A 68,935-nucleotide genomic window follows, 5' to 3' on the forward strand; every position below is an offset into this window, starting at 1 on the left:
CAGGACTCATTTATATTCCGAGAAAAATATAACGCCTGGTGCCTCTGCCCCCAGCGCGAGAGCAAACAACTCCTCGCTCGGGGAAGAGGGGATATGGATCCGTGCTCACGGGCCCCAGCTGTCCCTTGCGCTCGGGCCAGTTCTCTCCAAATTACTGGCAAATTCTGCAGTTGTGACAACAGCTGTGAACACTCTGTCTCCCCGTGAGCTCTGTGGCCGACGCAAAGGACTCAGTTTGCTGAGCCCTAAATCTGCCCCTAGCCCCGTGTGCCCGGGCGCCCCGGGCAGTGACACGGGTGGAGGGCTGGCTCAGGGGCCTCTGGGTGCTTGGTCTCGTCCTTGCTGCTTACAGCGTGGGCTGCCGTCGGGCAGCTTTGGTTTCCCCCCCGAGACCTGATGGTAAGGTGAGTCCCACTGACCCGGGATCTGCATTCAACCGTTACCGGGGAGGTTAAAGTTCAGGGCACTCTGGCTTGTAGGACTGAATTCCCACCCCAATCGCCCAAGGTTGAGAAAGGTGAGGTTCAGGGAGGTGGAGTGACCGAGCCCTGGGGTGAGCCCACGCACGCGTCAACTGTCTGGCCTCAAACCCGGGGCCGGGCCAGCTGGGGCTCAGAGGACCGCTGGCTCCAGTCTGGACGCAGCCTCTCAGGACACGCAAGGGACGCGCTAACTGCCCGGGCCTCAGTTCCCTCCCCTGGAAAGTGGGGAGAATCGTATCTGAGCGCTCCTGCATTTTGCATACTCTTAGGAGCCCCCGCTCAGTCGTGGGCGGACCCAACCGTGCCCGGGGCTGAGGGCAAGCAAGGGCAGGAGGCGGCAGACGCCGGAGCCCAGCGCCGGTCTGAACCCCAACCCCGCCCCTGCCGGCTGTGTGACCCTGGGCGAGGCACCTGCCCTCTCTGTGCTTTGGGTTTCCTCTTCCGTGAACGAGAGAACACCTGGGGATGACGCACGCGACTCTCTGTTGGCTGCCTACAACGGAGCCTGTTACCGGGTGAGCTCTCTAGCTTTGTGGAGCAGACATTAGAGAAAACAGGGTGCTAGGCCAGGCTCAGCTGGAGGGAGAAGGAGCCAGGGGTGGGGGGCCCAGGGGAGGCTTCCCAGGGGACACCCCAGGCCAAGGCCACCGGGCAAAGGAGCAGGCAGGGGCGAGGGCCCGGTGGGGGGAAAGGAGACCAGGGGACCCTCTTGACGGTGCACAGCGGCCGGCTGGTCCCAGCAGGGCAGGCACGGACTGTGGAGACACTGGACCCCCCCCCCCCCCCCGCCGGACTAGTCACCAGGCCTAGTGATGCTGGTTTCCCACCAGCTTATTTTGTCTTCTAGAAAGAGCCGAGCGAAGGACCTTGGCGAGAAGTGAAGCCAGGCTCGGGGTTTGGCCGCTGAGGGCCGCGTCCTCGGGCTCTGCCCACGGGAGGGGTCCCAGGCCGCTGTGGACACAGCACGTCCCTCCCGGCCTGCCCTCTGTCTACGGGGCACCCCTCCTCAGACCACCCCCCTGCTCACGGGCACCCCCCCCCTCAGGTCCACCTTTGCAGTGACGAGGGCCCCACCTGCATACGTCCCCGTGGAGGGGTCCCCAGGTTCGGGGACGAGGGGCTGGAACTGATGCGCCCGCGAAGCCAGAGGCAGAGAGGATGTGCAGGCGCGAGGTCGGCCCGTGGCATCTGAGCTGGGGTCCCGAATGACTCCCGGGGGCTCCAGGAAGCTGGGGCCCAGGACGGGGTGAAGGACACACGTTCGGGAGGATGGCGGCCACCTGGACCCCTCGGTGGAGGGCTCCTCCGCGCAGGCCAGGCCGCTCTCCCACAGTCGCCCGGCGGGGCCGTGTCTCCCTTGCACAGCTGGGAAGCCGGACTCGGGCGTCTGTCACTCGCTCCAGGTGGCCAGGCTCACGAAGGGCAGAGCCGGGCTCAGGCAAAGCCCCTCCATAGCCTGCCCTGCCCACCTGCCTCCCCACCACCTTCAAAGCCAAACTGACCGCCGGGGTCTCCATCCTGGGGACTATCCGCCCCTCCTTCCACTTGACTGGACCGTGGCCGTCACTCCCTTCTCTTCGCATGGTGTGTGCAACCCAGCAGCAAGTTCTACAGGTGCCACCTGCAGACGATCTAGAACCTTCTCCCCACCTCTGCTGCTCTGAGCCACGAGCGGCAGCTGGGATGGCCCTGCGGGAGCCTCTGACCGTCTCCCTGCTTCTGCCCTTGCTCCCCTGCCCCTGCCCCTGCCCATCTTTACTTTTCCCACGGAACGTGCTGCTGTCTGGCATTTTATGTATTTACTCGTTAACAGTTTCTCCTTATTTCCTGTTTGAATCTACCTCTCCCCCCAGATGTCCGGGCCACAGGAGCAGGGGCTCCCTGCTTTGCTCCCTGTGCCCCGCGTCCCGGAACAGCCGTCAGAGAACGGGCAGATGCAGGGTGGGGGTGGCCAGCCCGAGCGGGGCTCTGATGGAGGGAAGCACGGGGAAGGGCTCAGGAGGGCTCCCTAGAGGAGGTGAGGCTGGGTTGAGTCTGCCTGGCTGTGTAATTCAGAAACGGGGTGTTGCAATGACCAGCATTAGCGTGGGCTCCGCAAGGACATCCTACCTCCCTGCTAATCGCATGAAGCTTTAAAGAGGCGATCGCAGAGGCCCGAGGCCCAGGTGACGCACTGTTGTGCCCCGGGAACCAGCAGGTGCCCAGTCCACGAAGGCCTTCGTGCAACCAGCAGTAACCGGATGCTTGTCGTATGCACGGGGGGCTCAGAGACCCCGAGGAGAACCACGGAGCCGTGGCCCAGCCCACATCCACAGACAGCACGTCCGTGGGACGGAAGCAGATGCGTCGCACGGATGGGTGAGAGGCAGGGAGCGGGGGTTGGGTGGGAACAGCCCCCACAGGAGGAGCTGCAGGGAGGACACCGAGGGAACAGTGTATTGGAGGTAGAGGGAACAGCCTGCGCAAAGGCTCCGAGCGGGAGGCCCCGCTGCCCCTCTGTCCTCAGGGGGGCCTGATGGGACTGTGGGTGGACAGCGCTTGGCCCTTCACACAGCGACTTCAGCAGGGAGGGCCAGAGCTCCTTTAAGCCGAAATTGGCCAGCACAGCTGTTCGCGTTGTTCGCTCTCCGACAGCAGCCTGGCCAGCACCACTGAAGCCCCACTTGGTTGTTTTGGGTTTGATTTGTGTTTTTCTTTTTAAGGAAAAACAGCTGCGCGGCCAAGAGCGAATGGGTATTTTGGAGAAACTTCTGATACCACAAGCCCAGCTTGGAAACTTGGAAACACGCCCCTCCCGCAGGGCCGGCGGCAGCGATCCCACGCACGGGCTGGACGGCGCTGCCCCCTCCAGGGGTCACGACCAAGGCGACCACCCGGTCCCTCGGCCCTCAGACTCAGGCCAGCAGGGCACCGGCCCTCCTCCGTCCTCCCGTGACGGGAGCCCTCCCTGCAGGTGGAGCACTCAGACCGGCTCGCCCAGTGCGCCCCCCCCCCCACTCTGAGGCCCCGCTCGCCGCGCGTCCCCCCCGACTCTGGGGCCCCGCTCGCCACAGCAGCAGTGACGGTCAGCATCTCCTGAACCTTCTAACGCCAGCCCGGCCTAGTATCTCTGCAAATCCTGAAGGAGTCCCGCCACGTAGGGGACGCTGTCCCATTTCGCAGATGGGGGAACTGAGGCGCCACAGGCCTGCCATCATGTGCCTGAGCCCCGGAAGCAACATGCCAGCTCCCTTCCCTCCAGGGTTCCTGCGTCCGGCTTAGAAAAGGGCCAAGAGGCAGAGTGGTGCCCGGTCCAGGGCCCAGAGGGGACAGAGGGAGGTCCCCGGAGGCCGGCACGTGAAGGGCCCTGAACACCAGTCCGAGGCGCCGCCACTGGGCCCCCAGAGCGGTGGGAGCATGGAGGCTGGCTCGGGGGGGTAGCGGTCCCAGGAGGGCCCCAGAGGGAGGGAGCACCCTGAGCCTCGGCAGGCCCAGGTACCAGGGGGCCGAGGGTCCCCTGGGAATCCAGCTGGTAATCCCAAGGATGTGCCTTCCTGGGGAGGAGGGGGCCGGGCCAAGCTACTTTCTTGGGGACCTGGCTCCGGCTGCCTGGTCCAGGGGAGGCGGGAACCCAGGGGCCCTGGCACCTGCCCAGCGCTCTCCCACGGTGGGCAGACCTTCCCTCCAAGGGTCGGTCTCCTCGAGGAGCAGAGAATAAAACCTCTTTTGAGCCTGGCTCCCCCGAGACGCGGCCCCACCCGAGGGCTGCGCCCGCTGCCAGGAGACGCACACACACACACACGCACGCTAAACCCACGGGGGGTCTCTTTCCAGCCATGAAATCAAAACGTTCTGGAATAGCAGAGCCGGCACTGGGGGGTGAGCTGGCTGCCGCGTCCCATGCTTTGCTGTTGACTTTATAAATTGGGATAATGAGTCTGAAATGGAAACTTAGATCAGCCATTAAACAACAAAAACGTTCGTGGACCGCAACCCAGAAATTCTGCTTCTGGGAGTGCATCCTAAAGAAATAGTCCCAAATACGTGGAGGAGAGGGACGTGCACGCAGCCGCCCATCCACCCTTGCTGTGCCGTTCGCCAGGAACCGGGACGCAGGCTTCGGGTCCAGCGGTGGGGGAAGGGCCGAGGGACGGGGCCGGCTTGCCGGATGGAATAGTACGCAGCCGTTTACAAGGTCCGCACGAGCGCTGCACGGTGCCACGGGAAACACCAGAAGTGGAGCGTGAACAGAAGAAACAAGGGAAGGACGGGTCAGCCCGGGAGACTCACTGCAGGAGGGGGTGTGCAGAGCACCATGCAATGAGGCGCTTGTCCTCTGATTTTGGAACCTCATAGAATTTGTTTATATGGTTTGTATGGTTTTAACCAAGAGAGATGCTCTCAGCTGGAAGGCCCGTGCTAGAGCTTTGAGTTCAAACCCGCGCGTTTAGGAGCCGGAGGAACTGAGGCACGGCCGGGAAGGGGGCCCGAGGCTCCGTGGCAGAAGGGAAGGCGGAGGCCTCCTCACGCACAGGGCACCGGGGCACGGCCCCACCCGGGGGGTCTTCCTCGAGCCCCCAGCTGGGCCGGGAGCTGAGGGTTTCCTGGAAGGACACGGGCCTAGCCTGGGAACACCCTGCAGCAGGGAGGGGACGGGCCCCCGCCCCGGGTCTGCAGGGCTGGGCTCCCCGGGCGCCAGAGTCTGCGTCTTGAAATCCTCAGGCTCAGGCGCCCTCCGCAGGGGTGTCGCCGTCAGCTGTGGGAAGAGGCGCCGTGGGGCCCCCCCGAGTCACTCAGCTTCATCAGCCATCGGGGAACCGCAGACCGAAACCGCGGCGAGACGTTTCTGCACCGCCGGAGAGGAGGCAGTGTCGAGCTGGGGGGGGGGGGGGGTGGCGCCGAGGAGCAGGCCACGTGCAGTCCCCCGGCCGTGAGCTCCCGGCGGAGACGCGCCGGGTGCACCCAGAGACCCGGGACGGCCTCAGGGCAGCCGCGCGGACACGGCCCGGACGGCCACCCACGGGCGCACGGGTAAACCGAGGCGCGGCCGCACGGCGGAGACCACGGGGCGTGACGTGGCGGTCTCCAGCCACACACGTCACTTGGGCGCTTCTCCCAGATGCACGGCAGAGTGAGCACAGCCAGACACAGAAGGCCTCGCGTCCGCGCCGAGCGGCCACGCTTGGGTGGTGCAGTGACCCGGGTGGGGGTGCGGGGAGGGGACAAAGCAGGCCGGGTTCTGCTCACGCGGCCTGGTCAGTAGGAGCAGTGTGAATCTGCCCGGGCAACCGGCCGGACGTCCGTCACGCAGAGAGAGAGCTGTGCACCGCGGTCCGGGGAAGAAGGCTGTGGCTTTCCCGTCACCCTCTGGGCTCCCATCTCCTCAGGACATCTGCCGAACGAACGGGACAGGGCCTTCTGGGCCCTGGCCGCTGCCTGCTCGGGTGGGTCCCTGCCCTCCTGGGCCCTTCCAGGAGAGTTTGGGGGGTCGGGTGGGGTGGCCAGGAGCAGCCTGCTCTCCCGTCGTGGTTAGCTTCCCGTGGGCCGAGAGGTCACAACAGAAGTGGGGGGCCGAGGACCGAGACGGAGGACTCCAGCAGCGTGCGAGGCAGGCCCTGGCAGGGGCACGGCGGGGAGCCGGCAGGGTCAGGGGTCAGCCATGGCCTGATCTCCCAAGTCAGGGTGGTGCAGCAGCCAGGCCCTGTAGGGCTCCCCACCCCCCCCCCCCAAGGACCCCCACACTCGCCCTAGACATGCTGTGTTCCGAGTGCTTGCTGCCCAGAGGGCTTTGAGGGTAGCAGTAGAGTTTGCTGCAGAACGGGGTCAGCAGCAAAGAGAGAAGCCCTCCGCGTGCTCCGCAAGCCCACCGCACCCCTGCAGCGGGGCTTGGCGAGGCAGGTGTCAGGGCCGGCTCGAGCCCCCACCTCTCCCTTCCCGGCAGCCGGACCCTGGCCGGCCTGGCGCACAGGTGGGGAGACGCAGCTTGAAACGACCTTGAGATTGAACAGCCTAATTAGGATTGGCTTTCCCCAGCTGCAAGCAAAGGTCGTGAGGCCACCTGGATGGAGCTCAGGTTGGGGTAGGGGGACTCCCAGAGCCCTCCAAACACAGGGACAAACAGCCGCCTGCCCTTCTGCCTCCACTCACTTGCACCCTGGACCTCCCACCGTCTGCATGTGGGGAAACCGAGGCCCAGAAAGGGCCAGGAATTCGTGTCAGACCGCACAGCAAGGAACTGGGCCCTGGGTCCTTCTGCCAACCCAGGACACTGGGGTTCCGATGACAAGCATTCGAGGCCTCGTGCCCCGGGGCCAAGGGGCTGGGCGGGGACCAGGCAGGATGAGTGTCACAGCCCGGACACATCGTCAATACCGTCCTCCCCAAACAGTTGTCACAAAGAAGGTCGGCTTGGCAGAAGCGATTGCTGACGACTGGCGAGAGGTAGGAGGGTCCTCTGGATTTGGTGCCTCTGTGGCCTGGGGCCTGCGGTGCAGGCGCCCCAGATGGGCCGGGGGTCAAGCGTGGGCACGGGGAAGAAGCCGGCCCCTTACAGGGGGGACGGAGAGGCCAGGCCTGTGCTGGTCAGCCAGGAGCGCTGCAAGGGACAGGACACCCGCCCTGCAGGGGCCTAAACAGGGGGTCTGTCCCACCAGCAAGCAGCCTGGGACTCAGATGGCCACTCAGGGGCCCTGCTGCTGTCACTGCTTTGCCCATCGCTGTCCCTGGCGGCCCCCATGGTCTCAAAGCAGGTGCCACCTTTCCAGGCGGGCGGGTGGCGGAGGGCAGAGGGGCTTCCCAGAATCTATCACTTCCCGAAACCTTCCCAGAAACCCCATCCCCACCGCTGACACCCGCTGCCCAACCTAGGAGGCGCGGCGAACTGGCTTCCCGGGGCCACCGTAACAAAGAACCACACGCTGACATCTGTTCTCACGCTTTCCAGAGGCCAGAGGCCCGAGGTCAAGGCGTGAGGCCTCTCTCCTTGGCAGGGAGCCGTCCTCTCCCCACGTCCTCACGTGGTTGTGCCCCTGTGTCTGTGTCCTAATCTCCCTTTTTATAAGGACACGGCCCTAGCGACCTCATTTTACCCTAGTCACCTCTTTAAAGACCCCATGTCCAAATATGTCACGTCTGGGGGGGGCACCACTCAGCCATCACGCGTGGCCACCCCCAGCCAGTCCAGCGCGGGCCGGACAGGTCTGCGCGCTGGCCCAGGGCTGGTCAAAGCACAACCGTTGGAGCCCGCTGTCTTGTCACCCTCTGTCCTCGAGGCTTCCTACTTACTCGTTTAGCCTGAGGGGTCTGCTCCCATGTGGTGACCTCACCAGAAAGAGGTATCCGGGGGCTTCTGCCCTGGCGCAAAGTCTATGCAAAGGTAACAGGTGGTGAAATGTTCTGGGGCTTCCTTCACCAGGGGCCTGAGCCAGCCGCAGCCGTCTGGAACTCCGCCCGTGTTTACTGAGCACCTAGCATGTGCCCAGCACGGCGACAGGCGCTTGGCGGGCACAGCGAGAGGCAGTGGCTTCCCAGGAGGTCCAGGACGCGCGGGGGAAGTTCTCGGGGGCGGCAGGAAGGGCGTTCCAGGCGAGGGAGCAGCCGTGCCAAGGCCCAGCGGTGTGAGGAGGGGCTGCAGGCAGCAGCGGGAGGCAGGCTGGGAGTCCAGGCTCCTGCCCGAGGGCAGTGGGACCCCCGCGAAAACTCCGGGCCGGGGCTGGGCTCGGGTTTGTGTTGGACACACCTGGGGAGACTGGGCCGGAAGGATGGGCTCCGAACAGGGGGGAGGTGTGCAGCTGGGACCGACGCGCTCAGTAAGAACCTAGAGCAGCTGGACGGAGCAGGGAGGCAGGAAGGACACACCCGGACATCTGGCAGGAGCGAAGACATAGTCATCATTGCTGAGTGTGGGGGTGCTGGGTGAGTGTGGGAGGGGCGGGTGGATGTCCAGCGGGAGCGGGAGAGATGGGGGGGGTGGGGCTGGTGGATGTGGGAGGGGCTGGGTGGAGGTGGGGGAGGGGCTGGTAGATGAGGGGGAGGGGCTGGTAGATGTGAGAAGGGCTGGGTGGAGGAGGGGGTGGGGCTGGGTGGAGGTGGGAGGGGCTCGGTGGAGGTTGGGGAAGAGGATGGAAGTAAGGGAGGGGGATGAAGATGGGATGGGCTGGATGGCGGCAGGTAGGATGATGGAAGTGGGGCAGGGGTGTGGAGGTGGGAGGGGCTGGATGGAGGTGGGAGGGGCTTGTGGAGGTAGGAGGGGCTGGGTGGAGGTGGGGTGGGGGATGGAAGTTGGGGGAGGGACTGGATGGAGGTGGGAGGGGCTGGTGGAGGTGGGAGGGGCTGGTGGAGATGGGAGGGGCTGGGTGGAGGGGGGAGGGGCTGGTGGAGATGGGAGGGGCTGGGTGGAGGAGATAGGAGGAGCTGTGTGGGGTGGGAGGGCCTGGAGGAGATGGGAGGGGTTGGGTGGAGGTGGGAGGGGCTTGTGGAGATGGGAGGGACCGGATGGAGGTGGGAGGGGTTGGGTGGAGGTGGGAGGGGCTGGGTGGAGGTGGGAGGGGCTGGGTGGAGGTGGGAGGGGCTGGTGGAGGTGGGAGGGGCTGGTGGAGGCGGGAGGGGCTGGGTGGAGGTGGGAGGGATCGGATGGAGGTGGGAGGGGTTGGGTGGAGGTGGGAGGGGCTTGTGGAGATGAGAGGGACTGGATGGAGGTGGGCGGGGCTGGTGGAGGTGGTGCACAGGATGGAAGTTGGGGGAGGGACTGGATGGAGGTGGGAGGGGCTGGTGGAGGTGGGAGGGGCTTGTGGAGATGGGAGGGGCTGGAGGAGATGGGAGGGGCTGGGTGGAGGAGATAGGAGGGGCTGGGTGGAGGTGGGAGGGGCTTGTGGAGTTGGGAGGGACCGGATGGAGGAGGGAGGGGCTGGAGGAGACGAGAGGGGCTGGGTGGAGGTGGGGCAGCAGAATGGAAGTTGGGGGAGGGACCGGATGGAGGTGGGAGGGGCTGGTGGAGGTGGGAGGGGCTGGAAGGCCCAGGCACCCACGGTGCTGGTGGCCACGGCACCCCCCTGCCCCCGGAGTTTTCAGGGGGGCTTGGGGAAGTGCGGTACCTGGTCGGAGGCCCGGGTCTGTTGAAACCACTGTGGTCCTGGTCCTGGAGCACACCAGGGAAAGGACATGGTCGCTCCCCGGCAGCCGGTGGAAGGGGCACTTCTCCAGCCTGGCTGCGGGAAGACAGGGAGCAAACACAGACCAGACGCCCGTCTGATGCCAGCAGCTGGGCAGGATGCCCATGCCTGCTTCCCTCCTGTCCCCACAAAGGACCGTGTGTCCCCCTGGCTGGGCTGCTGTCACAGCTTTCTGCGCGAAGCGAGGTCTCGGCCGCCTGGGCCTGCCGAAGGCCAGCCAGGCAGGGGTGGGGTACCCTGGGGTGGGGGCGGGCACCGTCCGCAGAGCTGTCATCATCGCCGTCACCGTCACCATCACCGTGGCCGCAGACAGGAAGTAGGAGGGGTGCAGAGGTGAGGGTTCTGCGGCCTCCTGTCCCTGAGTGCCCTGTACCGCCTGCCCTCTCTGGGAGGTTGGGTCTGCCTGGCTGTAAACCCAGCTCCTCACACCCCCAGGGGCTCACCTGACTGCAGGTGAGTGAGCGCACCGGGGGGGGGGGGGGGGCCGACTGGACACCCACCTTCTTCACGGTCCAGTGAGGACGGACCATCCCAAACTCCTCGGGCTTTCTATTCCGTAACAGAGTCTTTCCTAAATCTTTAACACTCCCTGCCCACCCCCAAACGCTCCAGAAAGAACCACCAACTTGTATCCTGTGACCCCCTGGTATGCCAGTGTGGCTGGAAGGGCCTGAGGAGAGGGTGGAGGGAAGGAACCTTCTAGAAGGAAGAGCTTACCACAGACAGAACACCCAGACAGACCACAAGGCAGAAAGTCTCCCTTTGCTCTTTTTCGCACACAGCGGTCCCGGAGCCTCCTCTGGACTAGCCCCTCGCCCGAGGGAGCCCTCCCCGAGGTGACCGCAGGCTGGTCACTGAGGCCGTCCCGGTATCAGCCTCCTCATCTGGAGAATGGGGATGACCCCCACTTCTCGAATCAAGTGACACGTGGACGGTAAACTGCTGGGGGCCTGCGCTGTGGCGGAGGGGGGGTTGGGTTTGCCCCCAGCTCCCGCCTGTGGGCCGCTGCCCACCCTCAGGGCCCACGTCCTCGCTCTGACGCTGGCTATGTGGCGGGCCCCATGTGGACACCGATTCCCCAGCCAGCGTCACGCACACGTCTCCCGCCGCCTCCCTGTGAACATCCGTGTGGCCCAGTGTCCACCCGCCCTGTGAATTCCCCGGACACACGTGTCCCCTTATTTCTCTCCGGGCAGCAGAACCAGAAATTGAAATCCACACACCCCGCGTGCATGCGCCCCACTGTCAGAGGGACCCTGCGCCAGCCGCCATGCCACTCGCTGCCTCAGTTTCCTTCTCGGAAATGGGTGGAGATCCAAACTTCTCTCCTCACGCTTCTGGAGGCTGGGAGTCTGAGATCCAGGCTGGTTCCCCAGAGGCCTCTCTGCCTGGCGTGTTGACGGCCATCACTCCCCGTGTCCTCACATGGCCGGCCCTCTGCATGTCTGTGTCCTACTCTCCTTACGAGGACATTTGTTGCACTGGATCGGGACTCACCCACGTGACCTCATTATCACCTCCGTAAAGTCCCCATCTCCAAACACGGTCACGTTCTGAGATGCTGGGGGTGAGGGCTTCGCATATGGGTTTGCGGGGACACGGTTCGGCCATGACACCTCGGGTGGCTGTTACTTCGGGGAAGGAGGGCGTAAAAGCCGAGATCGGAAGCACCGTGGCCACAAGACCCGGGACTTCAGAGTCCTTCTTGCGGAGCTCCCCTCCTCCACTCGCCCTGCCCGGCAGCCGGCCCCCTCCTGCACGGGTCCCCACGGAGGGCCTGCACCCTGCGCGGAGTGACGGGCTGAGCATGTGCGACCGCAGCCTCCTTGGGCAGTTCTGGAGTTCGTGCTCACAAACCGTCATCCCGCGTCCTGTCATCCACGTGATATTCTCCACGGGAATAGACCCGCCTGCCTCAAAGGCTTCAGTTACTGCAACTGGCAAGCGAGCATCTCTGGAAACAACATTTGTTCGCTCCGTAGGACTGGAGGAGAGCTGCAGCTTGCGCTTTTCTCCTTGGGATGATTTTTAAAGAATTTCAACTGCAATGACGTTGCAAGATGGAAAACGTGTTTTTCACCGGCTCTTGAGCTCTGTCTGGTCCTAGGGCTCCAGCATCAGTTTTGAGGCTGTCCACAGGGTATGCCTGCTGGAGATGGGACTGCATCCGTCCTTGGGGTGAAGGACGCGTCCACCCCTCTGCTCACCCCTCCCTCCACCCAGCACCTCATGGGCGGGGCCCTGTGAGGGGCTCAACAAGAACCCCCTCCCTGGTCCAGAGGGAGGCAGCCCCACCCAGGGGCGGCTAACCAGAGGTTGCAGCCAGCATTGGGGCTGGAAAGGTGGCAGGGGTGGGGAGGGGTCAGCGTGGGGGCCGAAGCAACAGCACAAACCCAGGCTAGTGACAGGAAAGCCCATGTCTCCTATGGGGAGGGGTGAGTCGCCCCACTTGGTAGAGTGATGAGACCACAGCTGTATATGCCCATCGCTAAGGAACTTGGGGCCAAAATGGTCCTCCTTCCCTGTGCAATATCTAGACCCACCCAATTCATTCATTCATTCATTGATTCATTCATTCATTGATTCATTTCATTCATTTATTTACTCATTCATCTTTTTCATTTAACTCATTGATTCATCTGTCCACCCACCCACCCCCCATCCACACGCCCATCCACCCACCCACCCAACATTCACCCATCCATCCACCCTTCTATCGATCCTTCTACTCACCCACTCACCCACCCATCCATCCACCCACCCACCCATCCACTCACCCATTCACCCACCCACTCACCCATCTATCCACCCATCCATCCATCCATGCCTCCCTTCAGTGCTTGCCAAACACTTCCCATGAGTGGTCTTGTGCTGGGCGCTGAAGGCAATGGAGGATTCAGATCCAATCCAATCCCTGACTTTAATGAGCTTCCAGGCTGGTGGGAAGACTGACCACAAACCAGTCAGTGTTTTCCAGGGAATTCTGGGCTATGACACGGAGGAGGAGGAATGTCACGTAATCCCTTTTGGGAAAAGGGGGACAGCTGGGCAGGGAAAGTAATGGGCCGCAGTAGCTGTCACGTGAAGTGGGAAGCAAGATCCTTCCCGGTACTACACCCGCATCCACACAGAAGCCCCGAGGAAGGACACCGAGGGCGCCAGGCTCAGGCGCGGTGCCCAGCGGCTATCCTGGGGCTGGAACGTCACGTGGGCAGCCAAGCAGCACCCAGGGATGGAGCGAACTGCCCACCAGACCCCTGGCCCTTGATGACCGGGTGTTGGGGGTGCCCATACGGAGACAAAGACCACGTAACCAGGGCGCGCCCAAGGGGTGGCCCTCTGTGCAGGTCCAGGATCCACGGGAAGTTCCTGCTGTGGCCACCCTGGTTCCTGGAAAACACCCTCTTTTGAGGTGGGAGGGCTGGAGGCCAAGAGCAGAGCTGGCCCCTGGGCGCGTGTGGGCAGCTGGTGGGACCACACAGGGTCATTCCCCATCTTGGCATCTTTGTAAAGGCCATGGGACGGCTCTTCCCGTCCCCAGGGTCACTGGCTACCCCGTTCTCCCCAGAATCCAGGCCCATAACAGAGGTGGGGGTCCTCAGACTCCGCACATCACCACTGGCCACAGTGCCCGGTCAGAAGGGTCCTGGTCAGTGAGCTGTAGGCCTTCCACATGCTCAGGGCTATGACTTATAAAGGAGCAAACACCCTCAGGAACGGGAAGCAGTGTGCCCAAGCCTCCACACCCAGTGACCACACAGGCCTTGAACCTGGACCCACGTCCAAAGCTGGTCCTCTCCAGAAGCTGCCACCACCCTCTCCGGGCTGCCAGAAGGAACATCGGGCGTTTAAGGACGATGACCTGAGAAAACAGTCCCGAAAACTGACTTTGTTTCTGCAAGCCTTGCTCACGGGGAAGATCTCGAGAGATGTCAGAACTGTTTGCAAACTGAATTCGGGCACTTGGGACACGCACGCAGGGACTGTTCTCGCGTCCTGTTTTCATGCCCCAAGCCTCCGGCCTTTGTAGGCGCACACTCAGGTTTCCTCTTGCAAAGCAAACAGTTCAGCACAACGTGGGCCCCTCCCCGAGAGACTGGCGAACCTAGCTCTATGAGCGAGCACGTAAAGGGAGTGACTGTGCTCACATACCATTTCACGGGGCCAGGACTGCCTGCCTCTGGGGCTCTCAGAGCTGGGCCACCTCCCCGGGCCGCTGGGCAGCCTGGCGCGACAGGAACCAGCTGAGGTCTGTCCTTGCGCTTGAAGGGAAACGGGGCAGGAGAGTTTTCCCGGCAGCCGGCAGGACCCCTGGGTTCTCACAGGGCCTCCCTGACCTCCTGGACTCAGGATCAGTGCCCACAGACGAGAAGAGTCCCGCACAGAAGTTTCGATGACAGCAGGTGGCCGTAGGGAGAATGTGAAGGCAAAGCAGGGGCTGCGTGGGCTCACTGGGCTGCACCACGTGGCCAGGAGTCCCCAATCCAGAGACTGAGGATGTCTTCCTGCCCCCCATGGAGAGTGGACCTCACACACATAGTCAGGAGCCACCCGGCAGGGCTGTTCTGCAGGTGACTGGGGGGCCGGTCTGACGCCGGGGCTCCCTGCGTGGGGTCTGTCGGCCCGGGTGGCCTGCCTTGAGCTGCTCCTGTGCCTGGAGGCCGTTGCCTGAAGCCGTGTGGCCTCCTGTGTCTTCTGACAGGGCCCACCGTCTGGCGGGACCACAGTCCGCATGGAGCGTGGGCAATGTCCAAACGGCTGCGTGCACCAAGTCTCGCGGAAGGGAGGCTTGGGGACGGGACGCACGCCCGTTGCCCTTGGCGTGGTGCCAGGTGCGGCTGGGTGCTGGGTGCTGGGTGCATGCTGACTTTGTGGGAGGGGTGGTCCCGGCGGGATAAAAAAGACCGGGGTAAAGGTGACTAGACTTAGGCCGGGCTATCAGAAGCACATCAAAAGTGACAGTCACCAAACATCAATGACACGTCCCACGGTAACAGAGGGCCCAACAGCCACCGTGGTGGCCACAAGGAAGACCTCAATCCCAGGATGTTAATGGGCTCTCACAAACGATGATGGGGTTTGGCGGGTTCTTCTTCATGCTGGTGTGGTTTCCATTTGTATCCACCCACCGGCCCCACGTAGCCGCAGGGGGCCGGCTCCTCGTCTGAGAGAGGACCCCACTCTGCAGCCGTTGTCCTCGGGGAGTCCGACATCCGGCCACGAGCACACACCTGTGTGCAAAGAGAGAAGGTCCTTCGCGTGGTCTTCTGCCTTTGTCTGTCTTTGTCATACATCCCCCTCGCCCCCCCCCCCCCAGCATCGCACCAACGCAAACCGCTGAAGGCATTTCCTGAACGTCTGAGACCAGACAAAGGGTGCCACCATCACCTGTAAGTAAACTGTTCCGGCAGGGCCGGCAGATGCTAGCCAGGAAGGTTAAATGCCCGGTGAAAGTTTTGAAAAGGTAATGGCCAAACCATCGGTATTTGCCAATGACATACAGAGAAAACTGAAGAGAATCAGTGAAAGACTATTATAATTAAGGTTTTTTGAAAGGGACCCGTTACAAAGTAAACATACCAAAACAAGACAGCCTTTTATTAAAAACCTGAAAAAATGGCCTTAGGTGGGAAGACTACTCGCCATATAGATATAAATTCTCCTGATAGTGATCTATAAATTAAACAAAACCCCCGAATTCCAAAGAATGGTTCATTAATCTGGGGAAGGGAGAGCTCGCAAGGACAAAACGATACCAAAATTAAAATGTGCATACTTAAGAAATGTTTTTCAAAAGATGAGCAACACGGCTTTACCTGCTCCAAAGGATACTGAAAAGTACGAAAGCCACAATAACGGAAACGGGAGGAGCTGACGTGAGAAAAGGCAATAAACTAGAAAAAGGCAGAAATAGGCCCTGGAACATCCATGATTCTGGCATTTGATGCAGGTGGCCGTTCTGGTTGGTCCATGCAAGGGGCCAGCTATCCTGGATCCCTACCTCACACCGTACCTCCAAGTGACTTCCTGGTCAGTTAAATACTGTGATGCACACTGAGAAAAATAAATGAAAATAGCAACAATCTTGGTGTGGGAGAGAACTTTCCAAGCATGACCTCAAAGGCCGGGGCAGAAAAGATTCTTAGTTTTATGTATGTAAGATTTCAAATTTTATTTTAAACATCATGTTAAAGCAAAAAGAAAAAATTAATTAAAAGGCAGATGATAAATAAGGAAGAGTCATATAGACCATACGTGTATGTTCAGGTTTATTGTCCTCAATATGTAAAAAGTATGTTTAAAATCAACAAAATATCGTAAAATCGAAAGGCTCCGTTAGGCAAAAAAACCAAGAAGGGACAGTCATCACAGAACACATAGAAACAGTCTCTAAATGGATGAAAAGACCCGTGCAGCCTCAGTGGGGGGCAGAGAAGGGTGCACCTGCCCAGGAGGTGTCAGGGCTCCTTACCTCTCAGACTGGAACCAGGAGGACACTGCAGGGAGGGGCGAGGGAGCAGTGTGGTAACACAGAGACACCCCACACCCCAGGTGCCGCGTGCGGGCCAGGCCTGTGTCTGCTTCTGCATCAGCCCATTTCAATGCCGACAAACCGCAGAACTGGCAGACTCTGGTGCGTGTGGTTTCACCAGGGACACACGGGGATCCGCCCAGGCGATCTGGCCCCGCCTGGCTCTCACCCTATGCTTGTCCACCCTGGCGCCACCATCTGTGACCCACAAACCCCACCCTCAAGGCGCTGGTCCCGGCGAGCCGGCCTCCGGGGGCAGACCCGTGCACGGAGCTGCTCGGAGCAGAAACCCTAACGTCCGCGCCCCTCAGGAGGCTTGTGGACTTGAACCTTCGTGCTGCTGGATAGGGGAATGCCCGAGGTGTGGCTTTAAGCGGGAAAGGGAGTGCGGCAAGAGGATGACCCCGTTTCTGTTAGGGGAATCACACGCACACAGGCGAGTGCACAGACACAGAGGGGGGCCTCGGGAATGGGGCGCCCCAGGGATGAACCACCCACCAGGCCCCAAGCGGTGGGCACAAGTCCGTCAACGTTCGTGCCTCGGAGTGGCGGGGGCCGATCCGGCCAATCAGGACCACGAGGGACCGAATCCTTTGCCCTCTGGCCCCAGAGTAAATGAACACATGGCCAGGGGTTATCTCTGAGAGTGGAGTTGTTTTCTTTGACGGTTCCCAGTGCCCAAGGGCCACGTGTCGGCCGCACGGCCGGATTTCCAGTCTGTATGACGTGCCAGCTGCCGTGCTTCAGGGACAAAGACATTCCTGATGGACGGACGTGACAGCAAATCCTCAGAGAAGCTGCACGTGTGACACCAAGAGCCAATGTGTGGTGCCCTTAGACGCAGCACCCTCGACCCGGACGACCCCTTTGGGGCTGCTGGCAAAAACCACCCACCGCCCGCCGGGAGGCATATTAAATTCGGGTGCCATTGGATTGCTTCCTGCTTAAAACCAGGACACCGATTCTAGTGAGCGCCTGCTCCGTGCCAGCCCCGTGCTGGGCCAACGATGTTGGGACGGCCACGCAGGGGACCTCGTGCCCGGGCCACCCCGCACTTCCTGGCTGTTTGGCCCATGGCGGTGATTTAGGCGTTTGGGGGTCAGCGGGCACGGTAACACGACTCCCCTCACACGGTCGTCTGAGGGTCCAAGGAGGTGGGGACAGCAAAGTCCCTGCGCGCAGTAAGTGCTCATCGGAAGCCGCCCCTGTTACCCACTGATGTGCTCCTGGCTGCCCTGGGGGCTCGGGGAGTGGGGGTGGGGGTCCCGCTTTTCTAGGCATGGCGGCCGAGGCTCGAGAAGTCAGGGTCACCACCCAGGGGGTTTCCGAAGCTGGAAACAGAGCTCAGGGCCACTCTGGGCTGTTTGGGAAGATAAGACTCCGTCCTCGTCCGCTTGGTACCACCTGTGCTCTGCGGGCGCCTGCTGCGCTCGGGCCAAGGGGCAGACCCCCGAAACGGAGAAGGGCCCCCGAGCCCGTCACCTGGAGCCGGGACACAAAGTGACCGGGTGGGTGTCTGGCAACCTCTGACCTGGCCCCCGCCAGAAGGAGCTCGCACTCACGCGCGGCGTGGGGAGCTCCGAGCCGCTGGCTGACTGTGCAACGGACCCACCCGAGCAGCAGACCGCTGGACGGCAACGTGCACGCGGCCGGCGGGTCAGGACTTGAAACTGACCAGACCGGTGTCACGCGTCTTTTTTCTTTGGAAACACTTCCTTGATGGAAACTTCTATGTTCCCATAAGGGAGTCATGAAATAGATTTTCTTCTCCTTAAACACCTAACACTACGTCATCCGGGTATGATTAAAATACAATTTAATTACCTGATAAAGTCACATTAGTTAACGAAAAGCATCACACTGGCATCATTAAGCGTTCAGTGAAGCAGAGCTTTGTAGAAAAATCAGAATGCAAAAGGTCATCCGACCAGAGAACCTCTTAATCACGAGCGGCTGGCGGCCTCGTCCGGCCCACGCTCCGGGGCTGAGCCCTCCCGGTGAGGTCGGGAGACGGGACGGGCACAGGACCATCAGACGAGCGTTCAGAAGGCGGCAGCCATTTCCAGTATCTTCCGGAACCAGCATTTGGGGTCAATGTCCTCATCAGCTGGATGAGCTCACCCAGACTCAGCTGAGCGTGCCGGTGCGCCTACAGCCTCGACTTCAGACTTTCCACGTGGGTCTTACTGGCAGAAAACTCCGCCCACCACGATGCCCGCTCCAGCACTTGGCTCTCCTGAAGGACGGCGGTCCAGAGGTTTTTATAGAGCTGCGAACAAGGAGCACACGCGTGAACGATACGCGAGGTTCCTGAGGACGGCCGAGGGGGCAGACGCAAACCCCCTCGTTAGCTTTTGCTGAAAACACAGGACGTTCTGTCACCTTTTAGAAACCTTTAAGGGGATCTAATTCACGCAAATCTTTGTCTCTAACCGAAAGCAAAGGGTAGAACGCGTTTACGAGGACGGCTCCTCACGCCTCCTGCCCGGACTCTGCAAGCGTGCGCTAGCCTTCGGCCCTGACGTGCCCTGTCCCCACGCGGCTGCCGGCGGGGCGGGCGCCCGGCACGCGCTGTCCCCTTCTGTCCGGCTTGCCGCCTCCTCCGGGACCTCCACACTCAACTGCCTCCTGCTGGGCAGCCCTGCGGGACAAGGAGAGCGGCCGCCGTCCCGGACGAAAGGCCGTGAGCGTCGCGGGAGCTGGTGGCTGGTCCTTCGCCCACCCCAAACCCGGCCCCCGGGCTGACCTCCAGCCCGCGGAGACAAGGAAGGGGCCTACGCTGTGCCTGGCTGGGATCGACAGATTTTACTTTGGAGAAGCGCCTGCAATTTGCCTCCGACACTGTGCTCTGCTCCCTCCCAGACACAGACACTCGGGCTCGCCTGGTGCACGGGCTCCGTGGCCGCTTGGAGCTTTGGGCTTCGCTTTAACGATCGTCTCTAATAACCTCTGGCGGCTGTGTTCGTTCACTCAAGACGAACGTCTCACGTGGCAGCACCTGGCTACAGTGTGCGTCACAGAAACCACCCCGACAGGTGAGCCTCGGGCCGGCTCTGGTTCCCGCCGTGGAGTCCCCACACCGCGGGACGTGCCCCCGGGCACCGGTCGCTCTCTTGCCCGTCAGCCTGGCTGCCTCTGCAGGGCAGCGGCACGGGCTCGAGTGGGGCAGCGGCACTGGCGCCTTCTGCAAGTGCCAACGCCCCCCTGTGCTCGGGGGCCCCGGGGGCGGCCACGTCCCCGCGCTCCGTGACGCCACCGCCCCTGCCGTGTCTCCTCCTCACGCGCCCCCCACGGGCCCGGGCCAGCCCTCTCCCACGGCCTTGTCGGCACGTCCTCCTCCGTGCGCCTGAGGGGGCCCTGGCCACACCGGGGACCCATTTCGGCCTCCTGCCTCCTCTCCAAACGGTAGATCTGTCCCCAAACCCTGGCTCCGTTGCCCCTGGCGGGGCAGCTGTGGGCAGGCCACCTGGCTTCTCCGGAGGGTGGGTTTCTCCCCGGCACGATGGGCGTGCGACATGCACCGTGTGGGAGGGGGCCAGACGCCCAACCCTGCAGCGCGAGGACGGCAGGCCTCCGCGGGGGCCACTGTCCCCCTGCCAGCCGGAGTCAACGGGGGACTTCTGTCCTGCCCACCCCGGGGCCCGGTGCACCATCCCAACCCCACGTGTGGCCTGGGCCGTGCCCCCTTCCCGGATGTGATCTTGCAAAGTACCGACTCCAGCGTTCCCCTGAGCACACGTGCAGGGGTGCTGTCCCCTTTTGTCCGATTTCCATCGAAACAGAGCCTGGGTCAGCGGCACGTGTCCCCACGGAAAACACATGGTCTTGGGGGTCGGGGGTCAGGCGGGAGTCAGTCCTGTTCCACTGCTCACAGTCGCGAGACCTCAGGCAAGTGACTTCAACATACTGAAACGTCCCCGCGGTAACACAGGGGCAAACACGGGGCCGCCTGTTGACAGCGCAGTGCTGGGAGGTGCTGCACAGACCCGTGGGCAGCAGGCAGCACACAGGGTTATGAGCTGGCTCAGTAAGGAGCACAAGGATCACAGGGCAGGACAAGGTGGGGGCACACGCCTGGGGGGGGCACACGCCTGGGGGGGGCACGGCAGGACAAGGTGGGGGCACACGCCTGGGGGGGGCACTCTGGTTGGAGCCAGAGAAGACCTGAGAGGGGGCATTCTGCCTGGACCCAATGAAGGGAAGTGCTCCAGGAACAGCAGGTACAAAGGCCCTGGGGTGGGAAAGCTCACACACCACCACAGAGAGGGATGGTGACGCTGGAGTCCAGAGGGCCGGAGGAGCACGGCATAAAACGACCTCGGAGAACCAGGCAGAGGTCAGGCCGCCAGGCTGGGGGTGTGGGAAGGGCGGTGCCTGCAGTTTCCGGTATGAGGGCTCAACAGAAGAGCAGCCCGACGAGATCACTTTAAGAAATCATCCTGCAGCATGGCGCGACAGGACAGATCGGGGAGCCGAGGGGGGGCTGCCGGGAAGCGAAGGAACGAGGGGTGAGCGCCCGGTGGCCAGAAGGGGTCAGGAGCCAGCACGGGAACAGGCCCCCGGGGGTGTGACCGCACGAGGGCCTGTGCTGACCTGGCGCCCCGGGCCGACGAAGGTGGTGCCGCCGCCCCCATCTCAGAGGAAGGCGGGCTGGGGGGGCAGGATGGCTAAGTCACCCCAGACATCTCCCGGCCGCTCCCTCCACCGCCGCCCGAGCGTGACAAGTCCCCAGAAGGCGCCAGGGCGCTCCGGGCCCACGTCAGCATCTCGGGCTCTGCCACAGCCACCACCGGCCCCCGGAGCAGCCCCCGCTCGCGCTCGGACACACGGCGGTTCCCGCCGGGCCGCAGGGGGACAGCTGCGCTCACCTCGCCGTCGGCTCTGCCAATCGGTGAGTCCAGGATAAAGTCGGGAGGGGCGATCACGTCCACCAGGGCAACGGCGTCGTCTTTCAGCTGTTGGGAAACAAAGTCCGTATGCCTGGCAACCCCTGCAAATCTCCATGGCGACCCCTAAGAAACAGAGCCCGGGCCGCCTGTTGCCACGACCCGCTAGCAACGCTGACCACAGCAGGCGCGCGCGCGGCTCGGCCAGTAACGCATTATCTTTTCGTTGGCCTGGACTACAGATCCCCCGGGGGCGCGTCTGAATATTTTCACCACGTTGCTAATCACTCAAGACTTCCAGCGTGTTAACTGCTTTTCAGTAAGGTAGGGGCCCCTCGTAAAAGCGTCCTGCAGGCTCGCTAACTGGCAGCCGTCCTCCGAGATTTGTGTCTGAATCCTGACCCATCTGGGCAGCTGCCGCCGCAGCAGAGGAAAGTATGTCCGGAAAAAATGTGACGGGGAAGGTGTTTATGGGGGCCCGGGAAGGCTGTCCCACGAAGGCTGCTGGTGCACAGCACTTTTATGACTCTCCCCTCCTGCGAGTCACCTTTCACTGGGACACGTGGAACTTATGTGAGGAGCCTCCCAAGAACTCTCTTGAAATGCAGAAGCGTTTTTTTCCCAAAATAACCGTGAAGTGTCCCGGCCGCACTGACCGGAGCCCTGGAGTGGGGCAGCCTCTGCGATGGAGGCAAGCAGGCGGCCAGCGCGGAACAACGGAGTCCGCGAAGCAGAGGAAAGGAGAACACCCGCGGGGCTCAGAGGCTGCTCTTTAGCGCCCCCGCCCGTCTGCCCCGCGGGCCTCGGATGAACAAGCCTGGAGCCGTCCGCGGAGCGACCCCCTCGTCCAGACAAGGAAACGGTCCGGCTCGGGGGCCGTGCGTGGGGTCTCCGTCTCACCGCGCACCTTGGCCGAGGCCGCACACCCGCCCACGATGCCCACGTGAACCACCGGACGGGGCTGGCGCCCCTCCGCCTGCCTGACCCGGGCCTCCCCGAGCGAGAATGGGGACCTGGCCCTGCCAGGCGGTGGAAGGAGACGAGGCGTCGGCTGCACACCGTGCACGTGACCACCTGCCTGCGGGGGTCACGGTCACCGGGCGGGGGGCTCGGGGGGCTCAGCTGTTTGAGAGCAGAGGAACACCCGCCGCACTCTTTGTGAACGGCAGCTGGCCCCCGCGGAGCCCACACAGGAAATCCCTGTGGTCGCTGGTTTTGCTCGAGGAACAGTAAACGTGGCCACACGCCGGGGCGGTGCAGCCACAGACGCTGATCCAGAAACCAGGGGGCAGAGGGACCACACTCACGAGGGGTCCGGGGAGAGGGGTCACCTGGAACTACATCAGCTCCGAGCACGGAGAGGGGCCAAATGAGGTGGCCCGTCACCGGCCATTGAGACGTCTGATAAAATGCTGGCAGGGCCTTGACTTAACTGCCCAACGTCAGGAAGACAGAGGACGCAGCTACCTGCGGGGGCCCGACAGGGCAGCACCAGCACGTGTGGCCCTTTAACTGCAAATCGGTTCAAAGTAAGGACAGACACCCTCAGCCACACCGGGCACACTTTCACCTGCCAGCCGCCCACGGGGCTGTGGTGATCCCAGGGGACAGCACGGCCCCAGGACACGTCCACCCCCGTAGACGTTCCCACTGGACACGGTGCCACACGAACACAAAGCGGGGGCTGGACCCACCTGACCTTTCTGGATGACAGAGGTCAAAGAGGACAATACACAGAAAAATAACGCGGCACCTGGGCGGCTCGGTCAGGCGTCCGACTCCTGACTACGGTTCAGGTCATGAGCTCATGGTTCGCGGGATCGAGCCCCAGGTCGGGCTCCGCGATGCGCTGACAGCACGGAACCTGCTTGGGATCCTCTCTCTCCCTCTCCCTGCCCCTTCCCCACTCGCTCCTGTGCACTAAGTACCTAAACAAATAAGTAAATAAGCCACGAAATGAATTTAAGCTGGACACCGAGTACCTTGGAAGGCTCGAAAGAAGAATTACCAAGGTAGCTGTAAAACAGCGTATTACAGAGTCCGGATTCTAAGACGCTCCCCAAAAATCACTCTTTGCCTAACATTTCTGACACGAGCATATTTTCCCGTTCTGGCCCAAAGTCGCACGCACGCTCGTGTGTGTGTGTCACCAGGCAGCGGTTACCTGGAATGCGGGTGAATCACAGGAGGGTGATCGCGACTCACCTGTGTGCACAGGTCCAGGATGGCGTTCTCGATCATTTTACCCGCCCGCTCACCAGAAAAGTAGCCACCTGTAAGCAGAGGGCGGGTCACACTGGGCACGGGTGCCCTGCGGCCACGCGGGCCCCTCCGGGCGCCCCGCCCCGCCCCCGCCGCGGGAGGGCTCCCTGCCACCCAGGCCCGGCTGCAGCCCTTTTCCAGGAACATGCTGGCCGGGGCCAGGGCTCCCACGTCCCTGTCCCATCACCGTGCATGAGCCTGGAGGCCGCGGCCACCACCGTGGCCGGCTTGCGGTGGCGTCTAGTGGGCCCAAGCATGCGGCCTGTGCATTTGGGAGCACATTTGCTGCAGAATCTCTTCTTTGCCTTTTGTGATGGAAACTGCCCATCGCTGGGAGTTGTGTCGTAAAGCACGTGGTCTCCTGCCCTGCACCTGCCACACCCTCTGTTTGAACCGCCCTCCCCTCTGCTAGCCTCGCCTGAGCTCTCGTGGCCTCCGGGGGCAACACCAGCCCTGAGGGGGAACCTGGTTCTTGGCAAGGGGAGTAGGGCACACAGGCTGACTCCTCGCCAGGCCGGATGCACGCACAGGACACTTACAGACACACAGGCAGGCTGTGTGCGGCATTAATGTGTCCGGAGGGAGACTGGGGAAAAAGGTCTAGTCTCTCCTTGGAAGGACAATAATGAAAACAGGTTGAGAAGCTCAGGCTTGCCCCATGTTCACCAGTCTCCCGGGAATCAGCCCACACACCACCTCCTCCAGGCTGCCCTCCTGGGTCCACAGGCTGGGCGTTCCTGAGGGTGCCTCCCAGCAGCCTGGGCTGGTGTCTATGTAGGACCTATGGGACTCGAGGGGGTGGGTAACCAACTCCCTGTCTGGCTAACGTGGGCCTTCTGGAATATTCTCTGAACTGGAAGTGGACTTCAAAGGGACCCTGAGTGAAAGCGAAACGACGTCGGCAACATCGTCCCGATGCCACTTTTCCTGCCACGGGGCCGGAGCTCCTCATCTGCCCACAGGCTTACGCAGCCTGTGAGGACCGCTCAGGACGAGGAGCCAAAGCCTCCCGGACAGAACAGGCTGCACTCCGGGGCGGGACGGGGCGGGACAGGGCGGGGAGGCGGGCTCAGGGGCGGCCGCAGGGCCTCACCTCGGTAGAGCAGGGCCGTGTGCTGGTTCAGGGACCACAGGGCGTAGAGAGCACTGAGCCGCTGGAGCACGGCCCGCAGCGGGGGCGGCACGCTGGGCTGGTGCACGTACTCGTGGAACCTCCGCACCACCGTGAGCTCCAGGAACGCCAGGGCCAGGGAACGGCAGCGGTACACCTTAAAACAGAGCACGGCCCGGGGCCGCCGACCCCCGTGAGCGGGCGGCCGGGGCTCCCGTCACAGCGGTTTCTGGTGGAAGAAGCCCTCGGGAACACAGACGAAGGTCTGAGCTCCGGCGCACGTCCGGACGCGGGGACGACGACAGCAGGTGAGGCGGTGCACGGAGGGGTTACGGCGTGAGAAACGCCCCCGCGGGAGCGCTGCGGACAGGCCCGCACGCCAGAATGCCCAGCTCGAAGCTGGCGTTTACGCTCTCCGAGACCTCGGGAAAGCCGGCGTCAGCGGCCCCGTCTGGAGCACACAGCCACACCTGCGCCCCCAGGGGGCACGAGGGCACGCCGTGGGTCCCCTTCCGCGCCCGGAGCCACGGAGGAGTCGCCGGGTGACCCGGGCCAGCCCCTCGGGGGGACGCTGTGCCCCCTCTCCTGGGCTGCTGAGGAAACCGTTTCTCCATCCCACTCACACATCTGTCCACAAGTTTGGGGACGGCTGACGGGCGGCCAAGGCGTGGGGCCGCCCCGGCCGGGTCTCATCTGCGGGCGCGGTGCTGACACTGGCTGGGTCTGTGAAAGCAGGAGGTCACTGCAGACCTCTGGGCCCGGTGTCTCCTTTTTTACCCGGCATCCGAAGTACCTGCCGGTCATTGTTAGCTCTGCTCGTCAGCTTTTCTTTCTCCATCTCCACTCGATCATCTGACCGGATTTTTTTAAATCAGAAAAACTGCACTGGCATCACCTGACCTGTTATAACCAGCAGGTGGCGCCTTCGCACGGCAGCCTGGGGGGGGGGGGCCGCGTCTACGCGGGGACGGCTCCGCTGGCTGGGCGTCGGCCACCCCGCGCGTCACCTGAGAATCTGCGCAATGACGGCTGTGGAGCCACGATGTGAGGGCCGCACGTGCTAGGTCCAGATGGCCGGGGAGGCAGGACGCCTGTGTGAGGGAGGCGCGGCCCGGCGGGAGAGGCCTGTGGCCTCTGAGACTCGGTGGGCCAGAGGGCAGGTCTGCTTCCGTTGGCTGCAGCCCCAGACCCCCCGAGGACCGCTGCACTCAACGTCAGGGGCCCTCTGCTCGCTTAAGTCTGCCCCCAGGGACGTCTGCCACCTCAGACACATCTCCGGTTCTCAAAACTCAGGGGTGGTGTTGACGTCTTCGTGGGTAGAGGTGGGGGCGCTGTTGAGCACCACACAGAGCACAGGACAGGCCCCCGTCCCACCGAGAACTGTCTGCCCACGTGTGCACACTGTGGGGGGCCCCTTGCCTCTGGACGGGTCCGGATGGAGCCCCTGCTCCCCCAACCTCCACTAGCCAGGGACATGCGGTGGGGCCACAGCTCTGCTGTTCAGCTCCCAAGCGGTCTTCTGACCCTCCAGCGCCGTGCTGTTTAACCGTCCCCTTTGGGAGTCTGATGAGGCACACCTCGGACCCGATGTGGCCGAGGGTCACCTGTCACTACGCAGCAATGGACCTGGGACCCCGTTTGCAGAGAGCGAGCACTCAGAGGCAGGGCCGGTCACACGTGCAGAGTCAGGAGGGGTGGCCCCTGCCCCCAGCCCTGTCCCCTCTCCTCAGCGTCCCCCGTGCCAGGCTCCCCCTCTCCCACGAGCCCCACCCCCACGACGTATAAACCAATCGGGGTCCAGGTATTCATTTCTGCTGTGCTCTGATCACTGAGGACATCTGCACATTAACAAGCGACGGATACTTCCAGCAAAAAACTAACTCCTAACTGTCCCGGTGTGGACGTCGGCACAGCTGAGCCAGGGCATTTCTCTTGGCCTCGATTTCCTTACGCATCAGAGAGGCCGGCACGAGACGAGAATATGCGAGGGGCCCGTGTGTGGCCGGGGGAGGAAAGCTCATCTGCGTTTGCGAGGCAGACGGCTCTGGACGGGGCGGGGGGCTCCGGGAGGGGGTCTCTGCAGCCCACCTGTTCACATTTTCTCACTTTGAGCCCGGGAGGGGATTACTCGGCCCAAAGAGGCAATAAACGCAAGTATTCGAGAGCCTACTGTGTGCGGGCAGGTGGCGGGTTAGCTGAACGGCAGCGGTCTCTGGCGGCCTCCCCCCGCCGAGTCCCGGCAAGCTCGTGCTGGGACGACACGAGAGCAGCCAGCGTCTGCCCCCAAGGACACGGCAGGTTCGCTCCCTCCATGACCCGCCGGTCACTGTCCTCCGACCCGTGTGGCCCTGGTTCAGGTTAAGCAACTGTCGTGCCTGCCGCCTCGGGCCAGCGGCTGGTTCCCCGCCCGGGAGCCCTTTCCCTCACGGGGACGCTGTCTGTGGGTCATGCTGTACGTGCTTCCCCAGTCTGTGGTCTGTCTCCTGATTTCTGTTTATAGAAATAGTGATCTGACAGTTTTTTTCGACAGCTTCTGGGTTTCCTGTCTTAAGGCTGGTCCCACGCCGAGGCTGCATCAGCGTTCTCGGACACGTTCTTCTCACGCCGTCCTGCTGCTCCAGTCATGATACGGGAAGAGACGGCGTCTTCTCTGGGACACATGAGCGTCCAGCCCCGGCCGTGAGAGCTCTCGGCTGTCAGAAACGACCCAGCGCTCGGTCTTAAAACGCTCCGTGATCGGGGCGCCTGGGTGGCGCAGTCGGTTAAGCGTCCGACTTCAGCCAGGTCACGATCTCGAGGTCCATGAGTTCGCGGTCCGTGAGTTCGAGTCCCGCGTCGGGCTCTGGGCTGATGGCTCGGAGCCTGGAGCCTGTTTCCGATTCTGTGTCTCCCTCTCTCTCTGCCCCTCCCCCGTTCATGCTCTGTCTCTCTCTGTCCCAAAAATAAATAAACGTTGGAAAAAAAAATTTAAAAATTTAAAAAAAAAAAAAAAAAAAAAAAAAAAAAAACGCTCCGTGACCCGGACCAGGTGCGGAAAATGCAGGCTGTTCTTGGGGTCATTACCTCCCGTCCAGGCCTCACGGCTGCTCCCCGTGCTACACCCCAGCTTCTGAGGGCCGCTCAGCTCAGCAGCTCTCCCCAGGCACCCCGCCTCTGCTGGACCCAGAACCCAGGCTGGGCCAGCTGGCCTCTCCGTCCTTTTCAGCCGTGCCGCTCACCGAAATGCCGCTACGAGGTCCTTCAATGAAGGTCTAAGGGAGAATTATTTCTAAAACGGCTGCGCCCCTGCTCGGGGCCCGCCGTCAGGGTGTCGGGCACAGGGGCGGAGGGACAGCACGGAGACCCACAGCCACCCCCGGGCAGCTCTCTGGCATCCGGATGGGGGTGCCTTTTGTACCCTCCTCCCCTCCAGAAATGGAGGACCTGTTCCATGTCAACGGTGACGGCCTGACATGCAGAGAACGGAGGGACGCGGGACAAGCTAATGTGCTGCCGTCGCTGTCCAAAAGACTAAGCCTGCCGTGGCCCCAGCCATTCCAGAAGGATCATTTCCCTGCCCCCCAGTTTTGGTCACTGTGACACGAGCTACAGTTTGCTAACTGCAGCCACCTGCTGAATTCGCTTCCTTGAGGCCCTGGGGCCGACCTGGGTCTACTCTTCCAGGCCTTTCCAATCAAGACGCCATCCTGTTCCCTGAACTCCACACCTGGGCAGGTGTGTGCGGCAGGTCCCGGGAGACACCACCCGCTTTGCTTCTGGGCCGCCGTCCCAGTGTAACGGGAGGGGGCGGGGGCATCTGCAGATGCGCGGATGAGGACGCTGAGTTCTCGACGCAGAGCCTCACGAAGTGAGACCAAGGAGAGGGGACGCCATCAGTTCTAGAGACTTCTTGTTCCCTTCATCCATGGCCTCCCCAACAATACCCTGGGTCACGACGGGCCAGCTCCTGACGCCAGGAGGCGTTTTAGAGCAGGCTGCCTCCATACCATGGATTCCGGAACCCAGGAGCTGGCCCTGACCGAACACGAGAACCAAAGCCACCCTGGGACCCAAGGCTCCTTGAGAAGGGCAGTGATGACCTGAGAGCAACCAAGTGCAGGGCCGGTGGGACCTCACGTGAGTCACCAAGCTGTCGCTGGTCGGCTGGGAGGGACCAGGGCTGGTGCCTGGCCCCAGAGCCCAGTGTCCCAGCTCCAACAGTGACAGCTCTGGACACTGAGCACTTTGTTTGTTTTGTTAATTTTTTTTGAATGTTTATTTTTGAGAGAGAGAGACAGAGCATGAGTGGGGAAGGAGCAGAGAGAGAGGGGGACACAGAATCCGAAGCAGGCTTCAGGTTCCGAGCTGCAGCACAGAGCCCGACGCGGGGCTCGAACCCACAAACCACAACATCATGACCTGAGCTGAAGTGGGACGCTCAACCGACTGAGCCACCCAGGCGCCCTGAGGACACTGAGCACTTTAAACACGACACCCACAATCCAGCAAGGTCCCTGCAGCAAACTAGGGTGCAGACAGGTCGTGCACCTGAGGGCACAGGGGCAGGAGGGCCTGGCCGGCCACCAGCAGGACATTCAGCTTACGGGGAGAGGGCAGCACAGAAATCCAAAGCAAATTCAAAAAGCAGTTTTAAGAACAAGCATACCTGACTGTTGTTTCTTGCTTCAAAGTCACTGCTTCCTGATCTCTTCTCTTCGTTTACCTTCTGCACACTCTCTCGGAGCAGGTAACAGACCAGCCACTCGTATGCCGCCAGCGGGACTTCAAGACAAGACACAGAAGAGAAAGTAGCGATAGAGCACCCACGTGTGCAGAGCACTTACGCGGGCGGGAGGGACAGAGGGTGCGCAGTGCACAGTGATCTTCGTGGCGAGAGTGCAAGGCGGGCCCGGTTCACGGACACGGAGGCACCGGGAGGGCACGGCCCCAGGCTGGGACAGGCACCGGGAGGGCACGTTCTGGCTCCGACTGAGGCCATGGGGCCACAAAGCCACTTTGGGATGGCGGCAGGTTCTGGGTGACGAGACAGGGCACGTCGCCTCAGTGTCACTAGGGATCTGCACGGACGAGAGCACGGCTTCGCGGCAGATGGCGGGCGAGTGGCGGGAGGAAGGGGTGTCTGTTCACTGGCCAGCACGGCCCTTGGTCTCCCTGGGACTAGCGGGCAGCTGAGCGGGGGCTTCTCGCTGGCCCTCCCGGAGCCTCAGCCTACGCGCCTTCCTCCCAAGGAGCTCTAGGCAAGAAAGGAGATGCCACCACAGAGTGTAGACAGACAGGCACGTGCTGGGAGGGGCCGGAAGAGGGAAGGCCGCAGGGCGCCCCCGGGCCCGGGAGCCCTTCTGCTCAGCGGTTGCCGTCGGCGCGGGGCCCCCAGAAGGGACCACGGGGATCTGGCCACGCTGGGTCCGGCCCCAAAGCCTGGGCGAAGGGTCCTGGGGATTCCTCCTGCGTCACACAGCCCACTCCCGGGGAAGACAGGCGGCACTCGCCGGGGCCCTGCCGCGGACACTCGACTGTCTCGGCACGACTGAGAGGTCCGTGAAAGCACAAATAAACTCACTCACAGGGCCGAGACAAAGCTCACACGCCGAGCGCACATGGCGGCCCCGGTTCCTCTGGGGCCTCCTCGAGCCCGTACCAGAGTCCGGCCAGGTGTGGGGCTCCGCGGGGACCCCCAAAAGACACGCTCACGTCCTGACGCGAATCCTACAAGTGTCTTTCTTGGGAAAAGGCAGACGTAAGCAGCTAAGGATTCTAGAGATTCCCCTGGAGAGTGTGGGCCCTAAGTCCAACAAGCGTCCTATGGGGTCAGAGGGGAGATACACATATGGGGGGGACATAGGGCATGGAGGAGACACGGAGTGATGCGACCATGAGCCCAGGAGTGCCGGGGGCCCTGGAGGCTGGGAGAGGCAGGAAGGACCTCCCACCCCCAGCCTCTGCAGCGAGCGCAGCCCTGCCCCACCTCCTGGTCCCGGGGCATCTGGACATACCCGCCGGGCACTTGGCTCCACGAGTGACACCAGAACCCCCCGTGTCATCACCCCTCCCTTCCCCTCCCCCCGCGGGCTTTGTTCTCACCCAGCCCTCCGTCCAGCAAGCCCCTGTAGGCCGGCCAGCCACCTTCCAACCACCTCTCTGCCTCCCCCGACACTGCCTCTGCTGGACCCCTGTTTCCTGGCCGATCCCCCCTTCCAGGGTGGGGCCCCAACCTCGGTGCGCCCAGAAAGCAAGGCTCGGCTGACTGGCACCAGCCCCCGGGCTGGCGTGGCAGGGTCTGGGTGTGGCCTGCTCTCCGTCCATGCCCCCACACCCGGTGCTCCCACACGACCTCCTCTAAACCCGCAAGACCCCCCGCGGAGCCGGCCGCTGGGGAGACAGCTGAGTTCTCCCTGCTCCGTCCCTCCCGAGGGAGGGCTTGGAGCGGTGGCCCCCAGTGAGAGCGCACCGTGGGCCAGGCCCCACCCAGAGCAGCGTGGGGACGACTGTGTACTGCAGGGGAAACTGAGGCTCGGAGAGGCCAAGCGCCCAGCCGTAGGTCTCGTGGACTCCAGAGCCTGAGCTCCGTGACTGCGGCCCGGAACCCGCTGAACGGGTGGTAGGAGGTGAACCTCTGCCTGGTGTGCACACGGCTGTCAGAAGCTGCCTGGTGTGCAGATCAGCCAAGGAAAGGAAAGAACCGGGCCTCGTGTCAGGTGGCAGCACAGGTCCTCAAAGGCGCCGGGACATTTGCGAAACCCGTCCTCGGCACACACGCTGGCCTGCAGATCAGAGGGAGCGGGGAGATGCGGAAGGCAGAGCCGTGACCCCACGCCCGCCCCTGAAGGAAACCCTCTGCACCTTCCCGGCAGGCTGTTCTCTGCACTGAAGGGTCTCGTGTCCCGGTCCTACAGAGCTCGAGGGTCAGGAAGATTTCACGTACTCTTTACCAAGGACGCAGCCGACACAAGCCAGGGCCCACGTGTGGGATGTGATGGCCACACGCCCCAGGGACAAGGGGCCGGCCACGCGCCGCACGCTGCCTCCTCCGTGCGCGGAGAGGAGCGTCGGCATTCGGGCTCGGGCACTGTCGCCAAAGGAACTTCAGCTGCATTGTTTCCTCCCGAAAACGCAGGCCAGGGCAGTCACAGGGAAAACACGACTCTGTCCGGGCACGTGTCCTGCCGCGGGTTCGCAGGTGCTGCCTCAGCTTTCGGTGTCCGCGAGGGGCAGCTGGGGGGACACGTGCAGAGTCCTGGGGACGTCACGCAGCTGGCAGACCGCTTGTGTTCCATCTGGTTTCACGACGGGTGACGGTTTCTGGGGAAAAATTCTGGTGGCGTTGATGTCGCGAGAGGCATTAGGTTATTTTCCGGCGCGTTCTGTAGCAACGCTGGGCTGGGGCGCTCTGCCACCATCTGAAATCGATCTTCAAGAGTGTCCCACCGTGTGTACAAGGGCAGACGGAGACCTGTAGGTCAGCTACTGTCCGGAAAGCCGTGACAGAACGTGGCGACCGATGAGAAATCAAGCGGTTAGGGCAGAAGCTTCCTGGATGACGATGGAGGAGAGCCAGCTGGGAAGCCAGCCGGCCTGGGTCCTACTCTTGCCCCGGCTGCTGACGTGGGCTAGACCGGCCGGGACCACCCGGCCCAGCCTCCTCTAGGGAGACGTGAGCAGTGCGTGCCCCGCAGGGCCAAGCGGACAGCGTGCGGCCGGTTCCAGCACCCGCAACTGCTGCGATGTCTCGGGCTCTCGGTCCCTGGCGGGTGGGCGGGCGGGCGGCAGGTCCTGTACCCAGAGGACCCAGCGGCCCCCGGACCCCAGGGGACGCTCACTCTGGGGTCTCCTGGTGCAGCTGCCCTCCTCCCACGCCGCAGGCGCTCGGCTGACAGCGGTCGGGGGAACAAACGGCATCTCGCGGTGAGTCTGGGGAGGCCAGAGCCACGCGTGGCTGCGCTTACCGCAGTGGCCGACGGGTCCCGAACACAAGCATGGCAGAAGCACGGTGCCCAGCGTCCCCACGAGAGCCTGTCCCTGCCCACCCGGGGACGCCTGTGCTTCTGGAAGAAGTTGCCTTTCCCCCTGCGGCTGCTGGGTTAAGAGTTGGCTGCGTGTCCGGCTCTTGATTCTGGCTCAGGTCATGACCTTACGGTCCCTGGGTTTGAGCCCCGAGCCAGGCTCTGTGCGCTGACAGTGCAGAGCCCGCTCCGGATTCTCTCTCTCCCTCTCTCTCTCTGTCCCTCCCCGCTTGCTCTCCATCTCAAAAATAAATAAACGTTTAAAAAAAGGGAAGAGCCTGGGGCGCCTGGGTGGCGCAGTCGGTTGAGCGTCCGACTTCAGCCAGGTCACGGTCTCGCGGTCCGGGAGTTCGAGCCCCGCGTCGGGCTCTGTGCTGACAGCTCAGAGCCTGGAGCCTGCTTCCGATTCTGTGTCTCCCCCTCTCTCTCTCTGCCCCTCCCGCACTCACGTTCTTCTCTCTCTCTCTCAAAAATAAACATTAGGGGCGCCTGGGTGGCGCAGTCGGTTAAGCATCCGACTTCAGCCAGGTCACGGTCTCGCGGTCCGGGAGTTCGAGCCCCGCGTCGGGCTCTGGGCTGATGGCTCAGAGCCTGGAGCCTGTTTCCGATTCTGTGTCTCCCTCTCTCTCTGCCCCTCCCCCATTCATGCTCTGTCTCTCTCTGTCCCAAAAAAAATAAATAAATAAACGTTGAAAAAAAAAAATTAAAAAAAAAAAAAAAAAAGAGAAGAGCCTGGAGAGGCGGGTGCTGCTATTGCCCCGGGCGAGGCCAGCGGGCCGAGGCGGGCAGGGCCGGAGCAGACCCAGGCGGCCGGGCGCCCCCTCGCTCTCCTGGCGGGTGGGCTGCACTTCCAGGTCCCGGGAGGCTCAGCGGAAGAGCGGCTCCTGCCCGGCCCCCAGGACGCGTGCTCCGAGGTCCGCCTCGCCGCCAGCCCACAGAGGCAGTCCGCGAGGGCGCGGAAACCGGCGTTTCCGGGAGGAATGAAGCAGGTGCGTTCGGTGCTCACGGGTCGGACGACGGTGAGACCAGTGGCGTTTCTGCTGTGGCTTCGAGTGCCGCGTGTCTGACACGGGACTTGACAAAAAGCTGAGCGGGGCCCCGTGGGAGGCGCAGGCCCGGGCACGAGTTCCAGCCCTGTTCCTGTGGGAGTCTCCTCTGGGGGCTTCTGGGGGCTGGTGCTGGGCCTCGGAGCACAACAGGCCGGGCCTGACCCGGGCTCGGCGCGGATACCACGGACGCGCCGCTGGACCTTCCTGGGCCTGGGCGCCGGGGGAGCGTGGGGACGTGGAGGGGAGCGGACGGAGCAGGGGATGCGACCAGAGCCGCTCCGCCTCACACTGCCCCCCACCAGCACCGCCACCGCCCCGTCTGGGACACCCATCTTCTCTCGTGTTGCTCTGTTCCCACGGCGGACAGCGGCCTTCGCTCCAGAGGGACGTTTCAGAGCGAATCGTCACAGTGCACACACAGACCCGTCAGTCAGCTGTTCTCTTCTCCAGAGTCCCGTGTTTCCCCCAGCCCGGAACAACGCGCACGCTCCACTGGGCACATCCCCCGCCCCCGCCCCGTGGCCACCCCGTCCGTGTCACTGAGATCTCAGACGGGCTGTCCTGGGCAGTCAAGCCCAGTGTGTGGGCCCCTGCCATGCAGAGCCCCTGCTCCTTTGCACAGGCCCGTCCCTATTGGACCATAATGCCGCGTGAGAGCAGGAACCCGGTCGCGGCCGGCTCTGCCCCCCAGCCAGGCCGTCACAGCCACACAAGATGAGCATGGGCACCCATGGTCATGGCCGCTGAGCCTGTGCAGAGGCCGAGGGGGGTGAGCACACTCAGAGCGGGGGCCGCGGAGGTGATGCCAGTGTGGCCGGCACGTGCAAAGGCCCTGAGCAAAAGGGCCCCAGCTTCCTGTGAAGACAGCTCAGTCACAGGGGCGGCCGGTGGGCAGGAGCCCAGCTGCCCAGCGAGGCAGGAACCCAGAGCCTCTCCGTCTTCGCCCTCAGAGGGGGAGGCAGCACCCGACTCAGGAGTCGGGCCGGGGAGGTGCTGGGTGAACGCGGGAACTGACCAGCCGCCTGCAGGCCCTACCAAAGCCCCCCACTGCGGTACGGTGTGCCCCCCAGGATCACGAGGGGAGGGAGATGGGGAGAGAGCGTGCTCACCTGACGACTCCAAGCAGCCGGTGACACTGGGGCACGAGAACCTCTGGTCGAGGATGTCGGGATAGGCTTCCAGAAAGTCCACGGTCCCCAGAGGGCTCTCAAGGCGAGCGCCACCTACAAGCACACCCAGGACCCGGAGTGACGGACGCCGCCCCGCCTCGCTGACCCCTCACCCCCACCGGAAGCTGGTGAGTCACTGCCTGAGGACACACGTCCTTCCTGCAGACAGGGTGGACGAGCTGGCCCGGCGGGGCCCGGACGGCCCAGCTGCACCAGCGGGGGCGGGGCCTTACCCTGGAGGCGGAGCTCCAGCAGGCCGAGCAAGTAGCAGCTGGTCTGCTGCAGCAGGACGTTGTTGTCCCCTTCGTACGTGCAGTTGGGGTCGTTCTCGTTCCTGAGGTCGCCCAGGCGGTTCACTGCAACAGAGCCACACGCTTCATCACTTCCTGTGCTCGCGGGACGGTACTGCCACCATCCCCCGGCCCGACCGAGACACTGAGCTCCGAGGCCGCCGAGGCCCCGCTCCTCCCCAGCCGGGTCTCCACCTCCCAGCCTGGCCGCTCTGCCTTTAAGGGGACACACGGAGCCACGTGGCCAGGCCCCTGACGTCCACGGCGCGGCGCTCGAGAAATGCCCGGCGTCGCCCGCGTCTCCCTCTCCCCTGCTGACCGCGGGCCTCGCGAGGGTCGCTGACAGACACGGGCCCCTCAGGGGAGCTGCCCACCCCGTGGCATTTTTTTACACAAGAAACGTCAGGTATCAGAAGACAACGCTCAGCTTTTTTTTGTTGTCTCTCCCACCGATTACCGGACTTTGTTCCTCTGCCTGTTTTACAAGGTACGCTTTCCAGACCCTCCCGTCGGGGTCTCCATCCTCTGACGGAGAATGTTCTCCACAGGCCAGGCTGGGCCGGGAGGAGCCAGAGGGAAAAGCGGGGGCCTCCCAGGCTCACACGCTGCTGGGAACAGGGCCAGAGAGGGCGCACGAGGTTCTGTAGCCGCCGCCGGGCTCGTGGTCACCTGTGCCACCCTGATCGTTTTCCCCCGACTCGGTGCCCCAGGCCGTAGAGAGACCTCCCTACAGAAACAGTCGGGCGAAGCCACGGAGAAATAACTTGCAATTGCTATTAAACCTAGACAGGGCCCGTGACGTCTGCCCCGCTGAGTCGGGTCTCGCCCATTGCGGCCTGGCGTTTACACACAGGACACGGACACAGGAGTTTCTTGTCGTCTGCACTGCTGCACGTTCAAGTTCATTATCCCACTTACGGCCCAAAACGGCCAACTGTTTACAGGGACTCCAGGAGTCGTAACGACAGAAACTACAGAACGCTGCACAGAGGACAACATGGGTGAGTGACACGGCACAGCCACGGTCGCCTGTTCGTCAGCAGGGAAGGGGGAGGCGGAGGCAGCCGAGGGACGGCCGAGGGCCGCCCGCGTGACAAGGAACGGGACAGATCCTCGCCGGGAGCACGTGATTATCCACAGCCCGTCACTGACATGCTCCAGCTCGGCAAGAGCCTGCAACGCTTCTGAAGGTATCCTCTGATACAAGGCTGCCGCGTTCTGCTGTTTGGGAGGCGCATGGCCTTCTGGGAGTAACTGGATGTTACCCGTCAATTATTGCAGAACGGGGGACGCCTGAGCGGCTCAGTCGGTGAAGCGTCCGACTTCAGCTCAGGTCATGATCTCAGGGCTCGTGAGTTCGAGCCCCGCGTCGGGCTCTGTGCTGACAGCTCGGAGCCTGGAGCCTGCTTCGGATTTGTGTCTCCCTCTCTCTCTGCCCCTCCCCTGCACACGCTCTGTCTCTCTCTCTCAAAAAAATGAATAATCGTTAATTTTTTTTTTTTAATTATTTCAGAGTGGCACACGGGAAGCTCACGAATGATCACGGCATCTGCGAGAGTACTGCAAGTTCCAACGGTGACGTGGCCCCCGGCCACGTGCCACAGGCCCGACGCGGTGCCAACCACTTTACGTGTATTAACTCACATAAGCACCGCACGTGCCCGTGTCGCGGTACGCTTCTGTCGACCCTGGTTCGTGGGTGAGGAAACTGAGGCACAGCGAGGCTAGCTGGCGGGCCCGTGGCCGTGCGGCCCGTGACTGGCAGGGCAGGAGCTGGTCAGAGGCTGTCGGCTGCCTGCTCTCCTTACCACACAGCAGCTGCCCAAACGACAGCGATGCCAAGAAAAACTCTCTTTTCCTCTGTTTGAGAATTTTTCACCAGAACAAAACGTGCTGTCAGCTTACTGACAGGTCAGTCGCCGGAAAGTTACGACGCAACGAACGGATCACGTGCTTTCTGCTCTGGTTGTCGGCGGGCCCTTCACAGCGTCTCTCCTCAGACGTGGCAACATGAGGCCTCGGAGAGCGCAGGGATGTGTCTAGGCCAGGGGGTCAGCAAACGTGCTCTGGAAAAGGCCAGACGCTGAGCCCGAGCTCAGGCTCGACGCAGACGACTCGACTCCGTTCGTCGTGCGAATGCGGCAACAGAAAACCCATGGACGGATGGGTGTGGCCACGTGCCGATAAAACTTCATTCGCAAAAACCGGCGGTGGCTGACTTTGGGCGCCTGGCTGCAGTCTGCGGACCCCTTGAGTCAAAAGGAGGGCTACGGACGGGAAACGGTCACGCGCCTCTCGAGACCTACCCGCCAGGTAGCCGTGTCCTCCGCACGCCTCCCGGCATTCCTGAATTCCCCGCTGTGCGGTCCACGAAGCCAGGGGCTTGCTGCCCGACACCAAGGCGTGGATCTCACGTCCGAGCTCTGCCTTGGGAGAGGAAATCGACAAGAAGAGATGAAAAGAGGCTGACCTCTTTTCATCAAGAGACGACCAGAGGTCAGAGGTCAGTTCGCCCCTAGCGTCGAAGGCTCACGTCCCCTCTAGTCTAATCTAAGACACGCGACAGCTGCGGGAGAAAGGAAAAAAACAAAAAACCACCTTAACCTGAAAAGGGGGGTTCGCCTCTGAGTGGCTACACTGTGGTACAGACAGTTCCATGGCAACGAGCAAATAGACGCCAGGGGCATAAGGGTGATCACAGATGCAAAGCGCAGAAGCAAGGAGTCCATCACGGCTCACTTCCCGTGAAGCTCGTGAACCTGAAACGGAGCACTTGCGGAGGAGAGAAGAACCGAAGGCGGGGTGGGGAGGGCGCGCCCCTCTGAGGAGAGGGGCGGGCGGGCCCGGGGCGCAGGAGACAGCGTGGGTGACAGGGAGCCACAGGCGTCTCCGTAAGGGTGTCCCGGCCAGCGTCTCGGGGCGGGTCTCACCCTTTGCTTCTACCTGACGTTTCACAGAAACAAGAGAGATGAACACGCACCCCCGCTAAATGAGATGGTCCGTTTTGCCAATGTTTTCAACTTGAAAACGTCAGGGCCACTCCCAGGCCCTGCCGTGTGCCGGTTAAACCGCTGGGTTTCAGAAAGAATAAAGCGTGATTACTCTTTAGAACGTTACGAACGGGACGAGTCCAATGTCAGCTGCAGAAGCTTCAGTGACTCATCCCTGTGCTCCCAGGGCCTGTGCTTTGCCGAGCAGCGCACCCTGCTGGCCGCCTCCCGACTCCCGGATGTTTACGCTGAATGTTCCAAAACGTGCTAATTTGATACAGGCTTTTTAGGGTGTTGGACTTCACACCGATCGGCAGGATTTCTGACCTGTTTTCAAGCCTGTTTTCTCGTGATTCACATTTCACTCGTGCCCGGGAGGCAACGTGAGGGGCTATGGAAAGTCCGTCGTAAACTGTTTACACAGGAATCAGCCAAGGATGACTCGACACAGTGCCTGAGCTCAGCGGACGCTCAAACCTGGCATAAATCCTTGACTGTCCATTCAAATCCAGTCAGCTGGATTCAGCCTTTGCAGGATTGTTTACGAAAGGATCGGAGCCGTGAAATCTACCCTGGGGCCGGTATCGTGGATTGTGCAAACTCATCACATTTTCAAAAGCAGAAAGCCAGCTGAGCTCACGGACTGGAATTAGGAGTCACGTCAGCCCGTCCTTGAGGAGCAGGAATACGGACGCACACCTGAACGGTCCACACCACAGCGAGGATTCTGGGGGTCCTGAGCAGGGGGGCGGGGCACGGCTAAGGACACGCCTCCCGTTCGCCCCACGAGGCCGCCACGGACGGACAGATGTCGTTCGGGAAGACGGGTTGACGTGTGCCGTTCAACCTCGGCGACAGCAAAAAGGTTCGACACCGCGGAGAAAAGAGAATCGCCTCTCACCTGCCTGGTGCTGCGGTCCGTTCCCATGAGGCCTTGCTGAAACTCTGCCAAGTTCAGGAAGAGCCATTTGGAAAAGTGGTCTAAGGCATACACAGCCGCCAGGTATGGAAGTAAGCGCCACCGCTAAAATCGACAAGACGCTCACGTTAACACAGCACGGTCCTCCCACAGAGCCCGCCCCCGCTCGCAGACAACACCCTCCTCCTCCTGAACCCACCCCCTTGGCGGAGAGCCCCCCCACCCCGGGCAGAGACAGCACCCCTCCCTTCGTAGGGAACGAACTCCTCCTCAGAAAACGCACCCCCGCCTCGTAGGGAACCCAGCGCCCCCCTCAGGGACCCCCACCCCCCGCCCACTTGCAGGGAACCCAATTCAGCCTCACTCAAAGGTGCTCTTTCTGTAGCAGGCTCAGGGGTCTCACCAACGGGACCACTGGGAGGGTGACTATCGCCCCCCCCCCCCACCACACCGGGCTGCACAGGTGATCGCTTGTGCTTTGAATGCCCACCAGGGGCCAAGTGATGACCCCTCAGCCACCTGGGAAAGTGAGGCCCACAGGGGGCCAGGAGTCCGCCCGGGCAGGGAGGGGGTCTCTGCACGCCCAGCGCCGCACAGCTGGAAGGGCGTGGAGGAAAAAGCGGGAAAAGACCCGGCAAACGGGCACCACCCCCGCCTACCGCTTACGGAACAGAGGGCCACACATCCTGTCAACCGCTCTCCGTGGACTCGGGCATTTAATCCTCATTGCCACCCCAAGGGGAGGTGTCATCGGTTCTGGTCCGTGAGGAACCCAGACCCCGGGGAGGCAGCACAAGGCGGCCCTGCCCAAGGGCACGCGGCCGGCAGGGTGGAGCCCGAGCATAGTGGCCCGAGCGGGCTCCCGGACCGTGATTCGCCCTTGATGACCAGCAGTCGGGCGCGCTGACCTCGCAAAGGCCACGGGGCTCGCGGGGAAGGGAACGGCGTGTGCCACACAGAAGTGAGCCTGACATTCTGCTTCTCCTCGTTTGCTTATTACGAAAACAGGCACGCGGCCACGGTGAGAAGTGGGAGAAGAAACAGAGATTCTCTTACGGTTCCCTCAGGCTCTCCCTCAAACACCCCTGCGTTTCCACAGCGCTCGGCCCGAGACGGGGCTGGGCTTCGCTGCCGGACTCGGACAGGAGCCCCCTGTCTGACCCTCAATGCCCCCACCTGTGAACTGGGAATTGCGCCCCACCCGGTGAAGGCCAAGTGCGCCAGAAAGGCATGTGAGAAGCGTGGAGGCCGGGCGTGAGAAGGGCGGATACCGCACAAGCACTGCGTGCTCCTGGGATAAAACCGCGCCCCCTTTGGCATCCAGGCCGCCTCGTCCCCAAGGACGGGCCGGACGAGCGTCCCTCCCGCTACTCTAAATGCTGTCACCACAAACGGCCCGAGCGCCCGGCTGCCGCGGCAGACTGTTCCCGCGGGGTCGCTTCTTCGGGACGTGGTGTGGGAGCCAGAGAGTGGGGCCCGGGACGAGCCGCCACCGCCGGACCCCGCGGAGGCTTTGCGCGCAACTGCGTGGGAGCCTCACCAGCACACGCTTCTTCCAAGGGCCTCATTCGGGCTACCGCACACACGCCTTTTCCCGAAAACGCAGGTTCGAGAAGCCTCCTGCCCAGCGGCCAGGCTCCTTCCCGTCAGTTGCCCTGACCGTTGCCTGACGGGGTCTGACAGCCCCCCAGCAGCCAGAGCGCAGCGGCTCAGAGACCCGCAGGTGCCCCCGATGCCAGGAGGGACAGGCCGGGACGCCCGCCACAGCCGTACCTGCGTCTGATACTCGAGCACCGGTACCTCCTCCTCGTCTGTCGGCCCGAACTGACGCCGCGTGGCTGAGAAACGAAGGGCTATGGAAACGGCCAGCTTTAAGTTCACGACGGACATGGCCACGATGATGGCCCGACCTATGGAGAGGTTGTTCAGGGACGCCCCGAAGCGCTGCTTGGCGTCCTACAGGGAAAGCACACGTGGTGAGCGCGAGAGGGACTCCCGGCGGCCTCGGGGACAGCAGCACGCAGATGGCTGCGCCCGATGGTTCCCTGGGCGCCCCCCGCCGTGCACCCCCAGGCCAGGACCGCCGGGCGGGCCGGGCTGCGGAGGTGCAGGTGTCATAAGGCCCCCAGCAGGGACCCTCCCGCTGCAGGAGGAGGGATGAGTGCCCCACAGGGCGCCACCCCCAGCCGCCCGGAGCCCCCCAAGGCTTAGCCACGCCCGGCACGAAGCAGGGACACAGCGCCGAGGCGTCTCCACTTGGTGCCAGCGTCCCGTTCCCGTGACCCCCGGTGCCCCAGAATCCTCCCTCCCTGCGGAAGACGACCTTCCTGATGGCGTCCTTTCACGTGTTCTTTCACGACAGCTAACGGCCTCACGGGCACCGTGTCAATCCACCGCAGACCTCAGGGCCCCGGGCACCGTGTGCCACAGTGGCGGTGCCGCGGGCACATCCCGCTGCCAGTCTTAACTCCTCCGGGCACCCCGACCTCCCTCACCTCTTGCCGCCTCCCCTTGCTTCGCTTCTTTCATTCTTCAGACTTCCCTTCCGCGGTTACACCCACGGTGGAACTGGCGTGGCCACCTCGCGAGCCCGCGCCCGCCGGAGGGCATTCCCCACACCCCACACGCGCACGACACTTTGGGGGTCACCACGCCGCCTCCTCGCACGCAGAAACCCGGAGGCTCAGGGAGCTTCGCTCCGTGGGAGCCAGAGCTGCGCCCTCTCCCGAGATCCCGGGTGCGTCTCTGGGAAACGTTCTCATGTCTCTGCGGCGTGTCCGACGCGTGGGCTCCCGTGACCCGTCCCTGGTGCCGCACGGGCCCTCGGTCGGGTCTTCTCCCCGTCCTCGGACGCTCCTCGCCCCTGCTGCTCCCACACTTGCCTCCTCTCGCGCTGCTTCGGCCTCTCCTGCGCCTTCCGCGGACCCCTCCCTCGGGCCTCCCAGCCTCTGACCCGCACCTGCTCCGTTCGTCCCCTCGTCATGTGCCTTCCGTTCCTTCGCCGTCTGGTTAGCGTCTAGCGAACGGTTGATGTTACTCTTTCCGTTTCAAAGAGACTCTGGTGTCGTGCTGATTTCTCGTCCCTAGCGCCCCTGCCACGCTTCCTTCCAATCCCGCCGTCCCGACTCCAGTCAGGCGGTGCGTGTCCTTGGACAGAGTCCTCCTCCGACGGGCCCACCTGACCTCAGACACCGGGAGGCGACCAACTGCTCCAGTGTGTCTGTGACCATCGTGTGTCTATCACTCAAAGGACTCCGGGATGTGGTGAGCCCCGGACACCAGAGAACACTGTCACCCCCATTTGGGATGGCCACCACACGCCCTTAAACCCTTTGGGGGAACAGCACCAGCAGGGGGCAGCCTCCCTGACCAGCCCTGGAGGGCTGGGGGGTGAGCAGCGTCTGGCATCATGCCCTGGGGGTGCAGGGGACCCAAGTGCCGCCTTCCTTGTTGGTGACACTGGAACCTGAACCGAGAGGGGTTTGCCACTGGCCAACCCAGCTGGGGCGGGTCTCCGGGCAAGCCCCGGGAGCGTCCTGTGCAGCAGAGGGCCTTCCACCCGCGAGCTTCCCCACCTGGAGACACCTGTACCTTAAAGGGGGTGACGTAGGTACCCTCGGGGGTGACGTCTCCAGTCTGGTTCAGGAGGGCTTGGCGAGGAATTCTCACCTTGTGGAACATGGCAAATCTGTGGGGAGATATGGCAGGACTTCTGGTGACACGGGGCTCTGGCCCTGACATCAGTCTCCTCTCCTTCCAGAAACCCAGTCAAGTAAGAGCAAAGGAAAGCCAAAAGGGTGCCAATCCCCCAAAGAAAAAGAAAATGGGAGAAGATAACAGAGACAGGAAATTTCAACGAGTTTTTCTAGCTAAAAAGCTTCAATAGAGGCTGCCTGGGTGGCTCAGTCGCTTAAGTGTCTGACTTCGGCTCGGGTCACAATCTCACGGTTCGAGCCCCGAGTCGGGCTCTGTGCTGACGGCTCAGAGCCTGGAGCCTGCTTTGGATTCTGTCTCCCTCTCTCTCTGCCCCTCCCCTGCTCTCACTGTCTCTGTCTCAAAAGCAAATAAACATTAAAAGAAAATGTTTTTTAAAAAAGGTTAAATGAAAAAATGTGATGTGCGTGAGGCGGGGCTCTGGGCCAAAACAATGGCCACATATTGGGAATCACGAGCCAGGTTCCTGAGGCCGCTGGGACAAAGCTGGTCGGTCAAGAAAAAAGGAGACAACTGATTTTTTTCCGGTTCTCACCCTTCAATTTCATACCAGAATCCACGATACGATGTGAAAAATCAACAAACTAAGGTTTTGAACTCTTGCGCGACACAAAAGAACACCGTTACCGTATCAGCGATCCAAAAGGAAACAAATCCGTTTCTTCTGAAACTCTGAGAAGAGCCAGCTCACTCCCACGCCACTTAGGGAAGCTATTTTTTACGGCTGTCAGGTTGGGAAAGCCTATTCCTTTGTCTAAGGGACAAGGTCAGGCAGAGGACTGGATGTTCCACAACCTGAACAAAAACCCCAAACCACCTTGTGAATATCGAGAGCTCCCACGGCGACCAATCTCATGACCAGGAGCACTTTGAGTGCCCTCCAGAACGCTCTCTGGCTCACCCACGGGAGACGGCGGTTTAAAGCACGGCGTCATCGAGCCGGAGGGGAGCAGGGCGCCAGTTCCGCCCAAGCAGGGTCCTGGCCACCTCCTCCCTCCGTCCGTCTTCGTCTAGCGCCCACCCCCTCCGGCCCGGCTCACTGACACAACCACCGCTGGGCTCTCTGCCGGGCCACGTCCTCAGTCTGTCCTGCACGCGGGAGCACGGCCCTTTCCAAACTGCTGACCGGAACGGGGACGCCCCGCACAAGTCCCTTCAAGCCCCCAGCCCCTCAGAGAGATGTGGGGAGCCCTCAGACAGGGGCCCTGCCTCCAGCCGGGGGGCGCCTGCCGTGACCCTCAAACAGGCCAGGCTCTCTCTCCCGTGGTCCCCGCGCAGGCGGCCCTCAGAGCCCGCCACCCCCTCCAGAGGCCCGTCAGGACTCTCCTCTCACCCCCCTGCAGGGGGTACCGGCCCTCTCCCCGCACCACTGCAGGGCGGCCCCACTCTGCAGTGACTGCCTGCTGTCCACGTCCTTGCTCAGCCACCTACTTCTCGGTGCCAGTTTCTGTGGGTCCGATTCACCCTCTTATGACGGGGCCATCGGGCCTGGCACCTGGCGGATGCTGAGAGAGCCACGAGGCGGGCCGACAGCAGGTGACACGCTGTCCCCTGGGTGCCGCTGATCTCTACGCCACTCCCCGCGTCCAGGCCGGCCTTCCAGGACCCCGGGGAAGAGCAGAGACGGGGCTGTGCGCAGGGCGGGCAGGAGGGGCGCCCTCCCAAATTCCTTACGAGGCGCCCAGGGGATCTGCAGGTGAGGGATGCTCGGCCCCTGGGGACCTCCAACCTCCGCGGGCCGCCCTCCCGAGCACGGGACGAAGGGGAGCGGCAGACGGGCCCCGCTGGGAGACTCTGAGGCCCTGCCGGGATCGGCCGCCTTGTCCGGGCCTCGTGGGGTGGCTCCGACCGGGCGCGGTGGAGGCCGCGGGGGGCCCAGACGGGGCCCAGACGGGGCCCCCCCCCCCCGGGCAGTGAGGGCAGCCATCCGCCTCTTAAGAGCGGACTCGGCGCCAGCACCCCCGGAGAGCTCCAGCTTCTTGCTTGAAAGCTGAGGAATGCTTCTCGAGCACGACTGAAAACTCCAAGCGCCCTTTTTAAGGAGTGGAAAATCTTCCCCTGTCGTGCCACAGAAGCTGGAACAAGGCTGAGCCACATTTCTACTTGTGCAAGTATTTGCTGGCGTTCGACCGAAAGCACGATCTCACACACTCTCGTCTGGGCACGTGCGGACCACAGAATCTGTTCCAGAAACAGATGGTGGCCAGCCCGCGGGTGTGGGCGTGACGGGGGCTGCGACGTGGGGTGTGTGACCCCAGAGTGTGTGCAGCACGATGTGTATATGACACGGGGTACGTGGGACACGGTGCGTCGGACACGATCTGTGTGCATGTGAGAGAGGGTGTGACACAGGGTGCGTGTAGGGCACGAGGTACGTGACACGGAGTATGCGTGTGACACGGGGCGTGTGTGGCCTGGGTGTGTATGTGACACAGCTCTCAAGCCACAGGTGACGTGTGCGTCCCAGCACGCTTTCCTGGCCCCACAGGCGGCCGGGAGGGTGAGGACAGCACTGAGGGTCCTGGTGGCTCCCAAGCTGGAATCAGCAGGCACCCGAGAGCCGAGCAAGCACCCTCGGGTTAATGACCCTGCAGGGGAGACCGCGGCCATCGGGGCCGGGCACACACTCACCCGTTGTCGATGCCGTTCAGCCCAAGCTTCTTCCCTATGTCGCCAACCATCACCCCCGGCATGGGAAGAAGGGTCTTGGGGTTCCGGATCTGTACGAGACACAGAAAGCCGCAAACGGCAACTGTTAGGACCACACAAAAATCTCAAGAATACGTTACAAAACCCCGTGACTAAGCCGTGGGCTCCCTTCGTGTATCTGCAGGGGGTAAGTGGTGCCCTTCAGAAACGTGACCTCGTCTGGGATCTTTGCGACTGTAATTAAGTGAAGGATCTGGAGACGAGGGGGTCCCGGATGCCCCAGCTGGGCCCCAAATCCAATGACAAGTGTCCTGTAAGAGACAGAGGAGAGGACGACGTGGGGAGGAGAGGGTGCGGCCACCAGGGGCTGGGACGAGGCAGGAACAAGATGTCCCCTAGAACCTGGCGGGGGGCGGGGGGTTCGACACGGATCTCAGACTCCCAGCCTCCAGGACCGTGACCTCCTGTTGTTTTAAGGCCCCGGTTCGTGCCGTTTGGCTACAACGGTGCCGGGCCAGCAGCTGAGGAGTCCCCGCAGCCTGGAGGCCATCCGGAACATCCATGTCACGTTCAAGTCGGCCACAGGGCTGGCGCCGGGCTGTAGCGAATGACGAGATGGCCGGGTGCGGGGGAAGAACCATCCTGAGATTGGCTTTGGGCGACGGGTAAACATGCTTCCCTAAGTACAGGTGCGACGAGCCGACAGTTCTCACTGTGCGAGCTCCGTGCAGGGACACGGAGCGTCCCCCCCGAACACCTTCATGGGGGCGATTCCGCACCCGCTGTGAGCCGGCACCCTCCCCCCGACCGCCGGGGACGAGGGCGCCTGAGGCCGGCTGGCTGTCCCTCCCAGAGGGCGCCCCAGGCATCCAGCGCACGGGTCGGCCCCACCACAGGAGGATCACCCAGCCCAAAGGTCAACAGCGTCTGGGAGCTGGAATACTGAGTCTGCACTGTTGGGAACTTTTATTTTAGGGGAACACTCTTCTGCCTACACTGATCATCACGATAACGGTATTTTGGGTACAACAAAGGCTGAACCCCCGATGCAAACACTCTTCCCCCCTCCGACTCTTCGGTAAGACCCAGTGACACTTCAGGCACTACCTTTTTATAACATTTTAAAATAGAAAATCGCTGGAAAGAAGGTGCACGTGGAGAGAAGAGGCACTAAAAGAAAACAAGCTGGTGTGTTCCGGGTCATCGCACAGAAAAATACAGCCAGGGTGGGTTCCGGTTCACGGGGAAATCTACGATGGCGCAGTGGCCACAAATACCGCACCGACCTCCCAGTGAAGGAAAGGAGGCGGACTTGAGTCCACGGCAGAACGCGTTAACGTCAAACTCCTCAAATAAACCTGATCGCGTGGATTTCCGTATCACGGTGCCACAGTCTGCAAAGGCTCCCCGCCTGGTATAGAACCAACCTGTGACAAATCGCGCCGTACCGGCCGCGACCTGTGAGGTGCGTCACAACCCTAGAAGAGTCTTGTGATCACTCCTTTCAAGCTCTCTCCCTCCACGGGGACAGGGAGGCGCCCCCCCACCCCACCCCACCCCCCGCGAGCCCCGGCCTGACGCACACTCGGCCTCGGAAATGCTCCCCCCGGATAGAGGCACAACACAGTCCTGCTGAGTCCCTAGAGCACGGTGCGTAAAGAGTCTAAAACACCACGGCGCTCCCGACCATGGCACAGAAAGACTGAACAGGGCCGAAGGCTAGCCAATTTCCCCCTAGAAGTTCACGGCGGGTACAAACGCATACACCCAGAAACAGCAGGGGGCGGCCTGAGGCGAACCTGGTCTGCAGTGGCTCCGATGTGAATTGGAAAATAAGGACACGAGCAACAAGGGAAAAAGGGGCTGGAATTAAAACCCTTTGCGCCTCCAAGGACACGAACAAGAAAATGGGAAGACGACCTACGGAATGGGAGACAACCACCTACCGGATAAGGGGTCGGCCTCCGGGACGTGCGGAGAGCTCTCAGACCCCAACAACAGAGACAAACCGCCCACTTCAGAAATGGACCGAGGGCACCTGGGGGGCTCAGTCAGTGGAACGTCTGACTCCTGACTGCAGCTCAGGTCATGACCCCAGGGTCGTGGGATCGAGCCTCCCCCCACCCCCCCTGCTCCCGTCGGGCTCCGTGCTGAGTGTGGAGCCCGCTTGGGATTCTCTCTCTCCCTCTGCCCCTCTCCCCTGTGCACACTCTCCAAAAAGAAAAAAAGGAAAAGGAAATGCACATCAAAAGCACAACTGGGGTGCCTGGGTGGCGCAGTCGGTTGAGCGTCCGACTTCAGCTCGGGTCATGATCTCACCGCTTGTGAGTTCAAGCCCTGCGTCGGGCTCTGTGCTGACAGCTCAGAGCCTGGAGCCTGCTTCGGATTCTGTGTCTCCCTCTCTCTCTGCCCCTAACCCACTCGCATCCTGTCTCTGTCTGTCTCCAAAATAAATAAATGTTAAAAAAAAAAAAAAATACTACCATGCCCACTCATGTGCATAGTTAAGAAAAAAAGGAAGATATGTATTGGTGAGGATATGAGAACATCCGAACCCTCACGCGCTACCGATGGGAGTATAAATTGGCAGAACCGTGGAAAGCAGTAGAGCAGTTCCTCCGACAGTTAAACACGGAATCACCCCAGGACCCGGCACTTGCACTCCTGGGTGCGGACCCCCGAGAACGGAGAACACGTGGTCAGACAGACCGGTGCTCATGAACGTTCACGGCAGCGTTATTCACAACAGAAACAAGGTGGAAACAGCCAGAATGCCCATCAGCAACCAGGTGCACGCACTGCGGTCCATGCACACGAAGGCTTATCCCCCCCCCCCCTAAAAAGCACGGAAATTCTAACACATACTGAGCACGTTCTGACAACGTGGATGGCCTTCAGAAAACAGGCTGAGGCACAGAGGTTCACGTTGGAGGGTTCCTTGCGTGTGGAACGTCCTGTGCAGGCGAATCCGTGGAGGCAGAGAGCAGGCGAGCGGTTGCCGGGGGCGGGGGGGGCGAGGAAGGGTGCGGGGCGCCCTCCCGGAGACGGAAACGCTTTAGGACTAGACACGGGTGCGGATGCCCGACACTGGGAAGGCACCAAAGGCCCCTGAATTTCGGTTCACTTCGTATTACTTGAATTTCACCTCAATGAGGACAAAGGGACACGGCTTACTTTCGTCTCTTCCGAGAAGCCCCTCACCCGGAAGGTCTTAACAAGAATGCCAGAGTGGGGTTGGGGTGCAGGGCAGCGGGGCTTCGGTCAGGATCCAGGTGGCCAGGACAGGAAAGTCCGGACAAGCTTCCGGAAGCTCCGGGTTCAGGGACACCGCAGCAGCCCCGGGCGGTAGGGAGACAGGCCCCACCAGGGAGGCAGGAAGCCCAGGCCTGGCCATCGGTCCCAGGCGCCCCCGTGGCAGTAGCTGCTGCGTGTGGCCCGGGAACAGGAGACGTCAAGGCCCCGAGTCAGACTTTAGGTCGGCACGGGAGGCCACATCGGACGTGCTGGGTCAGAACCGCAGGAAGGCGGGGCCGGGAAGCCCAGGTTTGCGAAGAGTGTCTGGAAAGATGGCGACGTGGCCGCCGGAGGAACAGGACGACTCTGCCTCAGATGACCTCAGGTCTAGACCAGGGTTGACCAAGCCCGGGCCACCGCCATCGGGGGCTGGATAATTGCCTCTTGGGGGTGGGCAGGCCGTCCTGTGCGTTACAGGGCGTCCGCCGTGTCCTTGCCGCGTGCTCACTGGACGCCAGGGGCACCCCCGCCCCAGCTGCGATGAAGGCGTCTGCCGGTGAAGCCAAGCGCCCGTGGGTGAGACCACCCCGCCGAGAGCCCCCTCACCTGCACCAAGAAGGAATGTAGGCCGTGGCAGCGGCCCCCGGGCGTGTACAGCTGGGCAAACACCACGGCGTGGGTGGCCGTCTTGCCCATGTTGCCGACCCAGAATTTGGCGGCCTCGAAGTCCGGGGAATGTAGGATGAACTCCTGCGCAAGGGGAAAAAGAAGGTTAGAGCCGTAGTCCAAGTTGCAATGAACAAGTCAAACACGTGCAGAATCCCACGTTCTCTGCTCAAAGTCCCCGAAGAAGAGCAGAACCGAGCGCACGCTTTAGCGCCCGTGTGGCGCGAGGGGAGGCCCGTACACGGAGCGTATCCCTGGGTGTTGTGACTTAACGAAGACACCGGTACGGAAAACCACTCCGGGGTCAGACGATGAAATATACGCCAACTTCTCCGGAAGCCGGCCGGTGCCCAGGGAGCGGTCACCGCGATGCTCGTCTTCCGCGGCCCCTCCTCTGTGCGCTCCTCCCTGACCCCTCTCTGGGCTCTGACCAGCGACAGACCTTCTTTTCCCACGGTCTCCCCCCGTCTACGAGCTCCATGAGGGCCACGTGCCCAGGAGCACAAGGCACCTCAAGACATCAGGGTGAGTGAACCCGGGGGTCACGGGAGGGGCCGGGAGGCTCGCCGGGTATTCAGCAAGGCAGGAGATGAGCAGGGGAGACACGGGGCGGGGGCCCTGGCTGGGGGCCGGGAGGGTCCCTGAGTCGGGTGGGGTAGGGGAGCCTGTGAGCCATTCCAGGGTTGGGCGGGGGGCTTGACAGCTGGACAAAGCCAGAGTGTGACGGCGAGCTGCCTCCCGTGTAACCTGCAGGCCACTGCGGGCAGACCCCGGTGGGTGTCCTTCTCCCCGCAGGTGGGAAGCTGTGAAGGGCACACGGGGAACCCCCTCGTGCCGCCCAGCGGTGTGCACGGGGTCATGGCCTCCAAGCGCACCGTGTGACTACCTCGCAGATGTTGACGCCCCACTGAAGAAAAGCGGGGGGGATGGGGGACTGGAGTCCCCCCTCTGCTCCCCCCTCTGCAGGCGTCCTCCCTGCATGTGGCATACCGCCACCGTCCCCTCCAGGTCTCCATGGCCCCCTGGCACACCTAACTTCTTGCGGCTGTCCGTCCGTGTCTCCGCTCTGGCACGAGGGATCCCCCAGAGCAAAGATTCACGTGTCACGTTCGCCGCTAGCTGCCCGGTCCCTGAAAGCCGTGCCCAGCACATAGCAGGTGCCCGACCAGCGGCCCACAGAGGACCTCGGGCTCCCGATCTCCCCTGCTCCGACGTCACGCTCACTTAAGTACAGGTGCCGAGAGGAAGCAGGTCAGAAGCAGGCTGCCCCATGGACGGCCAGGCTTCGCCCAGGCCCCCAGGCCACATGGGATCTGCCCTCTCCGCCTCCCCACTTAGCACCGAGAGCCCTCGGCACCAGAGGGCAGAGAAAAGAGACGGGGCCGGGCCAGCAAAACCTGGGTTCGGATAAAGGTACCTGGTGGCTGAAAGGCCAATAGAAAACCCAAGAGGGCTGTCGCTGACGGCTCTCTGCCCGCCGTTCTCCGGTGCACGGGACCACGGGCACTGCACCACGACCACCTTCCCCTTGGCCCTGCCCTGCCCCGCCTCAGCCCCCCTCGGCTTCATGCCTCTGCTCTGCTGGCACACAGCCCCTCAGCACACAGTGTGCACGGAGCCCACATCACTGAACGCACGAAGGAAGGAATGAGAAGCAAATACACAAGCACAGGGCTTTACTTTCCGTTACACGGACTCTTGCAAACCACACTACCGACAAGGGGCAGGCAAAGGGCTCCTGGAACACTAGGGCAGGTGCAGAACAAGCAGCGGGGACCACAGTCCTCGGAGGAGCGGACGAGACTGACCCGGCGGTGGGAGAGGGGCCAGGGGGTGGGAGCGGCACAGCACAGAGGCCACGGGCGGAAGCTTCCCGACCCATGCGCCCCATCCTCTCCCTGCCCTCCCTTCCCTCCGCGCCACCAACCACCCGATAAATCATGATCCCATTTGCGGACACGTGTCTCCCCGAGAGCGAGGACAAAGCCCGCGACTGCACCGTGCTGCGACCGACACCTGCACAGGGACGTGCTAGACGGAGATGCGGACATGGGAGGCAGCGGCCAACGGCGCCAACACCATACACGTCTGCACGCGGGCCACGGGATGCAGGAGGGCGGTGGGGCCGGAGGGGCCAGACACGGGGGCAGGAGTGGACGAGGCAGGCCCCGGCCGGCAGAGCCTGGTGCACACAGGGGGCAGGGGCAGCCAGCAAAGACCAGCGCCCGGGAGACTCTTCTTCACGCTGTTGGTTTTGTAAACGAACCGGGCCGCGTCCAAACCCCAGCAGGCAGGTGAACAAAGAAAGGAACCTCTCCCCCCAGGAGCTGCCACCCTCCCGGGTGAGGAGTCTCCGTGTGCACGGTAGAAGCACACGTGTCTAAAGACGGGTTTCTGGGCATAAGGACACCGCATCACACGCGACGCGCACGTAACACCTACCTCCGTGGCGGGGTCGTAGTGAGCGGTCGTTCTGATGGCCTTGGCGTTACTCCCGTGACTTACTTCAGTCACAGCAAAACATCCAAAAATCTAACGCGGGAGCACAAAACAACGTAAGGCAAGAAAGGTTCCAGGAGGGACCCGCTGCTGTCCTTCCTCGAAGGACAAAACCCCAGGTCAAAGCACTAAATCCCCACTCCCCCGCCCAACCCACCAGGGTGTTAGGGACACCACGTCCCCCAGCCTGTGAGGACGGCGGGTTAGGTGAGGTGACAGCCGCCTTGCCAGGGCCGTGAAAGGAAAGGGAAGGCCTCGCTTCGACAGCAACAAGCTAAATGCACCGGGTGCTGGGGTTTCGGCGCACACGGCCCCCCGGAACCTCCTCTGGCACGCGGCCCTTTGCAGAGACATCTGGGGACCACGGGCTCACGGTCCGCCGGGACTCTGAGCTCACCTCCACGTTGAGGATCTTGGGAAGGTATTCTAAATGTCTTTCGGAGCCAGACTTGTAAATCGCGAATCCAAAAACCTGAAAATATAGAATCATCAGAGAAAGCGGTGGCAGTCAAGGAGTCCTGAGGTCCCGGGGCCTCAGGAGCCACACACGCTTTGACACCCGTGGCAGGGAAGGGGGGGGGGGGATGGAATCCGCGTCTGGTATGCTCAGCAGAAGCACTTCAGGTGCCTTCGGGAGGTCCCCAGGGGCTGCGGACAGGGGGAGACGGCAGGGGACAGGGGAGAGGAGGGAAAAGGGTGCACACGGGCCACATGTCCCACCCAGCCACACATACCTCCCCACCTCCGCCCGTGTGCCGGCAGGGGGCACTGGCATCTCCCCAGACCTGCTTTCCCTTCCCTTCTTGTTTTTGGCTTTTGGGGGGGGGGGGGTTCTTTTAAGTTTTTTTGGCATAAAAGCAAAAGAGTCCCCCAAAGTTCCTTCTCTTCCGGAGTTTTCACTGCTTGGCACTCCCGTCGAGGACTCACGCGTGCAAATTTGCACACACAGCCGGAAGAAGCTGGACTTCTTCCTCAAACATCACGAGATCTGCCCACACATTCTAATCTCTGGTTTTGCTTCCTATATTATTTTTTATTTTTTTATTTTTTTTAAATGTTTATTTTTGAGAGAGAGAGAGACAGAGACAGTGTCAGCAGGGGGAGGGGCAGAGAGGGAGACACAGAATCCGAAGCAGGCTCCAGGCTCCAAGCTGTCAGCACAGAGCCTGACGCGGGGCTCGAACTCACAGACTGTGAGATCATGACCTGAGCCCAAGTCAGACACTCAACTGACTGAGCCCCCCAGGCGCCCCTCCTATATTAGTTTCTAGAAATCTCTTAAGAGAGCAACGGCTGGCTGCCTCCGTGGGTACAAACAGCACGTGACTCTTGGTCTCAGCGTCGCGAGTTCAAGCCCCAAGAAAGTAATCTCTTAAAGAAACCTCCCCCAGACACACACACCCCACGAAACCCTACGAGCGAGCAAACACCAGCCGCCGCCACACCCCGCGGGCAGCGTCTGCCTCTCGTGTGCTGAGGACCCTCTCTTGCACCTCCTCCTCCCGCCCGGCCCCGGACGGCGCCCTCCCCCGCCTCACGTGGGGCGTGAAGGGCTCGATCCCCTTGGCCTCCTCACCGCCCACTCACCAGCAGGTGCAGCAGGAACTTCTGAGCCAGGGACCAGTCGTACGTGCCCAGGCAGGTGATCAGCGTCAGCACGGACAGCGGGTTCCGCACCATGTCCTCCACGCGGACGAGGGTGCGCCCCAAGACCCGCTTGCAGCGGAGGAAGGTCAGCTCTCGGTGCTTCTCCAGCGAGAGCTCGTGGCCGCGGGAGCGGGCGAACAGGGGATCGTCCTCCAGGGCCGAGAAGATGCTCTTCTGGAAATGCGGGAGACGGGAACGGCCGGCTCGAAGGCGAAGGACGGCAACGCGCCGCGCTCTCGCTCAGGCTCTTCCCGAGGCCGCTGGTGCCGTGGGACACGGGCGACCCCTGCAACCCCGGGGCGGACGAAGGCCCCTCCGGCCGCAGGCACGGGGACCTGAGGCCTCAGAAGCTTAACCAACCTGTGTTCGCCCGGGGGGGGGGGGGGGGGCCTCCGAGGACACGGGCCAGGCCGGGGGCCAGCTAGGGTGTTTAGGGTCCTTAGGGGCCGCACGGCCCCCTGTGCCCGCAAGTCAGACGCCTGGCGCGCCACCCGGAGCCTCACCTTCAGGCGCAGCATGTCCTCGCCTTCCAGGAACAGCGCCAGCTCCTTCCAGCAGAAAGAGGCGTGGGCGCGGTAGGCCTGCAGGGGTCCCCCGGGCAGGTCCGGCAGCAGGGAGGCAGCGTCGCCTTCAGACGGGGCCGCCATCGCACCGCGTCAGCCTGCGGGACGCGGACACCGGAGTCGGCCGCCGTGCCCGTTCGGCCGCCCGCAGCCGCGCGACAGGCGGGACAAACACAACAGACGGACTCGGAAGGGCCGGCAAGAGTCGGTCACCGCCTGAGACCTCGTGCCCCCTTCCCCAGAGAGAAGGTCAGGAGGCAGCCCCGGGCAGCTGAGGCCAGAGGACGCCTCGCCCTCTCGGGGCCACCGGACCCACCCCCGAAGGCCATCGACCCCGCGGTCCGGGAAGCCGCCCTCTGGAGTCCGGCCAACACTGGCCAGTCCACTCTGGCCGCACAGGACGGCCCGCCAGGGCACGGGACACCTGCCAGAGAGCCTTTGAACACAGCCTTTTGCCCCGAACTCTCCCGACGGACACACATCTGGCTTCCCACCCCCGAAGCGGGCACCTTGCAGCCCAGCCCTCCTGACCAAACAATCCTCCCGGGTCTTCTCAGAGGACTGCTCCCTTCCCGCCATGGATTCCCACTGGATTCGAGGAGCGGCGGGCGGGAGAGCGGAGTCCGGGGTGTGGACACCCCCGCCCCCTCCCCCACCCCGGTGGATGCCATCTAGGACGCTGGGTTCTGAGTTGCTCAATTTTGCCCAGAAGCAAATGGGAACTTGATGAAACAAGTTCATCTCTTGATGAAACAACCTCCTGTGTTTGTTTCCACGTGAGGGGGCAAGGTGGGACGGGGCCTTCCGAGCACCCGAGTGGCTGTTGGGGACGCGCCCTGTGGACTGTCTCTTCTGGAACCCTCCCCCAAAGCGCAAGCCCATGCTCACGTCCCTGCTGAGGGATGGAGAATCTGAAGCTCAGCCGGCACTTTCTGGGGCTCCCGGGGCTGCAGAAGGGCAGCTCCCAAGCCCAAGTCCCCCTCCACAGGCGCCACCTTGTGATGGAGAAGCATCAGCACAAACTAAACCAAACGCAAGCAGACGTTAGACGGTGAAGACGGTGAAGACGGGAGCAAAAATCACCAGAACAGAAAAGAGGAGAGCAACAGAGAAAACCAACAAAAGGCTGGTTCTCTGGAAAGACTGACAGAATTGACAAACTTTTAGCTAGGTTGAGCCAATCCAAAAGGGGACATTACCACCGAGCCTAAGGAAACAACAATGATCCTGGGGCACCCGGTGGCTCAGTCGGTTGAGCGTCCGACTTGGGCTCAGGTCATGATCTCCCAGTTCGTGGGTTCGAGCTCCGCGTCGGGCTCTGTGCTGACAGCTGGGAGCTTGGAGCCTGCTTCAGGTTCCGTGTCTCTTTCTCTCTCTGCCCCTCCCCCACTTGTGCTCTGTCTCTCAAAAATAAATAAATGTGAAAAAAAAAATCAATAAACTGCCCACAAAGAAAAGCCACAGGGCTTCAATTGTGAATTGTAGCAAACATTTAAAGAAAAACACCATGTCCACAGTGTTTTCCAAAAGACAGGAACAGGGTGTCCCATGAAGCCAGCAGGAGACAAGGGAGTCGTGCCCCAGGAAATTAAGGCCAGGTCAACGTCTGAAAGTCAATCAGGGTAAGACACCACACCAGCAGAATAAAGGACAGACATTCACGATTGTGCCAACGTGTGCAGGAAAAGCATCTGACAAAATCCCGCACCCTTTCGTGAGAAATTCTCAACAAAGTGGAAACAGGAGGAAACTCCCCCCACCTGCTAAAGGGTGTCTACAAATACCCACAGCTGCCCTCACACTTCAGTAAGGATTCATCACCTTTCTCTGAACATCGGGACCAAGACAAAGATGTCCGCACCGCCCTCCTAACCAACACAGTGCTGGGCATGCTAGCCACCGCAGTTACGCAAGAAAATGAAATCAAAAGCATCCTAATCAGAAACCTCTCTCTTATCTGCAGATGACATGATTTTGTATATAGAAAATCCCAAGGAGCCCACTAAAAAACCATTAGAACAAATTAGTTCGCTCAGTTTACAGGCTACAAAATCAACTGTATTGCTATATGCCAGCGATAACTCCAAAATGAAATTAAGAAAAAATTCAACTTACAACAGCATCGAAAACAATAAATTCAATAAAAAAAAAAGTGTAAAGCATTTTTTAAAGAAACCTGAGACCTGAATAAACGGAAAGGCACCCCCCCTCATTCATGAATCAGAGGGCTTGATGTCGTCACAAAGCCGACACTCCCCAAGTGATCTGCAGAGCCCCTGTGGCCCCAGTCAAAATCCCAACTGGCTTTGTTCTGCGGGAACTGAAAAGCTGATCCTAAGATCCATGTGGAAATTTAAGGAACCCGGAATAGACAAAACCGTCTGGAAAAAGAGCAAAGTTGGAGAATCCATTCTGCCTGATTCCAAGACTTGCTGAGAAGTGACAGTGACGAAAACATCATGGCGTCGGTAGAAAGTCACATGTGTGTAGACGGACAGAACAGAACTGAGAGTCTGGAAGTAAACCCTGAAATGTAGGGTCAACTGCTTTGGGACAAGGACGCCAAGACAACGTCATGGGGAAGGAACAGTCTTTTCTCAAACGGTGCCAGCACCCCAATGTCCACGTGCAAAGGAATGAGGGCCAACTCTTACACACACACACACACACACACACACACACACACACACCACTGAACTCAGAAGGGACACAGACTTAGATGTAAAAGTTAACACGAAAACCTCTAAGAAGAAAATGTAGGAGTAAATCTTTACAATCTGAGGTGAGCCAAAGCCTTCTTGCACAAGCTATAAAAGTAGCTAACTTAAACTTCATCAAAAAACAAAAATAAAATCTTCTGCTGCAAAGGATGCCAACGAGTAAGTGAAAAGACAAACCAGAGAATGGAAGTTATTTGCAAATCACGTATTGATGAGGGACTTGTACCCAGACTGTACGAAGACTCTTAGCAATGAAGGCAAATAACCCAATTTAAAGGCCTCAAATAGAGTTTCTCCAAAGACAACACAATGGCCGACGAGCACATGGAAAGACGCTCAATATCATGAGCTGTCAGGGAAGAGCAAACTGAAACCATAGTAAGACAGCACATCATAGCCACCACGATGGCCACGATCAACGGGATAAATGACAAGGACGGATGAGGACGTGCAGAAATTAGAGCCCGTCCACCTTCTTCAAAAGCTTAAATATACAGTCACCACGTGACCCGGCAACTCCGCTCCCAGGTATACGCCCAAGAGAAATGAAACATCCACACAAATCTGTGTGCGGGAATGCTCGTAGCATTTTTCTAATACCCCAAAAAGAGGAAACAACTCCTACATCCATCAACTGATGAATGGATAAACACAGTGTCTTCTTCCCAGAGGATGAAATACTCTTTGCTACAACACGATGAACTGATGAACGTGGACGATGTTACGTTAAGGGAAAGAGGGCACACACAGAAGGTCACCCGTGCCGTGACTACCGATGCAAACTGTTCACGTTCAGCACAGGTACGTACGTAGAGACAGAAAGGAGATCAGCAGCTGCCAGGAGCCTGGAAGGGACTCCTTAACGGGGCCAAGGTTCTTTTGGAGTGAAGCAACATCCCTACATAGGGATGATGGTTGCACAACTCTGCAAATACAGCACTGAATTGTACAGTTGAGATGGATTGATTGCATGCTGAGTTAGATCTCCACAAAGCAAGACTATTTTGAAAGTAAGGCCCCGAGGGCACCTGGGTGGCTCAGTCCGTTAAGCGTCTGACTTCGGCTCAGGTCATGATCTCACCCTTCCTGAGTTTGAGCGCTGCATCGGGGTCTGTGCTGATGGCTCGGAGCCTGGAGCCTGCTTCGGATTCTGTGTTGCCCTCTCTCTCCGCCCCTGCTCTGCTCATGCTGTTTCTCTCTCTCTCTCTCTCTCTCTCTCTCTCTCTCTCAAAAATGAATGTTTTAAAAAAAAATTTAAAAACAAAAAGAAAGTAAGGCACAGCTCTGGCAGAATCCAAGTGCTCAAAAATACAAGCTATAAAGTCCAAGGGGAACTTGGTCTTTCCTGACTCCCCTGTCCAGGCTGCATCCCTGTCTCCTCGTGCTCCCTCCCTGCGGTCCAGGACACCACACCGCTGTCCCTTCCTGCTCCCCTCTGGCTCCTTGCAGACTCCCAGCCTCAGCTATACTCTCACTCTGCAATACCTGCTGAAATTGTCCCTGATGCACGGAGGAGGCTTCACAGACCTGAAATGAGACCCCCACACTCATTTGGCAGTTTCCTGGACACCCCTCCCCTCTCACGTTCTAGAGTTCCGCAAGCTCTGAATGTTCAAACCCAGGGCTCCCTGACCCAGCCTTTCCTTCCACAGACCCAGGTCCACACTGCCAGTTCCCACGGGTTACCAGAGCTATCAAACCTGAGTGCCATGCTGGACTCCCCTTCTCTGCTTGCCCCCAAGCCTAGTTGGTTACCAAGCTCCCCACTGCACCTCTATAATGGCTACGGAATCATTTCCCTCTGCAACTATTAAATCGATCACAATACTGTCCAATCGTTGAGCAATCACTGAGTGCAGGTGGGTGTTAAGAAGTTACATGATCTCTGGGGCACCTGGGTGGCTCAGTCGGTTAAGCGTCCGACTTCGGCTCTGGTCATGATCTCATGGTCCGTGAGTTCGAGCCGCGCGTCAGGCTCTGGGCTGATGGCTCAGAGCCTGGAGCCTGTTTCTGATTCTGTGTCTCCCTCTCTCTGTGACCCTCTCCCCATTCATGCTCTGTCTCAAAAATAAATAAACGTTAATTAAAAAAAAAAAAAAAAAGAAGTTACATGATCTCAACGGTGCTGGTGACGCCATGTATTATCAGTACTCTTAACTCTCCAACTCTTAATCTTCCAGATGAGCAGACTGGAGCTTGTTAGAGTGAACTTGCCCAAGATCTACAGCTCGTATCGCACCCAGTCTCAAATCCCATGACCCAAAGCAGCCAGGAAGATCCCTAGGTCCCCGTGCCACCAGTGGTCACCAACATCACCACAAGATTGTGCAGCTGTTACCAACCAAGGATTCCGAAGCCACAATGCCTGACGTGAGATGCCAAAGTCAGCACTGGCTTCCGAGTTGGGTGAACTCAGGCTGTCGCCTCACCTCTCTGTGTGTCAGGGTGACCACACGGAAACGCTAGTCTGCTGTCTAGTATCCAGGCTGCTGCAATTCACAGGGGCACTGGAGCAGTCCCCGGCAGGGAATCAGTGCAAGAACGACAGCCGCCTTCGCTCAGTTTTCCTCTCGGGGGCACAAGAGGTGACTCTAAAATGCGGATCTGATCTGATCATCCTCCCTTTAGGTGACAGCTGTGGGGTGACCTCGGGGGGGCAACGTCCGCACTCCTCAAACTGTCTCGCACGCTTAGCGGCGGGGTCCCCAGCAACCCACCGCGGGGATGGATTGTGTCCCCGGATCTTTGCACCTGCCGACCCCACCCAGGAACTCCACGCGGTTTCAAAGTTAAGGCCTTTGTTAGCAGAGAAGCCGCTTTAGCTTTGCCAGGCCTCCAGGATCTGTGAGTCACCTTCAACACATGAAGGTCTTTTTGGAAACTCCCTTTACCCCTGACACCCGTACCCCCCACCCCCCACCCCCGCCTTAAAAGTATATACTCAATTGCTCCGACAATCCCAGGGCAGCAGCCCTTTCTGCTTGTGGGCCCTGTCCCCAAGCTTTAATAAACCTCCTTCCTTTTTTTTTTTTTAAATGCATAACAAACATCTCAAGAATTCTCTCTTGACCCTTCATTCCTGGATCCCGTATCACATCAAATCACATCAGAGTCAACTGCATTTGGCAATTCACCGCATAGAGAACAAGGAAGAAGTCAGGTTTCCGTTGAAAGGGAACTGAAAGATGGGCAGAGTGGTCGTGGGAAGAGAAGGAGGACCCCCCCCCCGCCCGCCCAGCTCGGGCCAGGCACTCCGTCCCCTGCCACGCGCGCCCCGCGGCCCCACGGAGTCCGACCTTCGATCTCGCTCGCCCTCCCGGCAGCTGGTCCAGCGCACACAGAGGGCGCCCAGTAAATGCCCTCTGGAGCGCGCGCACGTCCGCGGGCGAGCGCCTGCGAGAGCCCGGATGAGCTGGCCAGAGCGCTTGCAAGGCCTGGCCCACGCGCGCACCGCCTCCCGCCCACCGTCCGGCCCTGACGTCATCACCCCGCGCCGCCCCCACGCCCTCCGGGCTCAGCGAAAGGGCGGCGCGCGGGGGGTGGCGGGGCGGCCTCCGGGCGCGGGCGGGCGCTCCTCCCGGCCCCTCTCTAACTGCATCGGGGTATTTGCCTAACGTGCAGGCGCCCGGGGCCGACTCCAGAGCGCCGGCCTGACACCCCCGGGCGGAGCCTGCGCCTTTTCCGGTGACCGAGCTGGAGCAGGTGCCCGAGACCGCTCCAGACCCAGCCTGCTGCCCAGTCCCCGCGAGCGTCCCCCGGCAGCGGCGGCCCGGCCGCGCGCGCTAGTCCGCAGCCCCGCGCCCTGCCCCCACCCCGCCTCGCTGCCCCGGGCCTCTCTTCCTGCCGCCGGGTCACCTGCACCCAAATCCTGGTCCCGGGCTGTTTGGGGGGGGGGGGGGAGGTCCAAGCTAAGACACGCAGGGCATGGGAGCCTGCCTCATAGAGCTCGAACCTGATGTGGAGGAAACGTAGAAACGTACGTTTCCTACCAGAGGAAACGTAGGTAGAATCAAATGTCCTTCTAGCCGGGAACCCATTGACAAATCCCTGAGGCAGGCAGAGTGTGACATTCCCCCAGGAACTCCACGTGGTTTCAAAGTTAAGGCCTTTGTTAGCAGAGAAACCGCTTTAGCTTTGCCAGGTCTCCAGGATCTGTGAGTCACCTTCAACACATGAAGGTGTTTTTGGAAACTCCCTTTATCCCTGACACCCGTCCCCCCCTCCCCCCCCCCCGCCTTAAAAGTATATACTCAATTGCTCCGACAATCCCAGGGCAGCAGCCCTTTCTGCTTGTGGGCCCTGTCCCCAAGCTTTAATAAACCTTTCTTTTTCTTTAAAAAAAAATTTTTTTTCCACGTTTATTTATTTTTGGGACAGAGAGAGACAGAGCATGAACAGGGGAGGGGCAGAGAGAGAGGGAGACACAGAATCGGAAACAGACTCCAGGTTCCGAGCCATCAGCCCAGAGCCCGACGCGGGGCTCGAACTCACGGACCGCGAGATCGTGACCTGGCTGAAGTCGGACGCTTAACCGACTGCGCCACCCAGGCGCCCCATCTTTTTCTTTTTTTTTTAAATGCATAACAAACATCTCAAGAATTTCTCGACCCTTCATTCCTGGATCCCGTATCACATCAAATCACATCAGAGTCAACCGGATTTGGCAATTCACCGCATAGAGAACGAGGAAGATGTCAGAAGGTTTCCGTTGAAAGGGAACTGAAAGATGGGCAGAGTGGTCGTGGGAAGAGAAGGATGACAAGTTCGGTGTTGAGATCTGTGACATTTAAGATGCCGGTGGGCGATTTTCGTGGAGATGCTCAGCTGACGCTTGGAAAGTCTGTCTCTGTTCCCACCGCACGTTGCAATACCTTCTCATTTGTTCCGTGACAACGCGTCTTCACAGTTGTGAAGCTGTTATTCCCATCCAAACCAGACTTCTAGTTGGGATATGTGGAAAATGTTGCGGTTCGGAGCTGACAGCCAAGAAAGAATTCTTGAGATGTCTTCAGTGCAAAAAAAGTGGTTGTATTTTTTTTTTTTTACGTTTATTTATTATTGAGAGACAGAACATGAGCATGGGAGGGGCCGAGAGAGGGGGAGACACAGAATCGGAAGCAGGCTCCAGGCTCCGAGCTGTCAGCACAGAGCCCGACGCGGGGCTGGAACTCACGAACCGTGAGATCATGACCTTAGCCAAAGTCAGACGCTTAACCTACTGAGCCCCCCGAGGTGCCCCAAGAAAGTGGTTGTATTAAAGCACGGGGACAGGAACTGTGGGCATAAAAGAGCTGCCCTGGAATTGCGACAGACGACGGATTATATACTTTAAAGTTGGGTGGGGGTTAGGGACTTTTGGAAGGAAGGCAGAGGCAACTGAATCCAAGGGAGATCGCATGTACCGATCTTCCTGAGTGGAAGGGGTCATCTGTAGGCTTGAAGTTATGGCAGCCAAGGGGTCTCAACACCAGGTGGAGAGACAAGGGAGAAAACAGAAAAACAGGATTTGAATAACAGAAGGAAAGAGAAGTTCGTCAGGTGCCTGGGTGGCCAGTTGAACATCTGCCTCTTGATTTCCACTCAGGTCATGATCCCAGGGTCATGGGCCGGAGCCCCGTGTTGGGCTCCACACTGAGCATCGAGCCTCCTTGGAATTCTCTCTCTCCGTCTGCCCCTCTCCCCTCATTGTCTCTCCCTCTAAAATAAATAATAATAATAATAATAGAACTAAAAATAAGCCCAAATAAGAGTCCTTTGGTAGTTGATAAAAATCCTCTCCAGTCCAAGAGTTGAACCAATCATTGAAAGAAAGACAGGGATCTTCTAAAGAGCCAATCTGAGTGTTCATGTCAGTTAGAAACCCAAAAATATTCCTGTGGCCATCTGGAATGTACACACAGCATTCTGTGTTTACGAGAGTACGAGTTCCACCTCGCGCAACTGTTCAAACGTCTAACGCCATTCTGTTTTGCAACACAGCCTTATGCATTTGTGTTATCTCGGTGTTTCTCAGGGCAACGCTACTCTGTGTCATTTAGGACTTTGGCTGCATACTTATTAGGGGCTTCCACGTGCCAAACAGCATCCTCCAGTCCCAGAGAGGGAACAAAGCTGGATGCTCTGTGGTCATGCCTTAGAAACAGAGCGTGTCCACTGTCGTTTTAAATTTGGAGGGTTAGCTATGTCGGTAATGGTTTGGATAACGGGTCCGGGCAGGCAAAACCCAGAGTACAGCGGCCTGTGCTATCCGGTCTGGGGGAAGCCATGGCCACAGGTTAGAGCTGCACAGCCATTGGGCCCTGTTGGGAGCCAGCCATCTGGCTCTGGGCCTCCTTGAGCTGCAGTGAGGATAGCAAGGGTCATTCGGGTCTAGAAGCCAACTTTTCAGGGGACTGTGAATGCCAGGCCAAACATAAAATAGTAATTAATTTTTAAGGCTTGAGCCATTTGCTGAGCTATTTGTGCAATAAAAGACAGTCCGTTATGGGACGCCTGGGTGGCTCAGTAAAGCGTCTGACTTCAGCTCAGGTCATGATCTCGCGGTTTGTGAGTTTGAGCCTCGCATCAGGCTCTGTGTCTCCCTCTCTCTCTGCCCCTCCTGTGCTCCCGCCCTGTCTCTCTCTCACAAATGAATAAACATTTTGGGGCGCCTGGGTGGCTCAGTCGGTTGCGCGTCCGACGTCAGCTCGGGTCATGATCTCACAGCTTGTGAGTTCGAGCCCCGCGTCGGGCTCTGTGCTGACAGCTCGGAGCCTGGAGCCTGCTTCGGATTCTGTGCCTCCCTCTCTCTCTGCCCCAACCCACTTGCATTCTGTCTCTGTCTGTCTCAAAAATAAATAAACATTAAAAAAAAAGAAAAAAAATGAATAAACATTTTTTAAAAATTTAAAGGACAGTCCAAAGGACTGAGGGAGTCCAAATCGAGGGACGATTTCTCTTAGCAGGGTTTTTGTCACTTCAGTGGTCTTTTCTGTTCTACAAGGAAAGGCCTCTATCCATCTAGTAAAGGGGTCTTCATAAAGCAATAGGTACTTATATCGTTTACAACATGGCATGTGTGTAAAATCTAATTGCCGGCAGTCTCCAGGACATGTCTGCTGCCTGGGAACTGGCCTTCAAGGGGGCGGGGGGAGTGAATTGCACCCTCTGGGTTTGCTTGCCTGCGAGTAGCACATGATTGACAGGCCCGCTTCGTGCGAGTGGTTAATTCCCTCGAAGGTGTTGTTACCCATCTGTTCCAAGGCCTTTTCACCCAAATGAGTAGCCCGGTGTAACCCCTGTATTATCTGCCTTTGGTTATTTTGGGGGGTGTAAAGATTTTTATCCCTGATTATTAACAAGCCAGTCCTGTGCACGTTTTGAGTATCCTCGTTCCTGGGCTACGTGAATAGCTGGGCTATTCCTGGGCTGTCCGAATAGCTTGGAGTTATGGACTTCATTGACTTAAGACCGGCGTAAGACTTAATATTTATTCTGTGCCATCTCTTGGCCACGTAGCCCGACAAATCATTTCCTTCAGATCCTACGTTCTTATCCTTCTGATGTCCTTTGAGGAGAATTGCAGCTACCTCCTTAGGTCGGCATACAACCCCAAGAAGAGTAATCATTTCAGGCCTCTATGTGGGGAGTCAGGGCTTGGTTACAATCCCTTTTCTTCCACAGTGCTCCGTGGGCATATAGGACTAGGAAGGCATATTTGGAGTCGGTATAGATAATAATTCTGAGGCCCTTTGCCACCCGTAAAGCACGAATGAGTGTTACCAACTCTGCGTTTTGGGCAGACGTATTTGCTGGGAGGGCTTTGACCACAACAGTCTGCATCAGACTGGCTACAGTGTGCCGAGCTTTTCTTACGCCCTTTTCCACGAACCTACTGCCATCGCTTAAGCCAACTGTTGTCTGCATTTGCAATACGGGAGTCTTTTACGCCTGATCGGCTAGGATAAACAATAATCTGTGAGCAGTCACGTTCTGACGCGGAAGTATGACCATCAGGCCCAGGCACAAGGGCAGCTGAGTTGAAAGTCGGACGGGTTTTAAGTATTATTTCAGGGGTGTTTATAACCATAGCCTGGTATTTAATAACTCAGCCTCTGGTCATCCGTTGGTGGCCTTTGGTCTCTAAGACACCCTGGACCTGATGTGGGGTCCTCACGGGCAAGGACGGTCCTGTAGTGAGTTCTGAGGCTTCTGCTCCCAGGAGGGCTGCTGTATGCTCGGCTAATGCTTCTATTTTCAACTCTACATCAATAGAGGTGACTCCTAGGACAAATATGGCTAAGGGATAAAACCACCAAGAAGGCCTCTTTGAGGGCTAGCCTTCATAATATCCTCATTATGAGGAATCACTAGCAAGTGGGAGACTTGTCTCAGGACCTAAGGGCATTCCCGAGTGCACCGTCCAAACCGATCACAGGGAAAGGGGAACCATCCATTGTCTCCACAAGTCCACAGTTATTCCCATGGAGGGGGGGGTCCGCTTTGGTTTTTAAGGAGCGATTTTGTCATCCCGGCTACACGGAGTTGGTCAAGGTGACAGGCGAGTTATACGATTGCTGGGGAATCCACCTCATTTTCCAGCTGTTCAAATCATCATATGCCCGTGGGGGCCTGTGACCCCCACAGAATACAAGCATGGAGACTGCCTGTACCTGAGCTGCTGTGGCAGATTCTCTTAAGTGTACCTCAAGTTGTCTAGCCGAGGCAATCAACAAACGTTCAAAGACAAACCAGGACGAGAAGTTAACGTATGCATGATTTTCCTCTCTCAAGTCGCCCTTCTTTCCAGAGAGAGTCAAATTAAGACTAATTTGTTTGCAAAAACAAGGCCAATTTTAACAAACGTGGCCTAGTTATTTACCTAAGCTCAGCAAAAATAGCGACTGGCCATATAGATCTCTTAAAACAATTTTTTTTAATGTTTATTTATTTTTGTGAGACAGAGAGAGAGATACAGAGTACGAGCAGGGGAGGGACAGAGAGAGAGGGAGACACAGAATCCGAAGCAGGCTCCAGGCTCCGAGCTGTCAGCACAGAGCCCGACGTGGGGCTCGAACCCACGGCCCGTGAGATCATGACCTGAGCCGAAGTCGGACGTCTAACCAACCAAGCCACCCAGGCGCCCCAACCTTAGTCCACCCTGAGCACACATAGAATTCCTTTCCAAAGATTTCCCTTCACGAAACTTCCACGACTTGCCTTTGCGTTCAGATTTTGCCCGAAGCCCTTTCTCTCCCAACAACCAGTCTCGCTTAGGATAAGATTACTTTCTTTTACCTTCAACACAAATGTATTTCCACACCTTACATCTTTCTTACAGTTGCTTCCCTTATTTCCGTCAGTCTCAATTACACTTGGCAGAATTTTAACGCTTAGGAACCATAGTCTCCGGGGAAAACTAAATAGTAACCAATCGTGAACTGTTACACCAGAATTCTTTAGATGGCAAATTTGTGGATACACGTAAGCACAAAGCAGGTTTTCCAACAGACCCAAATATCCTTAGTTTCTCTGCAATAAGGAGTCAAAAGCAGACAAACCTTACGCTCAGTCATCAACGCTCTAGCATTTTATCCTAGTTACGAAAGACTTAGATGTCCAATGGATTCAAGCCCCGTTTATCCTCCCAACGAAACTTTGAAGCTTCAGGTTACCAAAGACTTTGAAAGCTACCCTAACAATTACCCATGAAAACCTAGAGACAAAAGCCACCATTGAATCAAGTCATCCTTTTGCTAATTTCAACGGAGATCACATGAGCTTATTTGACCTTTAGCAAACCTAGGTAGAACACGAGTTTCGTATTTAATGCTGATAACTCTAACGACGTGTCCATTTCAAACTTAAATTAGATGGAATTCAAATTATGTTCAACCTGGGTCCACTTAAAAGTCAATCGATCCAGGGGCGCCTGGGTGGCTCAGTCGGTTAAGGGTCCGACTTCGGCTCAGGTCACGATCTCGCGGTCCGTGAGTTCGAGCCCCGCGCCGGGCTCTGTGCTGACAGCTCAGAGCCTGGAGCCTGTTTCCGATTCTGTGTCTCCCTCTCTCTCTGACCCTCCCCGGTTCATGCTCTGTCTCTCTCTGTCTCAAAAATAAATAAACGTTAAAAAAAATTTTAAAAAAAAGTCAATCAATCTGTTCCCCATTGTCATTTTTTTTTTTTTAACCTGGGAACTCCGGTGGGGAAATCCGAAGTGGGCAGTCCAAGGGGGTGCTCTTTGCTTCTGGTCCTCCAGGGTGGGAGAAGGAGCCAATGTTGCCAGAGGCACGGAGTCCGAGGGTGGCATAGAATCAGTTATGCAGGCTGCACCCCAGGTGGTGCAGAAACAGGAGACAGAAGAGGGGAGGTGCTGTCGGGAAGCAGAAAGAGCGTTCCTGGTTTTCAATCAGCTCAGACGGATGAGCAGAAGCCGTGTTTTTTTCCCCCCACCAAAGTGGAACTATGCCATCCAAGTTGGGCTGGAGAAGACGGGGCATTTCCCCGAAACAAAGGGAGATTCAGCAGCTGCTTAAAGTCCCCGTCCTGAGGCAGACTCACCAAACAAAGACAGTGGTTCCAATTACAGCCATCAACCCGGGAAATGAATGAGGGAGAAGCCCCCACATGTATTAGGAGGAGGAACAGTGAGAAAGAGTCAGCGTCCCCTTTGTCAGGGATGGCCTGCATTTCCTCCAGCAACCTGGGTTTATTTGGAGGAGGGCTGTTTAGATAATAAGAGGCCCTTAGGCCCCGATTTAGAGGCATGAAGGCCTGGACCTGGGGTACCTCGGTCCATTTGCCCTGTTCCCTGCAGAAGAGAGCTAACTGCTGGGTCCCTACTAAGGCCACGCAGAGTTAGAGGACATTAGTCCTTTCCCGAATTGTTTCCAGGGGGTTAAAAGGCATCCCAAGAGAGAGTCCTTGGGGACCGAAGGAGGAAGCTCCCACGCTCCTAGAAAAGTAGTGAAGGTCTGTTACCAAGAAAATCCCCCCACCCCCAACACCTGGGTGGAGTCCCACACGCAGGACACGTCAGAGGTGCCTGGTGTCAAAGTGACCTGAAGCGTCACTGGAACAAAATCGCTACGATCACCGCCTGTAGGAGGGAGGCCAGCCCTCCCCCCCCACCCCCCTGCGCTTCCCCATTGCCTTCTAGACTACAGTGGGTGCCGGTGTATGGACTGAGTTTGCCTTGCTGCGAAGGCCGTGCTGAGCCTTGGCTTGAATCCTCCCCTCAAGACCGGAAGAGCCTTAGATCACAGAAAACTTCCCTCTTTCTGTAACCTCTGAACCCCGTGCCTGTGTTGAATGTTGCAGTTCTCATGTTCCATAGCCATCGTCTTAGAGGTCTGCCTCTATGGTCGCCCTGAAGGTTTCTCAAATGCAGGTCTTAATTAGCTCTGCATTCTCAATGCTTAGCGCACCCAGGTCTGCTCCCCCCTCCCCCAGACCTCCCACCACATATCAGCAACGGGTAAGATCTGTAATGATTCATCGCGGGTGCTCTAACCAGGCTACACCTGTTGGGAAAGAGTTAGGGGTTGTAGCTGCCAGAAACTGGGGCGAGGCAAGAAGTGCTCTCTCTTAGAGCCTCCAGAAACTGCGAGAGGATAAATTTCTGTTGTTTGAAGCCACCCAGTTTGTGGTTCTTGGTTCCAGCAGCCCCGGGAAAGGAAGAAAGCCTCATTAAAATGGAGTGAGGTGGCCCTGAAGGGGGAGCACTCACACAGGTATCTCTGGCTGCAGCCAGGATCACCAGCAGAGAAGAATCATTTGAACAAGAGAGGACATTTTGCACATAGGCATTCCATCTCCTACTTTTAAGAGAAAGAAGGAAGATCCCCAGCCCACCCCAGCAACCACGCGGAAGCATGGCTTGCAGCCCGGGAGAAACTGTCCAACCTCAAACCTCGTGTTCTTCTCCCCTGAACTTTTGTTTAAAACTCCCTCCCGGTTTCCTCCTAAAACCTAACACATCCGCTGAATTTTCCTTCGTGTCTCCAGACTTGGCCCTGGCTCACCGTAGCTTGCACGGCCGGGCCTGCAATTTCTCTGCTCTTCCTGAACAAACTCGTTTTGCTTGTAAAATGGGGGCTCTTCATTTTTTAAGATTGACCATAGAGACAACATGAAAATCAAGCACACGGTCCAAGACTAAAAGGGATGGCGTGAACGGCTGTGTCGACGAGGTTCCATGCCTCCTTTAGGTCTCACTGAATTCCACAGGAGCGGGTACGTGCTCGTGTCTCCGACAAATCACCCGCTTTGGGTCAGGGTTCCCTTCTTCTGGATTCCCACAGAGACTCTATAGCGAAGGGCAAAAAGTCCCAACAAGAGGGACGAAAGCACACAGAGGACGAGGGCTATCTGGGGCTTCTGGTAACGGACAGACTCTGCAGGCTCTGCTGGAGATGTGGGTCCCC

The 68,935-nt window shown here is 60.1% G+C and overlaps 1 protein-coding gene across 3 annotated transcripts; it reads right to left on the minus strand.

Moving 5' to 3' along the window:
* Positions 1 to 17,956: 17,956 nt before the first annotated feature.
* Positions 17,957 to 59,943, minus strand: ACOX3 (acyl-CoA oxidase 3, pristanoyl). 3 transcript variants are annotated; one of them, XM_047094200.1, is made up of 18 exons: positions 59,828 to 59,943; positions 53,752 to 53,909; positions 53,189 to 53,422; positions 51,999 to 52,073; positions 51,545 to 51,634; positions 49,043 to 49,186; positions 45,185 to 45,273; positions 42,431 to 42,527; positions 40,613 to 40,795; positions 38,822 to 38,944; positions 37,237 to 37,357; positions 34,874 to 34,996; positions 34,581 to 34,694; positions 29,068 to 29,183; positions 24,405 to 24,579; positions 23,255 to 23,322; positions 21,032 to 21,175; positions 17,957 to 18,432 (listed from the first exon to the last, which is right to left on the minus strand). In XM_047094200.1, the coding sequence occupies exons 2-18, from the start codon at positions 53,893 to 53,895 to the stop codon at positions 18,313 to 18,315; spliced, it is 2,160 nt and encodes a 719-aa protein (XP_046950156.1). In that variant the 5' UTR covers positions 53,896 to 53,909; positions 59,828 to 59,943; the 3' UTR covers positions 17,957 to 18,312. The 3 variants fall into 3 exon arrangements, with proteins under 3 accessions (XP_046950156.1, XP_046950157.1, XP_046950158.1); XM_047094201.1 differs by having other exon boundaries at positions 21,032 to 21,118; positions 59,828 to 59,942; XM_047094202.1 differs by lacking the exons at positions 23,255 to 23,322; positions 24,405 to 24,579 and having other exon boundaries at positions 21,032 to 21,118.
* Between the last annotated feature and the right edge of the window lie 8,992 nt (positions 59,944 to 68,935).

The sequence above is a fragment of the Lynx rufus genome, unplaced genomic scaffold (assembly GCF_022079265.1).
Source record: "Lynx rufus isolate CCGP_SWC_20201006 ecotype Redwood Valley unplaced genomic scaffold, mLynRuf1.p SCAF_38, whole genome shotgun sequence".
Lineage (NCBI taxonomy): Eukaryota > Metazoa > Chordata > Mammalia > Carnivora > Felidae > Lynx > Lynx rufus.

Bases quoted from the DNA above. Each gene is read 5' to 3' on its own strand.
- ACOX3 (XM_047094200.1), bottom strand. From the start codon at position 53,895: ATGGCGGCCCCGTCTGAAGGCGACGCTGCCTCCCTGCTGCCGGACCTG. The intron at 52,074-53,188 runs GTGAGTGGGCGG...CTATATTTTCAG, and splicing joins AGTTCCTGCTGCACCTGCTG to GTTTTTGGATTCGCGATTTA. The intron at 40,796-42,430 runs GTACAGGTGTCT...CTTTCCCTGTAG, and splicing joins CCTACGTCACCCCCTTTAAG to GACGCCAAGCAGCGCTTCGG.